General features: G+C 44.7%; 1 protein-coding gene across 1 annotated transcript; it reads right to left on the minus strand.

Annotated features, from left to right (window-relative positions):
• Window positions 1-9,411: 9,411 nt before the first annotated feature.
• LOC147606350 (defective in cullin neddylation protein) lies at window positions 9,412-57,200 on the minus strand. Its single transcript, XM_086791706.1, has 11 exons — window positions 57,022-57,200; window positions 55,218-55,279; window positions 54,995-55,131; window positions 54,820-54,878; window positions 53,285-53,308; window positions 24,323-24,405; window positions 24,033-24,097; window positions 19,529-19,578; window positions 19,257-19,358; window positions 9,895-9,954; window positions 9,412-9,796 (listed from the first exon to the last, which is right to left on the minus strand). The coding sequence occupies exons 1-11, from the start codon at window positions 57,022-57,024 to the stop codon at window positions 9,683-9,685; spliced, it is 759 nt and encodes a 252-aa protein (XP_086647832.1). The 5' UTR covers window positions 57,025-57,200; the 3' UTR covers window positions 9,412-9,682.
• Between the last annotated feature and the right edge of the window lie 14,889 nt (window positions 57,201-72,089).

The raw sequence follows: 72,089 nt of genomic DNA on the forward strand, positions 1-72,089 counted from the left end.
TTCCATGAGTACAAGTTTCCATCTTGTAACCTAACTAAACTTGATTCAAGCTTGACTAGTTCAATAAGTTTATCATTATGTTTGTAATTAGGCTTCATCCTCCATAGGATTAGATTAAGTTAATCCAATAGGGCATTATCAAGCTTCCATATCTAGGATTAGGGTACCATGAATTTCATCAAGGAGAACCACCATAAACTACTCTAGAAGAAGCGAATAACGATGGTGGGAAGGACCCAAGGGTGTCCTTGCTTGTTCATGAATGGTATCTCACATACTCACTAACCGTGCATGGTCTCACCTTCCAAGGAAACTTCCATAGTCACCTAGATATACCCCCTTTGACGTGATTAAAATCTGTTTGGTGTGAACCAACACTAGGATTTCTTATTTTCCCAGTGGAAGATTGACAACTCAGCAGCACACTAGAGGAGGTTGGTATTTTGTTGACCCCATGGACTACCCAACCACCATAGGTCACATAGCAAGGTCACATGGGAATACAACCCATACACCCTATCCCCTCACAGTGATCACCAAATGTGGTGAAAATACATGGCCGCACCCATAGAAATCCACACCAAACCCAAGTTCATGTCAATTTAAAGGAGGTGGTCTTGGCACAAGTTCCTACACATGGAAGCCAAAGGGCCTACTTCCCACTCTCCCTATATTGAAGGACCCAAACCCCTCACCACCATGGAGATGCGGCTTGAAATGAAAACTTCAATGACCTCCACTATGCCAAGGTCCTTGACCCTGCTATCGTCAACATGCCGGTTCTTCCACCTCATCATCCTCATTTTGGAGGAGGTTCCAAAGAACCAATGGACAAGCAAAGAGTGGTTGGTCTTCAATCTCAATGAAGGAGGCCCTGACTTCCATTAGCAAATTCAACCTCTATGGCATAGTCAAATACTTCCACACTCACAAAATGGTCACCTTAGATATGCCAGATGCAAGGTTTTGGAAGCCATTCTAGATCATGCACCGATCAAGCCAATGGCTTTCTCGTGCAAGCCCTTCATCATGTCTTTCTATGAGACTCGCAACATATTTGGGACCAATGCAAGTTGGTTAGTCTCACCCCACATCAAGCCTGGCCTATTTCCTACCCAATCTTTTATAGGCCCACCTGGTATCCAAAGATTTTTTTTTTTAAGAGAAGAAAGTCAAAGAAAGCAGAATGCAAAATGTCAAAGAAAGCAAAGTGTTGGATTTTTCACCAGAAAAAACTTTTACGTAGGCCCACCTTTTACCCAATGCCCATGCACACCACCTGCAATATATCCACGAGCTTTACATATAATAGACACATAGGCATTGTTCCTTCATGGATCTGCATTGAGCCTCATCACCGATAGCTATCTAGATATATTTCTGGATGGGAGAACCATGGCAAGTGCAAGCCTGGCCCATGGTACGACCCATCACCTTGACCTTCCCCAAATTAGAAGAAACCTTCTCTGGCCTCATCTTCAACCACACCACCCATTCCCACCTTGCCTCTATGCTAAGTGCTCACTGCCGAATCCCTTGAGCCATAGAGGTTGCGGAAGTCCCTTACATAGCTATGGGCACAACCATACGCAACTCTACTACCATGCCCATAACAACGTAATGATCTTGACTCCCCAAAATACGTAGGTGTTGAAGAAAGCATCAAAAAGAGTCAAAGAAAGCAATTGTGTTACATAAGTCCTTGTGTTGGAGAAGTGTACCCATACGGGCACAACTTCCACCCATTTCCTATACACGTCAAAGAAAGTAGTCATGTTAGAGAATTGCTTTTGTTGGAGAAGTGTATCAATACGGGCACACCTTCCATCCATTTTTCATACACGTCACCTACAAATGTTTTCACTTCTTGCATCACACGGCACACACAAATGCATGCACCTACAACTAGCCTCATTGACACTAACACTCTATATCTCTAGATGGGGGAAGCATGGCAGCAAGTGCTATCCTAGCACATGGTTTGACCTATTGCCTAGAGAACCCCCTTGACCTTGTAGGTACCTAGCCTAGCCCATCGTATGACCCATTTCCTAGAGATCCCCCTCAACCTTGTAGATACCTTCAAAGAGCACTATGCATATTTCCTCTTATTTGGCTCCAACTCCACACCAACAATTGCTCATCCTGGATGATTTATTCATCAAGCAAAGCCCCATATCTGGGCATAATACCTAATCCCACCAAGATGTCCGGACCTCTAACTACCCATGATCATACTTCCATGGGGCACTGGCACTCATTTCGCCAAACATAGGGTGTGGACTACTACCAACTACCTCATAATGAAGGGTCCACACCATTTCTATAACTAATGGAGACGCAACATGAAGAATCTCATCGCCCATCACTTTTCATGCCGCCTAGACAAGTTACCTACCATCATCCTTAGGGCTACCCAAAGCTACCCCTCACTTTGTCTTGCATCATCTGGTTGTGGATCAATCCTGAACTACCCACTTAACCTTGACCACCAACTCCATGGCATCCTGGACCATCCATACCATCAACTTCTCGGCAGTATCTTCACCACCAACTTGGGTGGTGCGAAGACACGGTCACCATTAGAAAGGGGGTTATGTTAACCACTTCGTTGGTTTACATGGTTTCGTCTATCTAACCTACTGTAAGGTGCTTTGCAATCTTACCCATGCAAATGAGCACTTATCTTTTGTAAGACGATGCAAAAACATATAAAGCAGCCTTACCATGAGTTTAATGTCAAATAGGGAAAGTATACGGACTTAGTGTACATAGTTACTTAAGACTAGTAATAGAAGTCATACAATTTTTAAGTTCGGCTGGCCTCGTGTAAAAACTAGTCACTTGTATATAAGTTCTTTTTTACAATAAGTAAGACGCAATCATTCTCTTATAGTAGTTTACTTGTGATCTCTCCTGCTTCCCTCTTCTTGCTTGCTTTTATACTTATGATTTCATGCTTGCTTGATGGATGTATGATTGAGTAGGTTTGATTGTAGGTTTCCCTCTTGCATTAGCTTCTTTTTTTCTTGCATTTTGTCAGAGAGAACCATCATAAAGGACCATCTCTTCTTGCCTCCATCTAGGCATTGAGAGCTCTCCCTTCACCCTTTGGCAAAAGAGAATTCCGGTTTAACAATATAGTGAAGGTGCGACAGACATGCTAGCATAGCCACACAAGAAGTTGCAAATTACAGTTCTAAGGTAAAACCCAACGACACATGCTTCGGCAAGGCTAAGGTAAGCTCTTGACTTGAGCATGGTGGGAGCACGGTGGTGCAAGGGCTTTTGTTGTGAAGAGAACATTAATATATGAGCAACTAAAAGCAGACAGTGCAAATGTGCTACTGATGTAGTGGATATGTTGAAGGTAAGTATGTCACAGTGGCTTAATCCAACTACATGTACAAGGATCACGAAGTAATGTGTTTGTTTTGGGAGATTCAAGGTGACATGGACAGAGCTAGAAAGTGGGATTACAAACCAATGCCCAAGCCTCACTCCTTGCAATGCATTTGTGGGCTGGTATTCTAATCGCAATAACATAACATTAAGACAACAAGATGACAATTGCTATATTTTTGTACTACTTATATGCATGGACTTTGGAGAAGATACTGTAAAAAAATTCATGTGGAAAATTAGGAATAGCTCATTCTAGTCCCAACAGAGAATGAGAGCCATAATGAAGATGCTATTGAGAATGCTACATATGCATGACATCATGACACACTCAGTGGATGCTCTATGTGTGCTAGAAATAACTTCGTTTGTGAATGTTGCTAAGATGGACAATGTCAAAGGTTTCGACTTATATATCTTAAAGTGCACTCAAGCAAAGGAGGTATCAAACTGGGCACTAAAGGATAGTAGGTGGGGAAACATCATTGCATGGGGCTTTTATACATGTGGTAAAGGGTGTCTTCTATGATGGAAGGCAAGATGATTATCACTAGAAATTGTTTGAAGTAGTTCTATATTCACAACTTGTGTGAATCATCAAGCTTCCAATGGAACCAATAGAAATTTATATGAACTTTTGGGTGAAGTGTATGAGGCTATGTAAAATAACATGCCATTTGATATGTGATGTAAAGTTTTCAATGAACATGTATGCCTATATCATTTTTTAAATTAATTGGGATCGCAAAATGTGATATTAAGTTTTAAATAAAATTGTATGCCTAGGTCAATTTTAAAGCTCATTGAGAATGCTCTCTTTAGAGCGCTAGTAGAGTGTTGATGGGCCGCTAGTTAGTAGATAGGCTACTAGTGGATGGTTCTTAAGAGGGATCATTAGATTGCAAGTGGACTTCTAATTAGCACAAAGGTTGCTATGGGGTGGATCTGTAGAGTGCTCAATAGCTAGTGCTACTGGAGTGCTAGTGGTGTGGATCTATAGAGAGTGGTGCTACTGGAGTGCTAGTGGTCTGGATATATGGACTTATGGAGTACTAGGTAGTAGAATCTCTATAGAGTGCTAGTAGAGTACTAGTGGACTGCTAGTTAGCACATATACTTCTAGCTAGCAGATAGATTGTGGCTTTGTAGAGTGCTAGTTAGTAGATAAACTACTAATTAGCTAGGTTTATAGACTAATAGGTAGCATATCAGGCTACTACTTAGCACATAGACTATTATTGGAGTGCTAGAGTTAGGAGATTTGACTAGTTAGTGCTAGAGTTAGGAGATTTGATTGCTAGTTAGTTAGGTTTATAGAATAGTAGGTAGCATATTGGACAACTATTTAGCACATACACTGTTACTAGAGTGTTAGTAAGACTACTAGCTAGCACACCAAATGTTATTGAACTGCTAGTTAGCAGCTGTGAGCTAACTGGTAGCAACTGGTATTTTGCATCTAATTGTTAGCAACTAATATTTAGCATCTTTTCCTTCAAAAAATCTCAGCCCCATCAAAACATAATTGTGTACATCTTTTGCAACTAATTGGTAGCAACTAGTATTTAGCATCTTTTCCTTCAAAAAATCTCAGCCATCAAAACATAATTGTAAGCATCTAGCAAAAGCAACGAAGAAGAAAATATAGTAATAGAGTTATAATAACAGTATCATTAGGCAAGATAACAGCAAAGGCGAGAAACATATTCATTTATTACAAAATCTACATCGCTTTCAATATTACAAAATAGATTTTGCATTGCTTTGATCATTACATCTAGCCAAGGCAATTAAAAACTATTTAAAAAAAGGCTTATATTTATTTTGTTGAAAATAGGGCATAGGAGTTTTAGGAGGTCACTCCTTCATTACAATGAATCTGAATCTGAATCTTGAAGCGTCTCAATGTCATTTGAACATGTATATTCTTGATGATTACTTCAGCACAACCAATGACATAACTACATAGTCAATTTAGTTATCAAAAATGAATGTCACTCTCCATCAGACTGTTTCCTAAACTTGGGGAGCACTAGATATGTCCCTAATTGGAGTCAACCAAACCTTGTAAATAGAATCATCCACTAAGGTATTTTTCTCATTGAGATAGATATTGATAACATTTCCAAAGTGTTGGGATGTTGGGAGGTTCTTGAAGAAAACCATTTTAAACTAGCCTAAAGTGTAGGAGGCCCTTTCACATATCTCTTGAACAAAATCCTCAGACAACTGCATGTAATGTTGTGGAAAAAAAATGTGGAGATTTCTATCCTCCCTACCTTGATCTAACAAAGACTAACAATAATATTCTGGCTAATCATGACTCTTTTGGACACAACATTTACATATACTATTGATGATTGAATGCCCTCCCTATGAATAATCTCATTGTCCTCTTACCCTACAAAGTAAAGTGACTATGTACTTGGAATACAACTTGTTACACATTAACTTCTTGACTTTTCAAAAGCCTCATTACCTAATGTAATATTACTAATTTTTTTATCTAGGCCACTTAATGACCCAAAGGTTGAAAAAACCTTATAAGTTTTAGATCTCCATCGCTTGATTATCTTCAATAAATATGTTCATTAAAATACATTGATTTTCAAGGAACCTTTGACTTTATACCCTTTTTAAAATCATAGACCTATTGATTTGAACTCTCAAAGTTTTACCCTAGGTCCCCTAAATAATATCATGTCCTCACCTTTAGTTTTATGGATCGCTTCACCTTTTTGTCTTTAGGTTTAATGGATCTTTTCACCTCCTTGCCTTTAGGTTTAATGGATCTTTTTACCTTCTCATCATATAATTGTGAAGTCTAATACTTATTCAAGTCTATCTTCTTTCTTACAAAATGAGCTTACCTCACTAGTCTAATGACTCCATTTCTATGATTCAATTGACTTTTGTATAAATCTATGTCTATTGTGACATCTATGACGTGTGGGGATGGACATATATACCTTTCTTCCCAAGTGTATTTGTCTTGAAACTAATTCATGTTTTTTTCCTTGGCTAGTGGCATGTAACCTCCCCTTCAATAATTTTAATGCATTGAAAGCTGAGTCTATTATATACATTAACCACACCATCTTGTAATTAGCAAATGGTATCATCTACCCTTAATAGAAATGACCTGCATTTGCCTTAATTTCATTTTTAATAAGTCTATTGTTTATCATTTCATATTCATAAATTATATTATCTTATATCATTTCCTTTATTTGTTCTATAAAGGTGTATAAATAGCTCTTTCATTTCATCATTCACACACACACATAGCTCTTGTTGTTTGGCTCTAGCTCTTGGCAAGAGACGAGTCAACAATCTTTTGAATGGTGGCATTGTAGAATACCAAGTTGCCAATAATCCAGCCTCTTTGTTGCTACAAAGCACAAAAACAAAATAGAATTGTTGCAAACTAAAGTGTGCACAGCAATACTAGCTTGACAATTTATTCTTAGTGTTGATATAAAGAAACATAGACAACTTTGTAGAATAGTGTAAGACTACAATGAGAAAATTTGATTTAAATTGCGCATCAACATGAAAACAAGCCTGTCAACACCTATTTAGGGCTTTAAAAGCTTATGATTTGAATGGAAGAAGAAAAAAACCCTTATTAAAGTGGAGACCTTATTATCCAATTCCACTACTTCAATGGTGTCGATTGGCAAAGGGTTGCTCCATCAGTAACAATTGCCCGGAGATAGAGTGGTTGATGCACTGCTCCCATTTCACTACTGCCTGCCATCTTCAATGCTACACTGTTGAAGAGCTTCCTCCCAAGGAAATGAAGCAACACTGAGTAAAACCCTTCTTGGATTTTCCTTGCTTTTTGTTGGGTTCATCAGAAACCAACGCTTGGTTGCAACAAGGATCATGCGACAACTTCTGACTTCTTTGTGTCGACTGCTTGCACTGCTACCAAGCCTTCAAAAAGGTTCATCCACCTCCACCTATTTTCAGACAGTCTTCACCATTTACCTCTAGTTTTAGGTGGAGATGATTCTTCTTCTGTAGCTTATGCGGAGTATCTTCTCCTCAAGCTCATTTCCAATGTGATAAGTTGGAAATGGAAGTCATGGCAATGCATCCACTCAAAACTGTTGTGTTGTTTGTAAATGTATGAAGTTGTATCCTTAACTTAAATTTCTCCATTAAGTGTTTGCAAGGGTATATTGTTCCAAGCACTAGGACCAGCTCTTGGTAGTTATTACGTGGTTGAATACTCAGTACCTCTTCTCAAGCCAATTTAGGTCTAAATGAAGAAAAAGAGGCTCTCTCCAACAAAGCATATTTTCCTACTTCATTGCTTTTTGAACCCACTTCCTCTACCCCATTATGATAGATGCATGGGCTAATCTATCAAAACTAGCTCATGCATCAAGTTGATATGCTCTTGAATGTCATCTTTATCATTCTTTGAGCTGCTAGGGGTTCTTGCCATGGTGTCAAATGTTACGTCAAAGTACTTCAATACCATTGTCTTCTACCCCAATCATGTATTATTATTGTTTTCCTAAATCAAGGCCCACCCAAAATTGGATAAAGGGTTGGAAGGAGCTTAGACTTAGGAAGCACTACACTTGGGATATGAACATGAGACTTGCTATTCTAACAAGAACCCCTCTCACTAATTCCATTGGTTTCACTCTTGTACGGTTCGCAAGGTTTGTCTCTTCTTTCAAGATGTGCTAATCCCCATTTCATGAACAAGGCTTTGATGATCACATTAATTCCGAAACCACCATCAATAACTATGGGGATCCTAGGAGCTGTTTGTCCACCACTAGGAAGGTTGTCTTGGGAGAACAATATTCCCCCGAGCCTTTTGGTCATTTTGAGGAATGTTAACATCAAATTCTTAAGAGCATGTTCTCCAACACAAATGTACCTCAGTCCATCCACTGCTTCAATAAACCTTAAGAGATCTAGGCTGTTCCTTGACAAAACCGCTAAGATAATATTCATGAGCAACTTATGAGCAAGAGCAAGGTTGTTCTCTCTTATTCTACTTCTCTATCTTCCCAAGGTGGATATGCCTCAGCTTGCAAGAACAGAGCTTTGGACTCGTCCAAATTGACTAGGGATAAAGAATCGAGGTTCAACTTGTTGACGACACGGTCTCGTAACTTGATGGGGAGAGTGGAGAATTGCATAGCGTACAATTTTTCCCCTTCGGATTATTGACCACTTCTAGTTCTTTGAATGCCGTCCTCTTCATCACCCTTCAAGCCCTCCTCACTTAAAATATAGATGTGCCCTAGAAAATGTAGTGTAAAAGAGACATTCGCGACAGGCTAATTACCTGTTTCGCTGATGAGTTCCATCAAGCATTGAATGTTCAATTTCAATAAATGTACTGAATGCCAAACGCTCCTATGCTCTCTTAGACAGTAGGAGTTTATGTAGTTTTAACCACAAGCTACCATCAAGACAGCATGAATGATGAGATCAAGTTTGTAAAACCTACTTGGCTACATTAACCCAAAAAAAACAATTGGTTTCAAATAGCATCTAACCAACATTGTTGATGTTGTGAGTATAGTCAATTTGTCCTTATTGACAACGACCACGATGCCAAACTCCATCAGTTTGACCAAGTGGGTGCCCAAACTTGGGATATTGGTACCTGTGTAAACACAGGTTACCTAGGTTTATAACTCTAGTGATTTGATGACTCAAATCATCCACCACCATAAGGACTGATTAAAGAAACGAACCTCTTGCCTGAAAAAAACATCAACCACCGTATGTACCACCGCTTGCCGTCAACGTCGCCGTTGATCCACCCCCTTCTTGTAGTAAGTCCTAACTAGGCACAAGGGTGATGCCCTGACAGACACACCGGCTTCCTAGATAAATGTGGAAATTCCACCAACCTTGCAACATGCCTCTTAACGATGGGAACCAAGAAATCCAAAAGCAAAAGGAAGGCCCAATTTAAAACACTTATGACTCCACAAGAGGCATCAATTCCTTGCCTCCAAAGAACGAGAATTTGGATGAGAACCATTCACTTCCAATATCATCTAACAGCAGAAAGAGGGTCTCAACTACAAAAGAGGTCTGCTTCCAGATTACAAGCTTAGCCGGGCTTGAATGCTTGTGTCAGTTCAATCACTTCAGGCCGATTAATAACATGGAGCAAGAACACAGCAAATCTTTACAGCCAACCCCTATCTGTTCCCATGGCGCGCATCATCGGTTGATATACAAATGCTTAATGTCACAGCTTGACAATATATCAAATGAAACAAGCAACCCTTAGTCAAGCTCCTTTGTTATTTGCCATCCCATTTTCTATGAGATATTCAACAAACTCGTCAATCAAGTAAGGCCAGGCGCCCTCCGAATCATAGTTAGATAGAGATGGATTGATGATCTGTGAAAGAAAAGAGAGCTTTTATTTAGCCATCATGAGAACAGTTCCTTTTGTACCACCAGACAAAAAGTGATCAAACTGTGGAGACTAAAACTTACCCTTGAGAACTCCAGCAGCTGAGACCAAGTGTCCTTAGAAATGGCTTTATTGTGCTTTGCCTACAAAAAACAGATGAAAAATCAACTCAAGGCAAGGGTCTGATTGAATACATGTGACATACAGTAAATCTATTCTTTGCAACCCTAAAATTCTGCACTTTACTCTGTTCCAACATCCCCCCACCCCCAAACCACCTAGAACATTTTTTTATCTCAAGTGCATCCTTCTGTGGTCGCAATTTCATACCCGCCTGGAGGCGTTACAACTTGTAGCCACAATACCAATGGAGCCTGCGGGGATTTGAACTCCAAACCTTACTTTCCCAAATCACACAAGTCTACCCGCCCATTGGAAAACCACCTAAAACTTGTCCCTCCTCTACCAAGTTCATCACCTTAGCCTTATCCTTTTCAATAATCAAACAACCAACCTAGCAGAGACCAGCTGCAACAGCATGATTGGCAAGAAGATATGCATCCTCACTGCTCAGTGATTTCAGTCCATTTCCAACAACAGGTCCAAGGCAAGACACTCCTTTCTAGTTTGCCACATGGATATGTTTGGTGCACCGTCTCTCACCTTCACATTTCGGCAGTACCAGTCCCAGTCCCATCCGCTGATCTCACTGGAGTCCAAGCTTGTGCCACAGATGGGAGATTTGCAGTAGCATTGCAGGCTACCACATATGGAGAGCTAGATGCACAAACTCCGCCAACAGAGTCCAACAGGAGCATTTGCCTTGACATCATTCATACCCTCCACAATCAAATGGGGGAATTTGCACGGTGGCTCTGACCGCATGCGAAAGCGGCAAGAAGCCTTCTTGAGGCTTTGGTGGCCTCGCCCTTTTCTCACAAATCATAGTCACAGGGGACGGAAGGATGGGACGTGGGGACGTCGTGTCGAGACGTGGCAGGGACGAGGAGGACAATCGGACGTCCCCCCTAGAGGTGTCCCTCACAAGGGACGGGGGGACGGGGACGGGGACGGATCTGGGTAAGGACGGTGGGGGGGACGGATTCTGCGGGGGATGGTCGATTGTCCATTGTGCAATCTAACGATCACTTTTATGACCGTTGGGAAATGCGGTCTTGGAGGCCTTTTGGGCCATTTTGGCCCATAGTCACAAGGGCCATAGTGGCCTTCTTGGCCCTCCTTTTGGACCTCTAGCCTCTCCCTCTAGCCTTACTTCTTCGAGACTTCAAGACTCTTGCCTCTCCCTCTTGCCTATCTAGAACAACCGAACACACACACTTCCTCACACACACACCTTCAAGCCTTCAAGCCTTAAGAGTCAAGGAAGTTCAAGTCTCATTGCTCATTGCTCAAGCTTCAAGCCACATACACACAAGCACTCTCTCCCTCAAGCCTCTTCCAACTTCCAAGCCTCCAGAGTCAACTTTCAAGCCTCAAGGAGTCAAGCCTCAAGAGTATGGCATCCTCCTCACGTGTCGGGGCTTCGTGTAGAAGGACGACGGGATGGACATGGTGGGAGGAGGTTAACTACACCCCATCCGCTCATGGAGGTGGTTCTCGGCCATGGGTGTGCAAGCTTTACCCATACCAGCGAACGGGTGGCGCCGACAAAGTGCGAGCCCACCTCTTCCATGAGAGTGGGCATGAGGTGCGGTTTTGCACGAATGTCACGCCTAAAAAGAGACGGAAACTTCTCGACAAGCTTACCATCTACGAGGCGGTCGAAGCGGCAAGAACAACACCACGAGTGGCCGTGGATCCCGCAATAATGGAGAGAGGAACTCAAGCCTCTACAATGGAGTCATGTGGTGGATCCGGCCGATCGGCATCATGCATGCCATCACCTTCACCATCGAGTTGTAATGTTGCTCCATCCATCATACCGGTACCCTCCATCTTCACAGCCTCTCAACCCTTGCGTGGCCCACGGCGACAATCTACACTTGGGGAGAATTGGAATCCCAAGTTGAAAGTGGAGGTGGATATGGCGGTGGCCCGCTTCTTCTTCCACGACCACATTGCCTTTCAAGCGGCTAGGTAAGTGCAACCAATTCATCATTCATGTTTTCATCATACTAGTCTCCTTCTCATTAGTAAATTGCATTCTTGAATAGGTCGAAATACTTCAAGGCCATGATTAGGAAGATTGGGGAGTATGGCTCAACCTATATGCTCCCCTCATCCAAGAGCATTGTAGAGCAAGCGGCCGACAACACAAAGCGGCAATGGGAGAGGAACGGAGTCTCCCTCATTGTGGATGGATGAAACGACACCCACAAGAGGAGTATTCATGGCGTGGTTGCATATTCCCGCGGAGAGATGTACTTCATCTCATCTCATGATGTATCCAGCACCGGGAAGAGCACGGATGTGCTTGCAACGGAGTGGGCTACCACCATGGAGATCATTGGCCCCGCTCATTGAGGAGGCCAACACCATGGTCTTCAACCACCACCAACTTCGGCATGAGTTCAACAAGAGGTCCTCTCTCTCTCATCAAATATTCCGACACCCGGTTTGCCTACAACTTCCTCATGTTGGGCCGGTTGAAGGATTGTAGTGGTGCTTTGAGGGAAACTTTTCCTTAGCGACGAGTTTGTCAAGATGCAAGAGTATACAAACACCGGCTGAGAGTGTAGCTTATGGGCGGATGATGCCTCTTGGTGGGAGAGTGTGAAGACCACGGATGCTATGGTGAGGCCCATAGTCTACCTATTGAGGATTGTAGACGCTATGCGACCATACGTAGGCAAGGTCTACGAGGCCATGGATCACATGATAGAGAAGTTGAAACACTTCGTGCCTGACGAAGACAAATACGACGAGATCCATGCCTTGTGTCTAGGAAGGTGGAATTCCTACTACTCTCCATTGCATGCAACAGCTTATGTGGTGGACCCAGAATTCCAAGGCAACAAGCAGGAGAGCGACCGGGAGTTGAGCGCTGGGTGGAGGATCATCTTGGACCGTCTTGTGCCTGATACATCGGTTAGGCGCAAGATTAGGGACCGGCTTTCCATGTACAGGTCATTTCATGGCTCCTATGGTCGTCATGATGCACAGATCGACCGCTCCAAAGTTGGTGCCGCTCTATGGTAGGACGACTTTGGTTCGGATGGACCGGAGCTACAGCAACTCGCCATTCGCATACTTCGCCAGGCCGTCAACTCCTCTTGCTTGGAGCAACTTTGGAGCACCTACCACATTGCCTCTAGAAAGAGGAACCGACTCGGGGTAGAGCGTGCCAATGACCTTGCCTTCATCAGCGCAAACTTGCAAATGCTTTGCAAGAGCGTAACCAAGAAGGCGGATCCCTTCACTAAGCGAGAGATGAGTCAACAAGAAGAGTAACAAGAGGATGAGGTGCAGCAGCAACATGCCAGTGAGGATGAGAGTGAGGATGAGCTTGATGTTCCTTTAGCACAAGCTACCCATGACCATGAGGCGAGCACTTCTCGTGGATGATCATTCATGGATCATGATTCATGGGCCTTACTACTTAGCTCTAGGCTTTAGCACTTTTGAGTCTTTCCATGCTTTAGCCTTTTTTGTCCTTCCATGTATTGTGCCTCCTTAAGGCTTAGTCCTGACTCTTGAGTCATTTTGTATCTACTTAATACAATCAACGCCTTCACTCTTTGATCGGCGTATTTTGTTAATATGACCCATTTTAGTGTAAATTTGTGCTCATTTTGATGTACTTCCAACGTAGAATAAGTGTAGTGTATAAAAACTTTTTTTTTAAAAGCATTTTTTAAGTGTTGTTCCCTCCCCCGTCCTCGTCTTCTCCTCATAGAGCCTCCCCCGTCCTCGTCTTCTCCTCATAGAGCAGACAGCCAAAGGCGAAGTGCATCTTTCGCCACCCCTTGATCCTCTGATCCCCGCCCCGTACATGGTGGCGAGTTTGTATCTAGCCCTTCATGGCTAGTTTTTTGTTAACTAATAGAAGATCTTTCTTCGGGGGGGGGGGGGGGGGGGGGGGGGGGGGGGGGGGGGATCTGGCAAGCAGAAATCTGTAACATCAGCTGTTGTGAGTATAATCTCACCAATGCCTTTCACAAGATAAGAATGATTATTTGCACATGAGACCTTCTAACCTTCTAGGGAAGCCCCTAGCTTTGTGAACAAATCCCTCCTGGAGATGATGTGTCTAGAGGTCCCGCTACCAAATTACCATACAACCTGTTTCTCATCCACAATGAGAGACATATGCTCTTGAGAAGCATCGTAACTGCATACAAGAAAAGCCCAATCATCTGTACTAATTTGCTGATGCATCATCTTTATCTACAGGAGTCGTAGAAGAGTCACCAACAACCATACTAGATTCTTTCTTCTTCTCTTTGTCTATCCTCATTCTGCATTCATCAATATAATGCCCTAGCTTCTTGTAGTAATGACACTTGCCCTTTTTCTTGGGCTTGCTCGCATCATCCTTCTCCTTGTTTGATGGCTGTCTGAATCAACCCTTGGCTGATAGCCGCCAGCTTTGCCTTGTTGTGCCACAAATGCCTAATCATGACCACGCATACCCATATACACATGTTCTTCCTTGTCTACTCCTCCTGCAACAAAAGCCCCACCAATTCCTAGAATGTGAGTGGGTTAGGGTTTTCCCCTGACAAGTTGCGCGACTGCGAAAGCTCAAGGATGACTCATGCAAAGAGTTAAGTGTTGTAGACACTAGCGAGTTGTTCGAAATCACTTCATCAACGTTTAACAACTGCTCATGAAGATCTTAGATCTTTGTCAAGTGATCCGGCATGTTGTCCTCCTCATTCATATACATACCATCAAGCTGTCTTTTCAAATGCATAACCTTGTCCTCATTCCTAGCCCTTCAAAGTATCCCAATAATGCTTTGACGTCTTGCAAGACTGGATATGAGGTATAATTGACCTCTTGACCGACGAAGCAATTAAGGACATGGCATGTTCATCTCTTGCATCCCATCTTCTTTGCTCCTAAGAGGTGCTGCAAGTTGAGCTTGGGCCTAGTGACCACCTCACCCATCACCTCTTTGAGGCGTCCTAGGCGCAATGTCTGCCGGACCGGTATCATCCCCACTCACAAAACCCTTAGGCCCTTGGCCACACGCAAATTTTTTATCATAAAGCTTCATAGCAAGTAAGCTTTTTGCAATAAGTACACTTTATTATCCTACTTGGTTTGCCTTTGCCTCCTATTTAAAGCCTTCCTTCACTTAGTGCGTAGTCGTTCCCTAGCTAGGCACCCCTCTAACCCGGGATTAACCCACCCTAGGTTATGTGCCACTGACTACCTTCATCGAGGAATTCGGGCGGAGACTTTCTTCCATCGCCTGAAGATCTCCTTCTTTCTTTGGCTCTTAGCGATCTCCTTCTTTCTTTGGCTCTTAGCCCATCAAAGCCTAACTCTAGGCACATGGCTGGCGATCACAGGCAACAAGTTGTTGCCATTGCGGCAACTATGAGGACAGCCAGAGACATTGCCAATGGGACTGCCGCCAGGAACAATAGGTATGGTAGCGCATCCTCCGCCTATGCACCTCCAATCCAAGGACCACCCGCACATGCGGGGCTGTAGCTTGGGTTGCAGCGGCAGGCGTGGCCTTAGTTTACGAGGATGATGTACGGGGCCTTGCATTGAGACTCACTCACATGCGCATCTATGTTGACGAATCTAGCCGCACTTTTGATATGGCCCTGGACTCTACAGTCACACTAGCTCATGATGGGAGATCATCAGCAGCATAGCAGCTTGGCACATATGGCAAGCCCGATCGAGCAAGGCCATGACGGCAGTCATGTCACAGGGGACGGAGGGGACGGACCCTTGGAACGGGGGGACGCCGTCCCGGGAACACTGTGGGACGGGGACGGATGGACGTCCCCAGCTGGGCGTCCCTCACAAGGGACAGCGTTCCGGGGACGGATCCAGGAGGGGACGGTTGTGGGGGACGGCTGCATGGGAACACCGCAGGTTACTCTTTGGGCAATGGTCACATTTTTGACCTTTTTTTGGCTGTTTGGGAGGGGTTTTCATGGGCCTTTAGCCTTGGCCCATAGGCTTTGGGCCTTGGCCTCTCTCTTGCCTCCCTCCCTATAAGAAGACGCACACACACACTCCCTCTCACACTTCAAGCTTTAGTTTCACACACACACACACACTCTCTCTCTCTCCCTCAAGCAGCAAGCCTCAAGAACCAAGGTCTCAAGTTTCAAGCTCTCACACAAGCAAGCTGTAGCCTCTCAAGACACACTCTCTCCCCCTCACACACACACACACACACACACACACACACCCACCCTCACACTCAACTTCTCAAGTTCTCCCTCAACTTTCAAGGCTCAAGCCTCACTCCCTCTCTCTCTCTCTCTCTCTCAAGCTATCAAGTGACAAGGAGGCATCCATCATCCATGGCATCCTCCTTGTGGTAGTGGCTCTTCAAGTTCCAACTACCCGTAGAAGGACGATGGGATGGACATTTTGGGGTGAGGTCAATCACACCCCATCCCCTCATGGAGGTGGTGCACAGCCATGGGCATGCAAGATTTGCCCGTATAGGCGAGTGGGTGGTACTAACAAAGTAATTTTTAAGTGCCGTTCCTACCCCCGTCCCCGTTCCCTACATATGGCCGTCCCCCGTCCCGTTCCCGTCCCCATCCCCCGTTACCGTCCCCCGTCCCTTGTGACTATGCATGACGGCTTGTTTTACACCACCCCCCTCCCTTTCCCCCCCATCTGGGCTCACCCGTTCGATCTGGGTGGATCTCATACACACCATCCAGGCCGTTTTGAGCGCTTGACCGGTGATTCGAAGCGCATGCAGCAACTGCATGAAACTCTCTTCCATGCCAAGACCCTCGGACCCTTCTTATCCAGCGAGAACGGTGGAGCTTTTTGGCACTACAGGCCCCCAGTGTGGCTTTTTTCTCCACCTCCAATTGTAGCATCCCTCCGATAGAGCGGCCAGCCGAGGAGGGAGCCCCCCCCCTTTCTTTTCCACATCATTTGTATACTTGGACTGCTTTTTAGCCGTGTTGTATTCAGCCGTACGGCTGGTTTTTCTTTGTAACTATAGAAGGATCTTTCTTTGGAAAAAAGAAGGGGGAGTATCTTCATCTATTGAAAAAATCTGTCATGTGTTGTCTTTGAATGACTCTGTTCAATTCTTGCCTCATTGAATGAGGCTGACCAAGGTAAAGAAAAGTTGGCAATGCATCTATGCATAGTAAGACAGAGAGAAAGAAAGAAAGATATTAAAGAATTCAAAATACCCAAAGGGTCTATATGATGTGTACATAGTGTCCATGAAATCTCATCATGGATGAAATAAGAAAAGGCAACAGTAACTAAAACTGAAAACTGAAAGCTAAGATCTCAGACTCTGAAATTATACAAGATGAAAAATCCAGATCCTACTATGCCAAGTATAGGGTACAATAAGTGATGGATATGGGAGAGCTGAATAAAAACAGTCAATCAACCCTGTATGCCGGCAAGGGCCCATCCAGGATGTCCATCATGGGTGATACAATAAGGCTAGAGATGTAAATAGTTTGCTGTGAGGACTTCTGAATCCGGGGCTGATGAGCTGGGTGTGGTCAGGACGAGGGTGTCTAGCTCTCTAGAGTGTGCGTGACCGATCTGATGTGACTCCCATACGTCGTGCCTAACTGAGGTATGGCCTGGACAACTATAGAGTGAGGCTCATGGGGTGGTGGCATCCTGGAGAGTGGAGACCCAGCCTCCTCGTGGGAAAGTACTGGATTGTCTTTGGGTATCTCCTGGATCTGAGACTGACAAGGGGAGTGTGCTCTCTGTCTCGCCGGTCTCGGTCTCTCAATGGGATGTCAAAAACACATTAAAAAATGGGGGAAAAATCTTCTACCAAAGATCAGGGCCTGCATACTACGTGAGCACTATATGTATGATGAAATGGGCAGAAATCATCCTATATCACCCTCCTCATGAATGTAGAGAATCAATGTCAACCTCCTGTGATGGTGTATCTCTATAGCACCTAGATATGTCCTAGACCTGGAGCTGGCAACTGGAGGGCCTAGCTCTATCGTTGGACGAGGGAATCTGGCTCTCTCTCTCTCTCTCTCTCTCTCTCTCATGACTCCACATGTATGCAATGGCAAGGGATGGCGAGGTCGGATTGGTGCCCATGGGCTGTCTGCTCTCTGTGATCCTGTCAAGGCTGGGGGGTGATCATTGCAGCCATCTGGTGAGGGCCGAACTAGATTGTAATAGAGGTCTCATTAGTGTCGTGCTGATCCTGCCAGTGTAGCCTAGTGCCTCTCGGTGATAACGAAGCTCCCAGGGGTAAGGGAACCAATCCCATCCCTGAAAAGGCAATGAAATTGCCCCTGTATCTCATAGAAACTGGGCATCTAACCAGGTAGTCCTCCTCTCTCTATCTCCCCGTTGTGCATGGTCTGCATATCCTCTCTTCCCGAGGGATGCATAAATCTCCTCAAATCTATCTGGAGGTGGTGTGAATCCAGCTGACCAATGGCAATTCTCAGAGAGATGAAAAAAAGACCGGATTGGGGCTGTTGGAAAGAATCGAGTTCAAAAGAACAGGAAACATGGACATAAGTGTAAGTTTTTGAAAGCAGGTGTAACCAGGCCTGTGACCAGCAAAGCTGACCAATGGCATTCCTCAGAGAGAGATGAAAAAATGACTGAATTGGGACTGTTAGAAAGAAACAAGTTCAGGAGAACAGAAAACATTTGCATAAGTGTAAGTTATTGAGAGTGGGTGTAACCAGGCCTGTGACCAGCAAAACAGGCAGATGCCCCATATTAAAGTGACCACACATCAAATATACCACATGTTCAAGCAGAAATTATCCTGCTGATCCATTAAAGTCTTAATCAGAATGGACTGAATCCTTGAGAAGGATCTAAAACAAATTGACAGAAGTGAGAGGGACATCCATCAGCATGAAGTATTTAGAAAAGATATTACGGGCTACAAAGAGTTACTTGACTTGTCAACGAGTTTTCCTGGTCACATGTCCTAGGGAGGGGACCGATTGAGAAAGCTTAGATATTAATCACATGGGCAAGGGATAGCATATTCATGAGAATCCAATTTACAAGCTCAGGGCTCAAACAACAAAGACTATAAGGCTTTTGGTGAGAGCGTTCTTTGAAGATTCATTTCTAACCCTCAATGTCGAATAACTCATCCAATTGCTAAATAATCTGGCACAATTCTGTAATCAACAAATTAAGAACAATGCAGTAGAATTTGCAAGACATAGTTCTGACATTCCTTTGGCACCTAGCATGATTAACCGCCACAGTAACTTCATAAGATGCAATGCATCAGCAATAATGGATAATCGGTCTCCTTTTTTCATGCACCGAGCAGCAGATAAAGCCAAACCTGTAGAAACTGACACCACTGGTCCACCAATGGCCATTGACGCTCCGCAAACAGTAACTGCCACATTCCAATAGCTGTTTCAAGAGCTAGAGACTTCTGGCCCTGCAATATATAAGGTGTTCTTAAGTCATTAAACAGGAACATTAAATAAAAACACATAGCATCCAAGAGTTCCTATGTGCTTAAGCTGTATGCCTGGCAGGTGGTGCAGAGTTGAGCAGCTTGTGCTTTTCAAGACCAAGAAGGAACAACTGCAAGATATTGATGCTGACCTTTTCCTTGGCCCAGCTGAAAGCAAAGTTGTAAATTTCACGAAATTTGTCTGAGAGCATGCAGAGAATAAAAACCAAACAAGTCAATCTCATATGCTAGAAAGATTGCTAAACATAAGCAGCTGCTCTATGGCAGAAGTGTGCACCCATGTACATGGAACAAATTATCTCAACCATTCACTGTTAATTTTGCATATACCTAGATGAATCCAGGAACATGCCCAAAGTCACCTTATAAGAAAGTGCAATCTATAACCTCATGGTAATCATCCACAAGACAATAAGCCATCAACTCCATCATGCATAGTATGGACTAGATACTACGACAAGTAAATACAAGTTAATTGTACTTCGTAGAACGTGGCACTGTGCCTCCGTTTGCTTTGAGCAAACACTGAACAAAAGGTTCTTGATGTTAGTCATGCAACTATGTTGTCACAGTAACATGAAGGCCTTGTCATGAGTGCCTCTATCATTGCATGCGCAGAAGCCTTGTTGTCCTGATCCACAGCCCTAAGCATGATTAAGAACATTGATGCTGATTAACACAGATTAAGACAGAGGAGAGAGAAGAAGAGAGAGATTGGTGTGGGGGTTTTCTTATATTTAATATGGTACAAAAAGATTACATGATTCTTGTACATGACTTAGGGCAATGGTCAGCCCCATAGGTACAAAAAGATTACATGATGATTGTACATGACTTAGGGCAATGGCCCCTTCTACATATCTTCTATTGATGCTAAGAATGCATGAAAGATGAGCTACTGAATGGATGAATGCTGAATTATGATTTATGCTTATATATGCTCCTGGAGTGCTGGTCGGCCAGCTACCAGCTACGTCGGCCATATCTGTTGGACAAACCCACCTTTTTTAATATATTAAATGCTGTGCTTTATGTTGGTCATGTCCACCCGGCCACTCCCGGCTAGTTCAAGTGTGAACCCAACTTACTCACGGGCACTTTTTCTCTGTGGCTCGACGCAGGTTTTTTCCCCGTGTGAACACACTTTTGTGTGTTGGGCACTTGGCCCTAGGCTTTTTTAGTACTCTCATTGTACTTTCATTTTATTAATTCAACGAGTACATCTTTTCAGCTCCCTCACGTTTCTTGGTGTGCTTGATCTTGTGCGTGTGTGTGTGTGTGTGTGTGTGTGTGTGCAGGCTAGCTGCCCTCCTACCCAACATTGGTATCAGAGCTTGGTTAGGGCTAGGGTTAGGGTTACACATCAGAGCTAGGGTTTGCCTTTCTTGCTCTAGCTTGAGCCTACTACACTGAACACTGCCCGACCAACTACTGTGCGCCGCCGTCAACTCCTTGCAGCTGCCGCCCTGCGTCCCTTTGCAACCGCCCGACTATACTCGGCGAACCTATGCCGACCTGCCCTCTACCGCCGACTGTACCTGTCCCGCACCGCCCTACGCCGCCTATACCTGCTCACCCGACCTGTTGAAGCCGCCCAATGCACGATCAATAATTTGTTACTGAATTTCTTTTTCTGCATTTTTTCAAAATTCAGAAATTGCTAGAAAATTAGCAAATTGGTTGCACTAATTTTGGGGCTTTTCACAATTGAGCCTGCAATCGCAACATTGACACGCATTGGCATTGATTTCAGCAAATTTGGTGCATAATTGCACTAGAAATTTGGGGATTTTGCAGAAATTGACACTATTTGCAGGTCTATTATAGACATTTGCAAGCATTTTGGGTGTTACAAGCACATTTACTTGGCATTGGGGCATTTCACCCAATTTTTTGGGCATTATAGCATTTGGCACAGGTGACAATTGCACATTTGGACACTTTGGCAGATTTACATGTGCCGGTTCAGATTTGGTCTAATTGGAAGCCTAAATTTTCTACATTGAGCCCATTTTTGCATTATTCGATCCATTCACCTTTGATTTTACCAGGATTTGAGCACTTGCAGCTCTTACAAGTGTCAGCTGATCGTGTTTTTCACGGCACATGTATACATTTGTGGTTTGTTGCAGTATATGTATACCATTGTGGACCCTTTGACAAATTTGCATTATCGTGCAGTACACTTGCAAATTTGGGACATGCATATATATTTCTTGTGGTGAAGGAGTTCCCTTTCAGTTCATTGATTATCCTGCTATTTATCTCCTGCATTCTTACAGTTTTGTTGGGCATTGCCTACTCTTGTGGTGACCTGTGAACACATTTGTTGTGTTGTCATAGCCAACAATAACAATGACCTCTTTGGCATGCTGTCTTAAGAGGACAAACTCAATGGGGATAACTACCCTATGTAGGCTTATATGATGCGTCATGTATTGGTTGCCAAGAATGTATGGCTGTATGTGGATGGCACTGAGGAGCGTCCTCTCGCACCTGCTCCAGCGGAAGGTGAAGTGATTCCTGCTCACCCTCCTACAGGTCCACCTCCTTGTTCTCCTCCTACCCATCTTCATTTCTCACCAGAAGTACGCAAGAGAGATATTAAAGACAATTGATATGGCCAAGGTAAGTCATGTGCATCACCCATGTGAGTGCCACGTGAAACAGCCGCCTTCTAGGTAAAGTACATGGCAGAGTATGGGCTGTTTCAGGCTATTTTGGCAGTCCAATAAGTGGCCAGAGGTACCAAGGCATGCAACAATAGTTGGGACACAACTTGGGCACAATATGAACACAAAAAAAGACCTTTTTGTGATCGTAAAAGGATTGGTCAGTATTGACACCACCGGCTAGAGGGCAGTCCTAAACAAGCATCTGGAGATCAGTGCATCAACAAGTCAACTATGCATCAATAGATAGGTATGCAAAACTAGGATCTAAGTCAAGATCCAAGTTCACCATTGTGAATATTCATATTTTGCAATACACAATAGATTAGTTCTATCTCTCCTTCTCTATTGTCTCTTGCTATGTGTTGATTAGCATTAATCTCTCATGTGCTTCGCACTAATCATATGTTTAAGTCTTTTCATTGTGTCACTCATGTGACACTGAAACGGTGGACATTGAGGGAGGTATTGGAAATCAATACTCCACCCTCATCACTATGACTATGAGGGTCTGACGGGTTGCTCTATTGTAAGGCCTCCCTTATGAGGAGTAGCCGTTGTGTATTGAGCATAACCAAGCCATAGTTGCATGCAACGAAAACAGCAACATAAATGGATGATATCTCCGCAACGCAAACGGCTTGAAACAGGAAATTACGTGTCTTTAACATTATCTAGTACATATAAATAGAAATAACGAAAAAAGTTGAGAGAAATAGAAACTTGGGATACATCATAATCTAATAAAGATAACAAGGAAAATTGGGGAAAATCAAAACTCACCAAGGCAAAATTTTCAAGTGAGATGAGGAAATGGGGAAACGGAAACAGAAATTGCTTCCACGAAACTGCAACTTTTGGCTAGGAAATGGCAACTTTTGGCTAGGAAATGGCCATAACTTGTTACTAAGACCCAGGCACCCCGACAGTGCCCAGTTTAAGACACTAGGATTATCCATAGGTGGCCGAATGGCTAGGAGACGGCTTATGTAGACTTCGCACTTTGCCAAGTGGGATGCATGTAAGTGCGGGTTGATAGACCACAATGTAAGATGGAAGGAGACCTTCCAAAGGGCACACTGTCCTCCGGTTACAAGGCCTAAATGGGCCTGAAGTTGCACCCAGACTTACGGTCCTTTGATTAGTCTATTGCCTCAATCGAGTGGTCATCGATTCGCTCCATCTGAGCAATCGTAGGGTGGCCAACCTATGATACAACCACCCTGGGTACTGTCTATAGATACAACCTCTCTGTCATATTGAGATCATCAATTGAGATTTATCTTCACCATCTTGTGCACCCTTGCTAGAGCATGGCATCCTTTGTCTCAGAATCTACATAGATCACCATCAAACCTCCTTGCCGGAGAGCGCACAGGCGAGCAAACGCTATCAGTTTGTAATTTGGTTTGCAACAATAATTTCAGTATTGTTCTCCATCTCTCTTGCATTACATTCTGTCTTGTGGAAGATTTTGTTGTTTGTGTGAACGCACATGTGATATTTTCTTATAGTGTTATCCAATCCATACTATGAGGAGCGCATTGTAACATAACTATTGACAATGCCCTACCATACCAATTAAGAAAACCACAGCTTGATGATCGATTCTTAATTAGTATTGATTTAACATAAAGCTGGAATTTGAAATAATGCTTGTTTAGCATGTGATCATTTCAATATGAATACACATGATAAAACAGTTAGTGAAAGTAATGAGACATTGTTACAAGTTATTCGAAAATTAGGGCATGGCATAGACGCAAAACTATAACCTGAAGCCTTGCAACATCACAATGTCACATACATTTCATTACAAATAAACTCTTAGAGATAGTGAAGAAAATTCAAAAGTACTTAAGACAAGCTGCACTCTTGGCATGTCCCGCTACTTTTAATCCCAAGACTGCTACATCTGGATAACCCTTAAAAATTTGACAAGGTTAGCAAGGTTGAAACTTACGTTCATCTTTAACCTCTGCACGTATAGCTGGAATGATATATTTGAGCTTCTCGACAGAATCAACACTGCCCAACAACCATAGTAGAGGTTTACAAACTGTGTTCTCCTCCACGTTAACCTTACTCACAAACACGAACACATGCACATGTATTCACACACGCATGCATGCAAGCATGCACACACACGCACGCACAGCCCCTCCCTCAGGGTGCGTCCTAGAAAAAATAACCAAAATTATTGAGCAGGGACCAGTTATAAAATGCCAAAAATCAGAGTAGTCAAACACTCACCCCAAGGATTGCAAACCACCAACAAATTCTTGTCGTGAAAATTCACACATTGTTGCTGCTTTCATGTGCCAAGATAGGACAAGCTGCAAAATGACAAAGAAAGTCAAAGTCAAGTATGAAACAAACTTCAGCACTGTTGGTCCTTAATACAACGCTACAAAATTCTCAGCAGATAATGGGAGATGGTTGCCATGTTGAATTAAAAAGAACTGTAAATCATTGTAATCGGAGCGGGTGATGCAGATTTTACACGACACAACATTATCTCATGGTCCTCTATCCTTGAGGAGTGTTGTCTGGGTGTGACGTCCCATGGAGGGCCGTCCTTGCTGCTATGCTGTGGGACTTTGATGTGTTCTATGTGTTGTCGTCCAAGTCTAGCAGCAGCCAGGCATATGGAGGTCAAGATGGAAACTTCTTGTGACAAGAACCTCTCTATGCTGGTGCATTTGTCTCTCTCATCATTTGGCATCCGAGCAAGGCACTCTCCAATGCTTTGGAAGAGAGATGTCAGAAGCGTCTCAACGCTGGCTGTGTTCTTCTCGCCTCTTCTTTCCCACATGAGTCAGTCTTTGCATGTGCGCATCTCATGCAAAAAGAACACAACTTTGGTCCTTGTAGACAAAGAGGACCAAATCCTGTTGGAAGGTTGGCGATTTCGATCATGTGATCTATGGCTAGAAGGGGCCTTGGATTATCCCATAAGTGGAAGCATGGGAAGTTGAAGAGCCATATATAGGCTACAGTGGCACCTTGTCATAGTCATCTCCTCCGGCCGGTATTTTGGGAGGCAGCTCACCGGGAGATGGGCCCGGGCGTGTGTGGTCCTCGGCGGCTCAGGCGTGTGTGGTCCTAGGCGACCCCCTCGCGCCTCGGTGGCTTGCGGAGCTCGAATGGAGGGAGGGTGTTGGAAGGTTGGCGATTTCGAGCATGTGATCTATGGCTAGAAGGTGCCTTGGATTACCCCATAAGTGGAAGCATGGGAAGTTGAAGAGCCATATATAGGCTAGAGTGGCACCTTGACATAGTCATCTCCTCCGGCCGGTGTTCTGGGAGGCAGCTCACCGGGAGATGGGAGCCCGGTGGAGGGATGGTGCAGTGTCCGTTGGGGGTGTTCGTGGAGCTCGATGGTGATGCGTCTCCTACGTGCGTTAGTCTTCCGCTGCGCATTCTGACAAATCCCTCTCTAAATAGTTTTGTGGGTTCATGTGGTCTCCTGCCTTGTAAATGGGTTTCAAACCAGGTTTGGCAGAGGCCTTGCAGATCTTGGCTCGTCTTCTGAGGTCCGGTAGTCGGTGGTGCCCCCCTGGCGCCCTCTCCTCCTCTCGAACCTGTTCGTGACCCCCCCCCCCCCCCCGCCAAACCCCCCGGTTGAGATCCCCCCGTTATGTACTTGGACAATAATCTACGGATAACGGATCTAATCCAACAAGGTTAAGAGGCCTCGAGATTAGGGATTAGCAAGCTAATACTTGGCTAGGGTTCATAGATTAATATAACAAGATTAATGGCCAATTATAGCGAGTTAGCTATTTATGGTGTAGTTATCACTATATAAGTGAGAGCTTGAGTTATTACAAGACAGTTGTGCGGATGCACCACTGACGGTTTAGCTCGAGCGGAGTGCAGACGTGCTCATGCCACACACGTGGCCAGTACGTAGGTTGGCGTGTCGAAGGCCTACGGGCAAGCTTCGATGGTATGCGACACCGGAGTTAGACACGGGCCTATGTGATTCTGCAGGAAGCCCTAGCCTTGGCTTGGGGGAGATCGGTGGATGCCGGTCGTTGTTGGGAGGTGAGCGAGCTTGTTACCTCATGATTTAGTTAATCGTGGTTTTCAGCTGTGTTTAGGGAAATTCAAGGAAGGACTTCACAGTTGGTATCAGAGCAACCCTAAGTTCCCCCTATGCGTTTTCACATCTGAGCTATGGGTTTTCTCACCCTACGAGCATTCTAGTGGGGTATATATCTCTCAGCCTAAGCAAGAAAGGGAGGAGGCAAAAGCATTGCATACGGAGGACAACCAGATTAGCAAGTAATGGGCATCCATCGAGAAGATTAACACACATCATCAAGGCAGCCAATAGAGCAAAAATGCAGCCCATATTTAGTGCAACAAAAGACACATCAGGAGTGGCATGTAGGGCAGCAACATGCACCAAAAAGGGGCACTCGAATCAAGTACAATCGTAGTGCCACTGTGAGCAGCCTAATGCACAGCCGAAGGGGCTCTGCAACGGAAGCATGACATGATTGCTAATTAATGGATAAAGAAGCACTAATCCTAAAGATCACAAGACCAGAGATGACCTAATCTAATGTATATTGCAAATGATGAATATATACAATGGAATTAATAAACCCTTTGTATTATGTGCAAGTCACTAATACATCCAAAACCTGCTGCTGAAGATGCCTTCCTCCTAATCGAAGACGTCTCCCTTCACTAGGGCTTGCCGGAGGCCTTGGTTGCTCTTTTGGAGCCCTATATACTCCTAAATGATGAGATCCCACTTCGGGACTAACTATTGCTTATATGCCTGCAAAAATGCCCAATTGAGCCATAATGGCTGTAACACGCGGAAGCTCTAGGAGTCTTCTTTCTTTTTCTTTTTTTTTTCTTTTTTTTTTGGGAAAAACGATCCTTCTATTAGTTAATGAGAAAACGCCATAAGGCTACAAAGCTCACCTCACAAGGAGGGATAAAAAAACACACAGTGAACACCTGAGCTCCACCCCCGTGGCTGGCCGCTCTCTGGGGGGGGGGGGCTACCTAGTAGTACATGTGGGAGGTGAGAAAAGCCAAACTGGAGGCCTATAGTGCCAAGTGACATCCTCGCCCCTCGCGATGAGGAAAGGGCCAAGCTGCCAAGTGCGGAGGAAAGCCTTGCGGCGACCTCTCATGCGATCCGAGTCGCCCTGAAGTTTCCCCCAGTGTCCTCTCAAGGTGTGAATGATGTCCACCCAGAGGGCCTGTATGACCTCCGCCGGTGGAGTCGCCTGGCGGTCAATGGCCTCCCCACATCGGGCTCTCCATGTGCGCCAAGCCGTCATGCTGCTGATCATCTCCCATCTGTGCCCGACCCCCTCCTGAGGGACTGCCGAAGAGAAGTCTGGCGTCGGAACCACCGCCATCACCCTGTCAGAGACCTGGATGGTCGCACTGCCAGGGACGTCCTCATATCCAAGGGCCGGGCCGCTGTCCGTGGCCCAAGCCACCGCACCCCACGTCACCAGCATCTCACCTGGCGAGCCTGCAAAAACCATCCTGAGAGCGCGCTGCCAGACCTGCTGTGCAGGTGGGCAATCCCATAAGCAGTGCCGCTCTGCGACTCCTGTGCATGGCCACACCGAGGGCAGGACGCTGGGTGTCTGTCAAAAGCTAGCCAGGCCCCCACAGCCAGTCCTCTATGCGCTGTGAGCCAGAGAAAAAGCGTCACCTTCCGGGGCCGGAAGCTAGCCCAAAGGCGCTGCCAGAAGTCCCTAAGAAAGGCAGGGGAGAGCCCCTGTCGCCGCCAATGCTCGGCCGCCGCCGGGGTGCTCGCTATCCTGTGCCTCTGAATCCGCCGCCCCAGCCTCGCTGTGTACTGAAAAAAGGGGATGCCTGGGCTGGTAGGGGCCGAGTAGGGATCTCGCCAAAACCACTCACCTGGATCCCACTGAAGGCGAATAAGAGGCCTGCTGTCCCAAGCCCATAATCTCCAAAAACAGTCCTCCCCTATCGAGGCCGGTGAGGGGTCTACATGCCACTGTCTCTGATGAAAGCCGACCACCCGCACCCTCTGAAAAATACAACCCTGGAGCTCATCCAAATCTAGTCGTGTCCTCTGAAGCTGGCCACCCTCTCCCACCTCGAAAGTGAGTGGGGCGACTCTCTCCGCTGTGCCGCAGACCGCTAGAAGGATCTCATGCCGAGTAAAGACGCCCATCCACTGTGGAGGTGGAGGGTCCTGTACTGGGATCCGCCACTCCCGGGGGATGGCCGCCTCAATGTCCTGTCTCATCAACTCTCTGCCCCTCATCCCACTGAGTCTCCTCTCCTGAGCCTCTAGAGGCAGCTGCTGAAAACATATCCAGTCGTCTAGGGACTGGGCTAGGCCGAAGCTCAACGGGCCCCACGACACGTGAGACCGCGATCCAACCATATGGCCACTAGGAAGTCGGATCAAGGGCTTCCAGATCAATGGCTGCCTCAGGCGCTCCTCATCGGTGCCCGGGGGAGTCTGGAAGAGTGACGGCCTCAGATGCGCCCAGGCCCTCAGAAGGCTAGCTGCAAAACGCTCCTCGAAGCCAAGGCCCACTCCTGTGGATCGCTGCTCTGTAAAGATCCACCTGATGCTGGGGGTCCAGGGGCCGCTAAGAGAAGGAGTGCGGCTGAGCATCCTGGAAACAAGAAACTCCTTCCACGGCTCAGCGCCTGGTAGGAGGCCACGAACCACCAACTTGCCAAGCAAGGCTCGGCTTTGGCAAATAGGATCAACAATGCCCAGGCCGCCTCTCTCCCTCGGCTGAGTGATCACAGCCCATGCCACCTTGGCCCTGGCGGGCCGCTCGTCGCCACCAGACCAAAGAAAGTTCCTGATGAGCCTCTGCACCTGGCCAATGCACGCCCGAGAGAAGGCCCAGCAAGAAGTGATGTACCACATGGTAGCAAGCAGAACCTGGTTGGCCACAACTACTCGGCCAGCCAGAGATAAACGAGCGGTACTCCAATACAGAAGCTTCTTCCGAATGCTCAGAAGAAGGGGGGCTATCTGCTGCTCCGGAGATATATCAATGCCCACATAGCATCCCAAATAGCGCACTGTAGTGCCGGGGGGCAGCCACTGAAAACCATCAACTGGCCTCCAAGTCGGGGGGGGCATAGAACTGACCCACAACCCACACGACTTGTGCCAGTTGATCAAAGCGCCCGAGGCTCTGCAAAACCTGTCCATGGCTGAGGCGAAGCGGCGGAGGTTCTCCTCTCCTCCCTGAAGATAGACAGCAGTGTCATCCGCAAACTCCGAGTCTAGGAGCTCCTCCGAGGTGCGGATGGGGAGCTGGAGGCCCCGCAAACCTGTATCCTGTGCCGTCAAAAAAGTGCTCATGGCCTCCGCCACAAAAAGAAAAAGAAAGGGCGCCAAGGGGCACCCCTGCCGCACCGAGCGCGAGAGCTGGAACTTCTCTCCGCGCACGCCCTGTATCAGCACCTGGCTATGAGCCGATGTGTAGAGTGCAGAGACCCCACGGATCCACTGAGGGGGGAAGCCCATCCTCTCCATAGTGCCTTCCAAGAAGGCCCAGTCCACCCGATCATATGCCTTCTCGAAGTCGAGAAGGAGCACTGCCAGATCCTCCTGCCGAAATCTAGCCAAAGCCGTAGCCTCCCAGAAAGAGAAGATGTTATCCAGGATGCTCCTATCCTGGATGAAGCCTGTCTGCGTGGAGTGGATGATGTCCGGAAGGTGAGGCTGAAGCCGCCTGCTGATCGCCTTAGCTAGGACCTTGTAGGCCGTGCCTAGCAAGGTGATCGGTCTCCACTGTCTAATCTCCAGTCTGTCTCCTCCTTCTTTGGGGATCAAGTGAATCAACCCCTCTGCCATGCTGTCCGGCATGACTCCCGACTCCATAATCTCCTGGAATGCCAATCTGAAACCCCTATGTAAGAGACCCCAATACCTCTGGAAGAAAGCCACTGAGAGACCGTCCTCTCCTGGGCATTTGCCCCGAGGAAGTGCCTGAAGAGCCTCCTCCAGTTCCGTATCCGAGAAGGGGGAGAGAAGGGAGTGCTGCAAATGGGCCGGCACAACCGGTCTCGTGAAGCTCCAGACTGCCTCCCGAGCCTCTCTCACCCTGTCATCTGCTGGCTCAGCAGAGAGCAGATCCCTGTAAAAATCTGTGGCTATCGCCCGAACCCTGGGGGGATCCACCACAACCATAACACTTCAACTACTTTTTGTTCTTGGTGTCTTTTCTCCTGAGCTTCATCTTCAGCTCTTGCTCTTCACCTCATATAGGCAAAGACACACAATCTTGCACTGCCTCCTGCACTTCCCTTTCACTTTCCACATGTTGAAGCTTTTGATGTGACTCACATGAGACAACCACGAGCTCGCCTCCTTAGGAAAATTGGCGATTGTTCCGGCAAACGGAACCTTGAAACCGGCCTTCAGAAAATCTGACGGGCGGTGAAACAAACACTCGCATATAAAACACTTCAACGCCATTGAGGACCTAGAAAAGGAAAACAAACAGGGGGAGCTAGAGTGCTCCTGCAAACAGTACACAGACATTGATTGGTCCCAAAATGCAGTGGCGTCCCTTGCGGTATTTCTTTAATTGATTTTAAGAGCTTTGATTACAATAAGGGTGGAAACTCAGCCGTCACAGTAGAACTCCTGAAGCCTGCAAAGAACCTGCATCATGGCTTCTTGTCCGCTCGGCATCCACAAACAAGTCCAGTCATTGTTCACATCGAAAGACTCTCTCACATTGTGTCTGCATACAGAAGCTTTCTCCCATGATCAGGGCTGCCACAACCATCCATAGCCTCTCACACTATGAACAACATCACCCCCTGACACATCCAGTGCTTCTGCATCACAACACAGACTCCCAAACTGTTTCTCAAAAGAGAACTCGTATCACAGCACAGCATACCATACAGTCGACACACCTGTACCAACCCTCTCTACCTTCCAAGGGTACTATCCATCTCTGTCATGGATTCCCTGTCCCCTGTCCAATCAATAGCAAGGCTGTACCATACATGTGTCTATTCCTGTACCTTCTGCCTGCATGTGACCTATCTCCTGGAGAAACCCAAAAACATGTTTCCTCGAGAAACCTACGACGTGTTTCCACATGAAACCCTTAGGCCTGTTTCCCTTTGAAACTTCTGTCCTGTTTCCATACAGAACCATTCATGGCACCATTCAACAACAGTGCCAACAACGGCATACATCTAGTTACCTGTTCCCTCATGAAACATCTGGAAACATAGAGATGCCCATATCTGTAGGTCCCTCTGTTCCTTTCTAGCAGGAAGAAAACAATCTGCTCCATGAGCACGCAGCCATGCGAGCTTGCATCACTCCCATGCCAAGAAACATAACCAAGTGACTTGTACTTGCAGCCAGAAACCCAAGTACATAGCTGAATTTGCAGTCAAACAAAAACAGCCCATAAACAGTCTCAAAACAGTCCCCAACGGGCCTGTATACTCAGCCACACAGCAGCCAACCAATCCTGCATAGGCCAAAGAAAGAGAGAGAGAAGTAGGCCTATGTGTCTGCCCTGTAGTGCAGCACAGCAGCTGACTTTAATCCCCTAAAAGCATGTGTAAACAAGTACTAGGTTGCGCCTCTGCACTCTGCAGCACAGCCCGACTGTAAACTTCCCGACCAGCCTTGCAAAGGCGTGTGGAGAAAAGCGCTTACCGTCTTGTCCAGCAGCCGCCTACAGTTTCCCTTGGGCGTGGAGAAAAGCATGCACTGTTCTGTCCAGCGCTGCCTGCGGACCTGTTTCCACGAGTCAAAAAGCACACGCATGGCCTAGCTTTTTATGTGCCGCTTGTACCCTGCAGCTACACAAGACTGAACTGTCCCGCCTGTACCTGCTAGACAGAACTGTCCTTATCCGCCTGCATGTACCTGTTCGTACAAGTCTACACTTGCACAGTAGGCGCTTGAACCTGCAGCATCCGTACCAATCGGTACCGGCCTTCTCATAGCTGCTACTTCCCACGCAGTCAACCGGCCTGCTATATCTTCTCCTCCACGCAGCCAACTTGTACCACCTCTCCCAAAAGCAAGAGAGAAAGAGGCGTGCCCCTCCCCCAAAAGTAGAGTAGCCTCTATAAATTACCTAGGGGCCTCCCAAGGTTTTAAAACCTTTTAAACTTTAATTTTTGGCCACCAAAGGTTATAAAACCTTTTTAATTAAAGTCTCTTTGCCCCCTTCACACTTGGGGTTGTCCACACATGGGCTTCCTTTTTAACTCCAATCTGATGCCATTCACATTGTCCACCATGTCCCCGTGCACACCTACATACTGTCCAGAGAAAAACACAGGGTCATGACACACATGGTGTGAAAGGAAACCTTTTTATTATTGTGGTACTTTGATATTATATGTGGGTTGACTTTTCAGCTCCACACACATTCCAATGCAATCCATAGTCTTGCATCTTTCTATCCATCACCATCTCTGTGATCTGTGTACTGTGTACTTCTGTGTGTAGCTATAGCCCTTCTAGGCTAACAATAGACTCAGCCTTTGTGGCCTCCATAAGTTTGTGAACCTACGGGTTATCATAGAGCATCTTGGGCTCTTCTTTCTTGGCATACAACTACCTTTTAATAGGCTCAATCTTTGCTTTCAATCATTTGGGTCATCCTCTTGCATCTTCTCTTTACCTCGAGAAGGCTGTCCCACATTTATTTTCTCCTCTATGTAACTTGCATGGTGCTCGGGTGCCCATAGGTGCTTTTTTATCCTCCCACAGGCGATGATGTTGAGGAAGCACCTTGTGGGGTTTCGAAACGTCTTTACCACTTGAGCTATCACGTCATTGGCAAGATTAGTGCTTCTTAATCCATTTATTAGCGTTAATCAAGTCTTGCTTCCACTACGCATGTTACATTGCTATCACAGCAACGGGTGATCCTAGGTGTAGCATTGGGTGATGTTAAGTCTAGGTAGAATTAGGGTTTACTAAAATTAGGGTTTGCGTTTTTAGGGTTTGAGTCAAAATCTAGGTTTCTTTGGTTGGCAGCGAATCAGCCCCTACATCAGTGTTTTTCAGCACTAGAAGTAGTGGGCATAAACCTTTCGTTTGCATTTGCATGTGTCAGAACGAGTGGGCAAAGTCTGAGTTTTCATCTGGCTAAGGGAATGCTCCAAGAGGAGTATGAACAGGGACAATGAGTGTCGCCATTTAGTCCCTTCACCAGTCTTGACCAGTGTTTTACACATTGAGCAGAGCCAAGGTGTGAATGGGGATTTTCCACAGAAGTAAGCTGGAGCATTTACCGGCAAAGTTTGGCCTGAAAGATGGCTACAGAGCATGAGCAACATGGGATTTCAATCATTAAAGTGACTTATTAGGTTTATAAGTTAGTGTGTTTACACATTATTAAAATTTGGCTGGACATATTTATTATTTTGGGCAGAAACAGGTGGACTTAAGGAAGCGCCTAGAGCTACAAGCTTGGGAAAAGCACAAAAGTTGATATTTTGGGTAAGCTCAGCTATTTTGGGCAGAAAGGAAAGGCACAGCTATTATAGAGCTGGTCGACCCTATTAAAGAGGCAAGGGAGGGCTGTTTTTATCATCAAGCGCTTGCACCATCTGGCCGACTACAGTTGCTACTCTCTTCTCTTCTTCGCTGGCCGTACAGCATAAGCTTTTGGTGATTTTCTAGCATTGGCAATACAATGCTGCTTTCTCTCCTCTCTGCACTGGCCGTACACAGCCGACTGCAGCTGGTTTTCCTTCTTTTCAGCATTGGCCGTACAGTGGGCTGTTGGCCTCTTCTCTCAGAGTTGGCAGTACAGAAGTTTTCTTCTCCCTCCTGCTGCTGGCCACCTGCAAAGTGATCGCGTGCTGGCTGTTCAGCATCTGCCCAGCATCCGGACAGTCGTACAACTCACACACGTGTGGTTTCAGCCGGTTTTCTTGTCTTACACAAATCTGACCGTGCAACAAGCAGTGTTTGAGGCTGATTTATGGACTGTTTTGAGACAGTTTTGGAACTGTTTTGTGGGATTGTTTTGTCTTGATTCTGAGAAGAGAACTTGTGAAAGTCTCGCGTACGCTTTGTGGAAAAATCCGGTGCTGTTTGCACCCGCACCTTGGTTTATTGTAAAAGTTGCTATCTGAATAAAGAAGTTCATATGGGGGGCTGGCCGTTCCGGCTCAGTGAGGTGTTATTATATTGTTTATGGTTCTTCCGCTATGTTTTCATGCTTTGTCTATTAATTGAAGTGTTGGTCTATTGTTCCGGGTCCTCGATTTCGGTGACAACGAGAGATATGTGAGGCTTAACGAGATAGAAGTACAGCTTGGAAGATTCATTGAACACCGAAGATTGGAGGAAGCCAAGAACACTTAAGCCAAAGAGGCAAAATTGGTAAGTACCACAACAGAGCTACCTAGGGGGTTGAGACTCAGCCCGTTGGGCGTGACCTCCAAGACGGAGGAGGTTCTGAGTTTGATGGAGCTTTTTGAGGACCCTATATCAGAGGCACTAGCAGAGGTGCAGTTGCCAAAGCAAGGAGGTTAGAAGGTTTTCGAGGATCTTCGGGGGTCTCTTCAAATCCAGTACGGAGGAGGATGCGATGTATGTTGCAGGCAGTTCCCCAGATAGATGTTCTAGTAGAGTTACTATTGGAAGATGTGCCAGTGAGAACAGAGGAGGGCTTACAGTTGGACGAGGAGGAAGAAGATGGATGTTCCGACGCCTTCTTTAGTTTCCAACACGGTTGGGCTCTAGTGTCTTGGGCCATTATCACGAGTTGTCACTCTAGTTTTCGACCAGATACAACAATGAATGACGGATCGAGCTGGAAATGGAGCAAAAGTGCATCATATGCCCCAATCTTCCAAGTTTAGGTAGAGGGGATGTCACGTGTACACCATAATTTGGGTGCACATGGACATGGTTTACTGCAACCGCCTAAAGGGCAAGATAAGAGGCCGGATAATGGTGATGGGAAAAACAGAAGATCACATGTGTGGAGGGCGCCCATGCTAGATGCAAGTCAGCAGTCCCAAAGTAGGTCCTGGACCATTTACACTTGTCGTGGGACCTCTAGAACAGGCTGACAGCCATTGTCATGTGCATGATCAATGCCATGGACAAACTTCAGACGCTGATCCAGAAAAGGCAGCCAGATAAAGACTATGAACCAACTAGGAGCACAAGAGGACAAAGGTGGATTCAGAGCAAGGCCTAGAGGAGCTTCATGACCATGCGTTAGGAGCCAAGACATGGGGTCGGCTGAACCAGAGGAAGGCAGGAGCCGGCGCATGATGAGCAAGGGTGGTATTTCAGGTCGGGCAGCGCTGAGGATATTTTATGGAAGGTGGACTGGCCGACCAGCAGTCGGCCAGTTGGCCAAGCCTTAAAGAGGTCCTATAAAAGGGACCATGTGCTCATTGTTAGAACCATTCAACCCTCTAGGGGTTTGGGTCAGTAGGAATCCCATAGGGGGGCAGAATTTTGGGTGTTATCACCTTTTTATGAAGGCAGCCTAGGGCTGTGTGTAAGAGTACCTTTTTGTACTATAGCAATATACTGAATTTCCAGAACATCTCTCTCTCTCTCTACTCTCTCTCTATATCTGCGTTTTGCATCAGACGGTTTCCATGAGTGTTTAGGGCTGAAAGAAGACTCCTAGAGCTTCCGCGTGTCCCTTCTTGCTCAAAGCGTCGGCCACTGGATTGGCCTTTCCTGGAAGGTACTCAATCATACCACTGAATTGCTGGAATATCTGACTCCAGCGGTGTTGTCGATCACTCCATTGTGCACTTGGCATTGTCTGAATCCAGCGTAATGCCTGATGGTCAGTGCGAACCTCGAAGTCACGGCCATACAGAAAATGTTTCCAATGTTTCAAGGCCTGTATAACTGCTAGGAGTTCACGATCATAGACTGAGTAGTTCTTCTCGGCGGGCAGTAACTTACGAGACATGTAAGCTACTGGATGACCATTCTGTTGCAATACCTCCAATTGCGATGTTACTTGCATTGGTGATCACCTGAAATGGTTCGTCCCACGAGGCAAGTGCTAAACAAGGCGCTTCTGACAAAGCCACCTTGAGGTTTTGGAATGCCTCCAACGCTCGTTCGAATCTTTTGCCTTCTTGTTTTCACTCCCTTTAGCAGATCAATGAGATCTGTCGAGAGGTCAGAAAACTTGTCGATGTGGGTGGAATATGCTTGGCATATACCCACAAATGATCTAATATCATAGGCTGTCTGAGGTACTTCCCAGTTGACAATCTCGGCCACTTTAGCCGGATCAAGTCGAATGCCTTCAGCACTAATTATATATCCCAAGTAATGCACCTGGAACAGATAAAATTCGGACTTCTTTTCATTGACGTAGAGCTCGTTGCTTTCCAGCAATTTAAGGACTTTCTCCACATCAATGTCATGCTACTCAACCGTAGCTGAAAATATGAGTATGTCGTCCAGAAATATGAACACACACTTTCCAATCAAATCGCGGAAAACACGCATCATCATGCGGTTAAATGTAGCTGGGGCGTTCGTCAAGGCAAATGGCATGACCACAAATTCATAGTGGACTCGTTCCGTACGGAAGGCTGTCTTGGGGATGTCCCCCTCCTCCACAATCCGTACCTGGTGGTACCCACTCTTTAAATCCAGTTTTGAGAACACCTTTGCTCCATTCAGCCTCTCGAGGATATAGTCAATTCGAGGCATCGGGAATCTGCTCTTGATAGTCAGCTTGTTGAGTGCACGATAATCGACACACAAACGGGAAGACCCATCTTTCTTCTTGACAAACAAGATCGGTGCTGCAAATGGCGACACGCTGGGGCGGATGAAGCCAGCTTGCAACAATTCTTGGAGTTGGCGGTCCAACTCCGATTCCATTGCCTTGGAAAGGCGATACGAAAACTTGCTTGGGGGTTCCGAGCCTGGGAGGAGGTCAATCTTGTGGTCCTCCGGTTTGGATTGGGCGAGCTGGGGAGGGAGGCTGTCCCGAAGAAAAATCTTCTGGAACTTTTCATGGAGAACCGAGTACTTCTCGGAAGCACTGGCCACCGTCTGGGCTATCTGGATGTAAATCATCGCACACTGTGCGCCTTTCCTGACTGCTCGCTTAGCCTGCAAGTGGCTTCCTTTCGTCGTCGAAGGTCGCCATAGCAGGAAAATGCACTTCCTTTCCGGAACGCAATCTGACCATCCACTATCTATGTGGGAGACGTCCGGAGGCTTCCGGAGGCTAAAAACCAACCGTCCTCGAGGGACAGGAGTCACTCCGAAAGGGGTAGTCCACCGGCGTCTAAAACAAACCACATGAGCGAGAAAAAATTCTGGTTTCTTTGCTGAATCTTTGTACTTGAAGTAGGCTCTGATACCACTGTAATATGCGGAAGCTTGGGAGAAGAATCGGTAACTTCAATACTCAGAATTCAGCACTCTTTTCGGAACGGAAATTAACGCACGAACTGAAAGGAGATGTGCAGAAAATAGAGAGAGAGAGAGAGAGGGAGAGAGGGAGAGGACACAGTATTGGGTCCCAATTACCCTCTGTAGGGCCCCCACCACAGATGGTGTATTTGCTTTATTAGAATGATGAGCAATTTGAAAGAAAATACAGCAATCTTGGACCTTTTCTTGGCTGGGAATACCCTGCCCTTGACCTGAATCCTTCACCTCTTTGCTTAGCACCCTCTTGGCTATGTCTAGCCTCTTATGCTTGAGCTCTTGGTGGAGAATGAGATAGATGAATGGGAACATGGGCTCTCCCTTTTATACTAGCCCAACTACAGCAGTCTGCCAGTACTACTGCAGGCGGCTAGCAATAAATGCTCCCACGAGTTGGTTAAAGCCATATGCAGGTCCAACCCCTTCAGAGGTCAAAGACGAAGCGGAACCAGACATTGTTGATGAAGCCGAAGTTATGGTTCCAGAACAGATCCTTCTGCACCGTTTCAAGCATGGCTCAGACCGAATTTCAAAGACTATCCGGTGTTATTGACGGATTATTTGGAGGCTATGTAGCTTCTGTCAAGTTAAGGAGAAGGGGATGTCACGTGCATCCTGCACTTGGATGCCATGTAGACATTTCTGTACAGAAGGTGCAGGCCCTGGGATGGTGAACTGGTCCCATGTGAGCCCAGTCCGGGACGAGTCAGCCAGGGATCCATCTCAGATGTCCGAGGTCAGGTGTGCATTGTCCTGCACAGGAGTCTAAGGTCAGGTGTGCACTGTCCTGCACATGAAATAGTGCCAGTCCGCGCTGTGAGTTTCCCTCTAGAATGATGTCAGTGATTCTGTGTATCGGGTATGGTACCGGATGCCAGATCACTGAGTAGTTAGTGTTTAGGACAAGGGGCCAGCCCATAGGGCTACCCCAGATCTTAGTGTGGGCATGGGAATGGTGTGGAACCACCCCCATGAGGTCCAAGAAGGCTCAGGCTGAACCCACCAGCCATGGAGGGGCTGTAGGACAGCCCTAGGGCAAGCAAAAGGCAGATTCCAAGAGTTTACAGCCTTTGCATGGCTGTAGGGCAGGTATGGGGCAGCCCATACAGGCTGCCCAGCCCTTGGAATGTGGGCAAAGGCTGTGCCCAGCCCTCTGGAAGTAGGCGCATCATGCCCAGCCTTTTAGGAAAAAAACGCAGCATTTAATGTGAATATTTTCAGCATTTTATGCTGAATTTCCAGTCGTGGGAGCATTTATTGCTGGCCGCCTGCAATAGTACTGGCCGACTGCTGTAGTTGGGCTAGTATAAAAGAGAGAGCCCATGTTCCCATTCATTTATCTCATTCTCCACCAAGAGCTCAAGCATAAGAGGCTAGACAAAGCCAAGAGGGTGCTAAGCAAAGACGTGAAGGATTCAGGTCAAGGGAAGGGTATTCCCAGCCAAGAAAAGGTCCAAGATTGTTGTATTTTCTTTCAGATTTCTCATCATTCTAATAAAGCAAATACACCATCCGTGGTGGGGGCCCTACAGAGGGTAATTGGGAGCTTCCACATATTACAGTGGTATCAGAGCATCAGGCTCAGTAAAGCTAAACACTGATTCAGTCCCATATTATGGTGTACAGGTCCAAGGTACAGGAAAGTACACGGATATGAAGCCCAAGGCAAGGAACACAGAATCGGAAAGAGCTCCCAGGAGGTTTGTTGGTGGTGTTCCACAAAGCCAAAGGGGATGGCAGTCCTGTGAGCCAGATAGGTTCTCGGGCAACGGTTCCAAGGGAGGTTTATCCTCCAAGGGTGATGTGAGGGTGCCAGACTCATTTCTCAAGAATGAAGACCAAGACGGTGTTCAGGGTCAGGGCAGGAATGGATTGTGGACTTGATGGAACCAGATGCATAGATCTTAGTTTGTGACAGAGTAGTTTGGAGACCGGGCCGGGCTTTCAGAGAAAAGGGTTGCCAGGGATGGATGGATGATAGAGGGACTTCGGGAAAAAGTATGGGAAGATGACAGTCATCCAAAAACAGGTTGGAATCCCGTCATCAAGTTTAGCAGAGGGGGATGTCATGTGCATGATCAATGCCATGGACAAACTTCAGATGTTGATCCAGAAAAGGCAGCCAGATAAAGACTATGAATCAGCTAGGAGCACAAGAGGACAAAGGTGGATTCAGAGCAAGGCCTGGAGGAGCTTCATGTCCATGCGTCACGAGCCAAGACATGGGGTCGGCTGAACCAGCACTGGTCGGCTGAACCAGAGGAAGGCAGGAGCCGGTGCATGATGAGCAAGGGTGGTATTTCAGGTCGGGCAGCGCTGAGGATATTTTATGGAAGGTGGACTTGCCGACCAGCAGTCGGCCAGTTGGCCAAGCCTTAAAGAGGCCCTATAAAAGGGACCATGTGCTCATTGTTAGAACCATTCAACCCTCTAGGGGTTTGGGTCAGTAGGAATCCCATAGGGGGACAGAATTTTGGGTGTTATCACCTTTTTATGAAGGCAGCCTAGGGCTGTGTGTAAGAGTACCTTTTTGTACTATAGCAATATACTGAATTTCCAGAACATCTCTCTCTCTCTACTCTCTCTCTATATCTGCGTTTTGCATCAGATGGTTTCCAGGAGTGTTTAGGGCTGAAAGAAGACTCCCCCAACATTTCTAGTTCGAAATCAGAGTTCAGCTTTGTAGAAGAATTGATCATTAGCAGAGGAACTCGACGACTGTGATCTGCGCCCTGCGAGCTCCGCCTCTCCCCCTCCCGCTGCTTCTCGCCGTCGCGCCCCCCCCTCTCCCCCCCGCCTGTCCCCCGCCTTCTCCTCCGTCCTCTCCCCCGCCTCCTTCCTTGCACCCTTCCTCGCCATCTCTCCCCCGCCTTCTGCCTCGCATCCTCCCCCGCCATCGCTCACTCGCCTTCTTCCTCGCATCCCCCCCCCCCCCCCGCCTCCTTCCTCGCATCCTCCCCCGCCTTCTTTCCCCCCCCGCCTTCTCCTCCTCCGCCTCCTTCCACGTTTCCTCCCCCGCCATTTTCCCCCCCCCGCCTTCTTCCTCGCTTCCTTCCCCCGCCATCTTTTCCCCTGCCTCTCTCCCCCCCAAGCCTCCTTCTCCTCCGCCTCGCTTCTCTCCCCCGCCATCTCTTCCCCCTCCGCCTTCTCCTCCGCTGCGCGGCTCTTCCCCCCCGCCTTCTCCCTCTCCTCCCCTTCCGTCTCGCCCCTCCCCCCACCGCTAGCTCCCCCGCCTCAGCTCCCCCCTCCCCCCCCCCCCCCCCCCCCCCCCCGCGCCCCCGCTATCCTGTAACCTTCCGCCTCTCCTTTTCCTCGCAGGGCTGTGTCCCTCTCGTTGGTGACCCCGGTTTCTGGCCTTTTCCCTCTGGAGGACTCCATGGAAGCCGCTCCGACTACCCCTGCCGATTCCGGTCTCCGTCTGGAGTTCACAGCTGAAGATCATCAGTTGTTTGTTTCCACAGTTTCCGCTCTTGAGGCCTCCTCCTTGGTCTGCAAGATAGTGGGTAGCCGTCCGATGCGGAGAGAGCTTCGCGACCTTCTGCAAGGCAGCCTTGTTGGCGTGCCTGCCAAGATCGTCAGCGTAGATTTTTTGGGACGTGGCTACTACCAGGTGGATTTCGAGTCCCCCCCAAGCAGCTCAGATGGTGCTGGCTCGGAGCCCCATTGCCCTCCGCTCATCCCGGGCGTTCCTGGCGCGATGGACTCACGGTTTCGACCCCGCTTCTGACCCGCTAGCAGGCGCGACAGGTTTCCCCGTCACTATCTGCTTTCCTGGACTCCGTAGGGAGTACTTGCCCCTCTTGTCATCCATTGGCAAGGCGTTCGGGCAGGTGGTGGAGACGCCTCAGACAGCGGCTTCAGTGATAGCTCGGGCAGCAGGACTCCCGGCCATTCGTGTTGTGGTTCTGTCACCGGAGTCCCTCCCGAAGACGATCCTCCTCCCTTGTCTTTCTGGAGGACATCTGATACAGCGTGTGGAGTATTCGGGCCTCCCCGGCCAGTGCTACACCTGTCGGGAGATGGGCCATCTCGCATGGGCCTGTCCCCGCAAGGGGGTTCATCCTTCACGCTATGCCGCCTCTGGACCCCCTGCAGGAGACCCGAGGGGTGGCCATCCACCTCAGAGACCGGACATCCCTGGCTCGCCTCAGCAGGCGCCATCATCTGACGAGCAGGCCTCGGCGGAGGATGCCGCGCAGACCCAGGAGGCTGGCGGATGGCAGGAGGTTTGCCGACGGAAACGCCCGGCCCGCAGGGACCGTCGCAGACGCCAGCAGGCAGCACAGGCTGGCGGACAGGCGACTCCGGCTGGCGTCCAGGCACCTACCCGCACTTATGCTCCAGTCAGGGATAGGCGGCCAGTAGGTCCCACCCCGATGGACGAGGATTCAGACTCAGTGCCCGTTGAGGCCGCCGGTGGAGCCTCCCACGTGGAGACCCCGGTCCCGCCTCCCCCCGCCCCCTCCGTGGAGCAGATTCCTGAGGATCCCGGGCCGCACTTTGCGACCCCCGGCTCCTCTTCCCCTCACCCGGAGAGCACTCCTTCCACCCCCCCTCTCCCCCCCCAGCCCCCCCCTCCCGCCTCCCCCGGCGGCCCCCCCTGACACCTATCCTCTGGCAGATGCCTCTCCATCCTCTCCTCGCTCTCCCCCCTCCTCTCCGCGAGCCCCCATCCCTCCCTCGGCCTCTCCAGGATACTTCGCCAGACCACCCACTGCCCCGGGGCAGCGCAGCTGGGTAGGCCAGAGTTCAGTCCAGCGGCTGTTCCACCGCCACTCCGGGCCGGTGGAGATGGTGATCCTAGCTTCGCCCGCCACAGAGTTCTCTCCAGCCTCCCCTGGGGGGCCCCCGCGAGTGATGGGGCTCCCAGTGGATTACCGTTTTTTTCAGGTGCCTCCAGCTGGATGCGGGCCAGCTGGATGCTGGCCCGTTCGAGACACTGGTCGCGCCCTTGCGAGTTTGCGTGGTGTGCCATCCCTCTCGTTCTCCTTCAGTGGTGAGCAGCATGGTGGCCTTCTCCTTTCCTCTCAGTGTTGCCCCAGACACAGCATGGGATTGCAACTCTGTAGAGGAAGTTTTGCGTGATCAGATACTGGAGTTTTCTCACCACTTCAGTGACTTGGGGCTCACAGACCTATTGCAGACCCGATTACACTCAGCCCGCATGAGCTTGTTTGGTATAGGAGATTGGCAGGCGGATCCGGTCCACACCTCAGTTGAGGCGGTGCTACTGATTCTCCTCCATGCCGCCCCGAGGGTGCAGCCTACCTTTAGATACATATATGCAGAGGATTGGTCTCACGCCTATGCCCTGGACAGGGCGAAGGCGGAGTGGGGCTGGACACAGAGACAGGTCACCCTCTTTTTGGAGAGACTCCGCACTCGGACAGACAGTGACTATTCTCCCTCCAAGCCGGCGCCCAAGACTCACAGAGTGGAGGGCAGATCATCCGGGCCGGCTGAGAGGGGTGAGCCAGTGGCGGCTGCTTCACTTGCCATAGCTCATCCATGAGGATCCTCTCATGGAACATCCAAGGTCTCGGTGGACATCGCTGCTACATTGGTCGGGGCAGACTTCGCCAGGAGATCCAGAGGGCTCTCGTTGGAGGACCCATAGATATCCTTTTCATCCAGGAGCACCACCTTTCTGCCGGGCGTACCCGCACCTGCAGGAAGATCTTGCCAGGCAAGAGTCACACTTTTTGGTCACCGGCATATGGCTCCCAGGGGAACTAGGGTGGAGTATGCATCTCAGTCAGCGAGCAGCTTCTATCCGAGGTTGTGGATTCTGGCACTCTGGTCCAGGGTCGAGCGCAGTGGATCATCCTTCGGGTTGGGGAAGATCGCATTGGCTTCCTCAACTTCTACGCCCCTAATGGGGCGACCGGGAGAGCCGAGTTCTGGAGCACCATTAGGCAGTCCCTCCCCTTGGCAGACCACTGGTGCCTAGGGGGGGATTGCAACATGCCGGAGGATGCAGAGGACAGGATGGGGGCAGCCAGGAGACCATTCATGGGCCGGAGCTCGCTGCCTGGGAGGAACTAGTGCTGCAGGTGAGAGGCTAGGATCCGTGGACTCTCCCGGAGTTTGGCAGGTTGCAGGGGAGTTTATCTTTCTCGCGCTCGGATAGACGGGCCACAGGAGTTAACCTTTCCCGCATCGACAGGTTTTACATTGATGAGTGGGCTTGTGATAGAGGTGGCACTGTGGGCATACTTGCAGGCTCCTCGTTTTCAGACCACTTTCCAGTGCTTCTCCAGATCGAGGACCCTACGAGAGGAGAGCGAGGCCAGAGCGTCCGGATTCCAGATTGTCTCATAGAGGAGCCCGAGATTGCGACCAGAGTTGAGCACGTCTGGCAGGAGCTGCAGTTCAGGAGAGGATCGTTCGGCAACCAGCGATCTTGCCAAGGGCTTGCAGGAGATCAGTCGGATGCTCAGACAGGCTGCCCTGGACCGTCTGGAGGCCTTCAGAGAGCAGGAGAGGAGCCTGCGGAGGAGTCTAGCGTACCTTCAGAGACTCCAGGAGAGGGATCCTACGAGCCCTTGGATCTCAGAGCAGATGGAGTCAGCTCGCACAGAGATCAGATCCATCGAGGAGAGGAGGGTGGAGTTCCGATTCCATGATCGGGCTTCTTTTTGGACACAGGCTGGAGACAAAGTGACTCGAGATTTCTTTGAGGCGACAGGGCCTCGCTTCAAACGAGAGGGTCTCAGGCGTCTTCGGCTGGCTGATGGCCAGGTGCAAAACATTCGACAGTTTGTCACCAGTCGTATCTTCATAGAGGCTTCATGGGTTCGGAAGACAGTTTCTTTCTATGTTTAGCAATGGTGATCTACTATGCTTCATCGAGGACTTGTGCTTACCACTTGGGTGGAGTGCAAGCAGGTTTTCGGTGCCTGAGGATGTATCAGATGAGGCTCAGATGGAAGCGGAGGAACTTGACGAGGTTCTTATTCCCGAGCAGATACTTGCACATAAGGAAAGAAAGGTACAGGGTAAAGTTTCCCGTCGCTATCCTGTGAAGTTCAAGAGCTGTTCACTGATGGATGCGAAGTGGATGGAGGAGGTTCACTGATGGATGCGAAGTGGATGGAGGAGGGTGACTTAGCAGATTCACCTCAGGATTTGCAGCTTTATCTTGATGCCTTTGAGTTGGAGTCGACTCTTGTTACGGCTCATTCACGTTCAGCAGAGCATAGGTCTGGAGCATTGCCTGATGCTCAAGAGGGGGGTAACATCTCCGCTCCCTTGTTACAGACAGGCTCATTTATTATCTAGGAGTCGCTTGGTGACATCTTTGTATTCACCCGAAGGTACTGGAGGCTGACAGTACATCTGCTTATGGGACTTCTATGATCTTGTGTTCTAGACACATGAGATGATGGTTGAGTATGGTTCACAGTCGCGCGCACCTTGAACTATAACTGCAACTATGGATAACTCTATGGAGGGCATAAGTCTTGCGAGCAGTCCTAGAGTTGGTTTGGTTCATGGATATATGGATTGAACTCTATTTGTGCATGTATGCATACACTTTTTGTGGTATTATTGTATTCTGGTGCCATTGGATCCTGGTACCATTGAGAATACATTGGGTAATACTCTGGATTGTGTTGTGTGCTGCATGTATATCGGTATGATACATCAAGTGCTTTATTATGTTCATGGATGCACCACTGGGTGTGACTTCTGCGGGATGGCCATGAGACATATGTGGGAAGTACTTAGTGGATGTATTGTTTGGATGCATTGAGTGCTTTCATATGCTCATGTTGTACCATCAGTCGTGGGTCCTGCGGGATGCCCATGGGCGTAAGGCTTGCGAGCAGCCCTTAGACTGTTACTTTAGAGTAGGTAGAGCAACTTGAGGAGCATATTGTTTGCGAATGCTTGTGTGTGTCATGTATATGTGTGTCATATGTAGAATGATGCATGGTTTTGTTTTTGGCTAACACAGTTAACGTGTTCCCATTTGGTTTTAGACTTTTGCTGTAGGTTCTGAAGGAACAAGCAAGAGTAACGTGACAGTGTGGCCTATTGTGCAGGATGATTGTTTTATCACCCAGATGCATTGGAGGGCCATTGTTTTTGCCATATGGGAAGTCTTTGCTCCTAAGATGTTTTATTGTGCCATTGAGTGCAATCGAGGACGCTTGCTATTTTTCCAGAGGGGGGTATGTCATGACCCTGTGTTTTTCTCTGGACAATATGCAGGTGTGCACGGAGACATGGTGGACAGTGTGAATGGCATCAGATTGGAGTTAAAAAGGAAGCCCATGTGTGGACAACCCCATGTGTGAAGGGGGCAAAGAGACTTTAATTAAAAAGGTTTTATAATCTTTGGTGGCCAAAAATTAAAGTTTAAAAGGTTTTAAAACCTTGGGAGGCCCCTAGGTAATTTATAGAGGCTACTCTACTTTTGGGGGAGGGGGCACGCCTCTTTCTCTCTCTTGCTTTTGGGAGAGGTGGTACAAGTTGGCTGCGTGGAGAAGATATAGCAGGCCGGTTGACTGCGTGGGAAGTAGCCGTACAGTACAGCAGCTGTGAGAAGGCCGGTACAGATTGGTACGGATGCTGCATGTTCAAGCGCCTACTGTGCAAGTGTAGACTTGTACGAACAGGTACATGCAGGCGGATAAGGACAGTTCTGTCCAACAGGTACAGGCGGGACAGTTCAGTCTTGTGTAGCTGCAGGGTACAAGCGGCACATAAAAAGCTAGGCCATGCGTGTGCTTTTTGACTCGTGGAAACAGGTCCGCAGGCAGCGCTGGACAGAACAGTGCATGCTTTTCTCCACGCCCAAGGGAAACTGTAGGCGGCTGCTGGACAAGACGGTAAGCGCTTTTCTCCACACGCCTTTGCAAGGCTGGTCGGGAAGTTTACAGTCGGGCTGTGCTGCAGAGTGCAGAGGCGCAACCTAGTACTTGTTTACACATGCTTTTAGGGGATTAAAGTCAGCTGCTGTGCTGCACTACAGGGCAGACACATAGGCCTACTTCTCTCTCTCTTTCTTTGGCCTATGCAGGATTGGTTGGCTGCTGTGTGGCTGAGTATACAGGCCCGTTGGGGACTGTTTTGAGACTGTTTATGGGCTGTTTTTGTTTGGCTGCAAATTCAGCTATGTACTTGGGTTTCTGGCTGCAAGTACAAGTCACTTGGTTATGTTTCTTGGCATGGGAGTGATGCAAGCTCGCATGGCTGCGTGCTCATGGAGCAGATTGTTTTCTTCCTGCTAGAAAGGAACAGAGGGACCTACAGATATGGGCATCTCTATGTTTCCAGATGTTTCATGAGGGAACAGGTAACTAGATGTATGCCGTTGTTGGCACTGTTGTTGAATGGTGCCATGAATGGTTCTGTATGGAAACAGGACAGAAGTTTCAAAGGGAAACAGGCCTACGGGTTTCATGTGGAAACAGGTCGTAGGTTTCTCGAGGAAACATGTTTTTGGGTTTCTCCAGGAGATAGGTCACATGCAAGCAGAAGGTACAAGAATAGACACATGTATGGTACAGCCTTGCTATTGATTGGACAGGGGACAGGGAATCCATGACAGAGATGGATAGTACCCTTGGAAGGTAGAGAGGGTTGGTACAGGTGTGTCGACTGTATGGTATGCTGTGCTGTGATAAGAGTTCTCTTTTGTGTGAGAGGCTATGGATGGTTGTGGCAGCCCTGATCATGGGAGAAAGCTTCTGTATGCAGACTCAATGTGAGAGAGTCTTTCGATGTGAACAATGACTGGACTTGTTTGTGGATGCCGAGTGGACAAGAAGCCATGATGCAGGTTCTTTGCAAGCTTCAGGAGTTCTACGGTGACGGCTGAGTTTCCAGCCTTATTGTAATCAAAGCTCTTAAAATCAATTAAAGAAACACCGCAAGGGGCGCCACTGCGTTTTGGGGCCAATCGATGTCTGTGTACTGTTTGCAGGAGCACTCTAGCTCCCCCTATTTGTTTTCCTTTTCTAGGTCCTCAATGGCATTGAAGTGTTTTATGTGCGAGTGTTTGTTTCACCGCCCGTCAGATTTTCTGAAGGCCGGTTTCAATGTGTGCTAGGGAGGAAACCCCGAAGGGAAAAAGTGTCCCTGGTTATGCCCTATTCACATGTGGCACTACAACCATGTAATATTTGCCAATAAATCCCCCCTGTGGTGGCAATGTGAACCTGTACAAGGTCGGTAGCAGATCACCCACTGTACGAGAGTAAGCCCAAAGCTTTGCGGAAAGCTTCAAACTTCTCTCGAGGCAACGCCTTTGTGAACATATCTGCAACATTATCCTGTGTAGAGCAATAAGATAATGTGATCTCCCCTGCATGTATCCTCTCCCTAACATAATGATAATGAATCTCAATGTGCTTAGTGCGTGCATGAAACACTGGGTTTCGTGCCACGGCTATAGCAATTTGATTGTCAGTGAGTATGGTAGTGGGTGTTTGTTGACACTCACGAAGATCAACCATCAATCTCCTCGCGATACACAATCTACTGTGGCTGTAAAGGCTGCCCTGTACTCAGCCTCACAAGTAGATGTGACAACACCGGGTTGCTTTTTGCTCAATCATGATATGAATGAATTCCCCAAAAACAAACAATTCCCACTGGTGGATTGCGTGTGTCATAGTCACCAGCCCGGTCTGAATCACTGTAAGCATGTAGCTACAAGCTCCCTCCCCTGGGATATACCAAAGCAAAATCCAAGGTGCCCTAAAGATAGCGGAAGATTCGATTCACTGCTTGCCAATGCTTTATACCTGGGCTGCACATAAGTTTACTACACTGGGAAACACCAAACCTTGTGCAACAGCTTTTGAATGTATTTTGATTGCTATACATATATCCCAACATCTATCTGCACAAATTGTATGCCCAACTAGTAATGCAACATCCCCAAATCTGTCATCTCAAATGAGGTTTTCAATTAAGCCTTAAAGGTTGAAATCTGTTCTTCATCATTCGAAGTTAGCAACATGTCATCCACATATAAAATGAGCATGATCAAAGTGCCATGATCCTCTTTCACATAGAGGGTGCTATCTGTTGGACTATTCCGCAATCCTTGGGTGGTCAAATAAGTATCTTCTCATACCAAGCTTGGGAAGCTTGTTTGAGACCATAAAGTGCTTTTCGAAGCCTACGTACTTTCTTTTCTTGACTAGGCATCTCAAAACCAATGGGCTCATTTACATAAACCATTTCTTGCAAATCCCCATTGAGAAAAGCTGATTTTGTGTCCAATTGATGCACTTTCCATCTATGATGGGCAACCAATGCAACACATCTAACTATGGCCATACAAGAAGTAGGTGCGGAAGTCTCATCATAATCAATGTCCTTTTTCTGGGCATACCCTTTGGCCACAAGCCTGACCTTTTACCTGTAATGGTACCTACAGACTTTCTTTTCAATTGACTTCTTGCCGGGAGGCAAGTCTACTGAGTCCCATGTGTTGTTTTCGTACACCCAGGTGCCACCAGACTTTCTTTTCAACTTATACACCCACTTTGTGCCAGTTGACTTCTTGCCAATTGACTTCAATGGTACCGGCAAACTTTCTTTTCAACTTATACACCCACTTGGTGCCAATTCACTTCTTCCCATGAGCAAGTCTACCAAGTCCTATGTGTTGTTTTTGTGGATAGAATCCATCTCATTTTGCATGGCTTGCACCCAATGCTCGTCCTTATGGGCCTCTTCAAATGAATCTAGCTCATCTGCATCACAATGAGTACTCATGCAAGCAACATCTGCATTTTCTCTTGCATTACGTGAACCAACCCATGTCTTGCTACCAAGTGGAGCTGAAAGCTTGCTCTCCTCAAAGGTACGGAGCAGCCAACGAGGCACAACTCTAGCCTCTCCCGTTGTTGTCCGCTCTTCCTCCACTCCTTTCTCTACATTTTGAGGTGTACTGAGCTGATTTATGGGCTGATTTTGAGCACCCAAATATTGTCCATTAGGCAAAGTTGATGGCTAACCTGTTGTGCCATCAATTCCTAATGAGAGTAGTCCTTCAAACATGTTATGTGGGCCTTTAGGTGGCTGTCCATAAAATTCAGCCAATAGCTAGACTCAATTTTTAGCAAACATGTCGTCTCTGCTGTCCAAAATCCTTTGTGTGGAAGGATAATAAAGACAATAGTCCTTATTGCCACTATTGTAACCCACAAATATGGACTCTGTAGCTTTGTCATCAAGCTTACCTCGCAATTGCTGAGATACATGTGCATAAGCAATACATCCGAAAACTCTAAAGTGATCAACTTTAGGTTAGGTTTTCTCTCGTGCCAGGTCCATATGGCGTTATGGTTTTCAATGCTTTGGTAGGGCATCTATTCAAAACATGTGTAGCACGCAGATCATCAAAGCCTAAGGTACTTCTTGACGCAAACAAAGCTTCGGAGAAGCATATGAGGATGGCAAACTTCTTGTCCATGTTTCATTTTCAGATTATGCACACTCCAGGAAAAAAGAATGTGGTGGCAAATGCATTGTCCAGAAAGCCATACGTAGCTATAGTGTCAGTTGCCTCACATGGGGACTTGTCTACCGTGCATGAACTATATTTTGGGCATATATGGACTGATCTAATGGATGGTCATGTACATGCCTCTTATGTGATCAAAGAGGGGTATCTCATGTACATGTCTCTTATGTGATCAAAGAGGGGTATCTCATGAAGGACAATTGCCTATGTGTTGTGTGTCACCAGTAGGTCCCTTCACCAGCCTTGATCAATGTTTTGGGGCAAGCCCACACTCAAAACGGAACCAAGGTGAGAACGGGGATTTTTCACAAAAGGAAGCTTAAGCATTCAGTGCACCAACCGTGTTTTGCATCTGCTAACCACCTCCAAAAACTCGCCAACTATTGGCTATACTAACACCCGTACAGCAACAATACAGTAGCCGTACAGTTACCGTACAGCAGTTGTACCACACGTGTGACATCTGCCTGTGTTTTCTCTCTTATCAATTTTGGCCGTGCAATGGGCAGATTCGAGACTCATTTTGGGACTGTTTTGAGACAGTTTTGGGACAGCTTTTTGGGACTGTTTGATCTTGGCTCTAGGAAAAGAGCTTGGTGAGAGTTTCATTTATGCTTTGTGGAAAGCTAACTAGATCTATGGAAAATCTTGTGCTATACGCACCTGCACCTTGAGTTCTTGTAAAGCTTCTACTAAATAAAGAAGTTCCTACAAGGGCTGGCCGTTCCGGCTCAGTGTGCTATTTTTTTATTGTTTGTGGCTTCCTGTTGGGGTCATACTCTGTTTGGTATTTGAAGTGTTTATGTTTTGTTTGAGGTCCCCGATTGGTTACATTGTGTCAAACATCACCTACTATACTGTACTTGTACCCGACTGCTGCACTGTACTTGCAGAACCCTACTTCTGTACAGCCTACTGTATTGGCTGTACTTGCTGGAAACTCTACTGTACCTGCTGGAAACTCTACTGTACAGTCCACTGTACCGGTTGTACTTGCTGGAAACCCTACTGTACCTGCTGTACAACCTACTGTACTTGCTGTTCTTGCTGAAAACCCTAATGTACCTGCTGGCTTAAAGTAATACTTGCTGCCCCAATTGTTGTACTAGCCATACCATCTGTACCTCTTGTACCATCTGTACCTCTTGTACCAGCTGTACATCTTCTTGTACCTGCTGAATATCACATTACATTTACTGTACCGGATGTATTTGCTGTGAACCGGCTCAGCATGTACCTGCTACTGGAAACCGCATACTAGTCCATGTTCATGTACTCGTACCTGTTTGTGTACTTGCAACAAGGAGGCCTGCGAGGGTGTGAGCTAGGCTCTAGTATGAGAGCGCCTCTTTGTGCGTGATCTCGAAACAACAATATCACGTTCACTCCCTTCCAGGTGCATGAGACTGGTGGCCAAGTCATTTTGACTCTTTCAACGAGTCCAGTTTCAACAATCTACTCCAACACACTCTTGTTTGGGTAACTTGTCTTCGTATTTGCATTTGCATTGGATTATCTGGCTAAAAAGCCCTTGGAATCTTGTACACAGATTAAAATACTCCAATTACTTTAGTATTGAGGGGGTGTGTAGTGCTTGTCTCTTGCAAATTATCTTGTGGAGTGATGCATCTTTCAATTGTTTTGTGCATTGTGGCTATTACATTTTAAGTATCAGCGTACTTGTTCACGAGACGGTGCCCAAGGACATTCGCACCTAGCCGGTGTAGTTGCAAGAGGCATGTGTTCTGCTAGTTTGGTGTGAGAAGAAGCAAGGGTTCTTTCACAATGTTGTCTAGTTCGTTCACTTAAAGGTTCGTTTATATACATGAAATGGAAAAGGGAAGGCCTGTCGAAGAAGTGTAGAAGATATAAAAAAGTTGTGGCGATATGACACATTTGGGACCACTTGATTGGCTTGCCTTGAGCCACTTGTTTGTGTGGTGAGATGGAGGTCATTGGAGCTTTAAAAAGATATACTTGGTTTATTTGAGCTTAATTATTGAAGTGATTTAGTTGCTTGATTCTTGCTTAATCTCTTGTTCCTTCCTTAATCTTTGATTAGTCTTTTAAATCATTTGTTTTTACTATTTAGCCTCCTTAGCTTTTAGCTCTTTGGAGGACCAGCTCCTCTTTTGCATTAAGGTCATGCAGTGGGACCCATGAAAGCACTTGAGGTACCCCACTACCCCGCCAGAGTATCCTGGCATGCCCTTCTCCAATAGTCAACCCCATTTGGGCTATTGCATCCAAATATAGGAGATCAATGGCATGCCCACTGCAACTCCCCATTCGCAGGCCCCAACAAGTCCACTCCATTCCATACACACTTTGAGCACCATCTATGGCGGCACTTGTCTACAAGGACGACCACTGGTGTTTAGCACTCCAGCTCACCCATTTCCAGATCACAACCACCCCTGCCTCGGGGGACTTTGCTGTAGCAAGGTTATCAAGGGCTTTGTCACCATCTGCAACATTTAGACAGACCTCATTCCCATGCTCCGAGGGTGTTGGGAGTGTCTCACATTGAATACCGCAGCGACAAGCTGCATTCCTTCGCACCTCAAGTCCGTACCCCTTCTTAACCTAAGGGACTTTGACTTGCACACCTGCCCCCCCCCCTCCCTTAACCCGGGGGGGGGGGCACTTTTCTTGGGGGACAAAAAGGTATTTGGGGCAAGGTCACCACGAAACGTTTCATTGCTGAGACGTTTCACTGCCGAAATGATCTATTTTGGAAAGAAACGTTTCAAATGTGGATAGGTGTAAAATGAAACGGTAGATCGAATCGATATATGCATGACAATATAAAAATATATTGCTATAATGTCACCATTGAAGAAAGGAGAGCAAAAGAGACATAAAAGAAGGGAAGCGAAAGGCTTAAAAATATAGAGAGAGGCTAAACCATAGAAAAAATCACAACTTTTTGTTCCACATGAAACAAAATGGTTTCAGTGATGCGCACGAAATGTTTCAACACCGAAACGTGAAACAAGTTTCAAGGCCACCGAAACAAGTTTCATGATGACCATGATTTGGGGATAAAGTTTAGGGTAATGTAGCCAAACCTGTAGGCCTAATTTAACGCCAAAGAAAAAACATCATCGAATATTCTCGGAATTCCTCGACTATTTCAAATTACAAAAGCAGAAAATAAATAATCCCTGCAAATGAGCTCATTCACAAAGATGCCATAAAACAAGGAAATGGCGTCAGATGGAAGAAAAGAAACATTTAGTAAGGTTTGAATACACAGTCATTCACCAGATGAGACAAATGCAGACAAAACGTTGCTTACCATCACAATGTCTCCAGGCTCCACCTGCACAAAAGAAACAGAGTGCAAAAATCATTATCAGCTATGGAGTTCTTGGCTTCTTTAAAAGCATGTGAAATCTTGTATACATTTAAATGGCTCGCTCGACAAAGAAGCTCCACTTTTCGTTGACTCTAATGATTTATCCCAGTGCTTACTAAATATAATAATAAAAAGTTTTTTCCGAAAACAAGATCCTTCCATTAGTAAGATAAAAGTAGATCTCGATGAACCCTAAAAAGGGGATAAAATCTGCCAAAAGAGGGGGCTCCCTTCATGGCAGGCTACCCACAGAGGGACACTACATCTAGGGGCAGGGAGGAAGAGGCACACAAGTGGCCTGTACTAATAAATATTGCCTACCTTGCCTCTGTTCAGGGAAAAACTGCCCATCTCTGCTGCATAGCCCTAGAGCAGCCCTGGAGGTGCTACTGTGCAGAGACAACTCTCATGAAATAAGCAAAATACAAATCAATGCTAAGTCCAAGGCATGTACTTAGCGCAAGGAAGCGATAATTTCCCTCTTCAAGGCTAGGGTTCTACCCACTTGGGAGCCAAATGAGGTGTCTTTAGTACACTCTTACTCTTACCCTTTCTCTTATCTTCTGCATGCTCATTTTCAAGTTTCTTATCAATTGTGTTTTCTAACCGATTTTTCTTTTATTTCAAGTTAATGTTCAAGCTTATACTAAATGCTTGTGTTTGCTTTATGTGGCTTAACCATCTCACAATGAGTCCTCTCCTTCAAATATTTGTCATAGCACCCTCTACCCTTAAGTGATAGGGTTCTCCAAAAAAATTATCTTTCAAAGAAACCCAATAATAGGCCACAAAGAGATGTCATATGGGTGCTTAGATAGGCCTCAAAAGAAACCAGATCAGCAGGAACTCAACAGCCACAACATGCCACCAAATGGTGCTATACGCAACCATTCCCCCAGGTCAATGGATAAGCTCTGATTGCTAGTGAGAAAGTTGATAAGAACAATTATTCTGCATGGAAATTCAGAGTCAAAAACTTTCTGATGGGAAGAGATTTGTGGAGAGCAGTCCCTGGAGAAGAAACTATTAAGCATCATAGTATGTAACAAGAAGGCCAGCAAAGTGACGCGCTGTAATGGCATTATTGTATCATACATACTATTTGGACTTCCATCATGTCAGATGGCATATTGGGAGTTGTTGAAGAGGCAAAGCTCCAAAAAGGGGAGTTTGGCAAGGTATTATTAGGTATGGTAATCTCTGAAGCAGAATCTCCTCCCCTTACTTCTACACGATCTTAAAAATTGAAGTGATAGCGAAAATAAATCACAAAGCAAGGACAAAAACTTTTCACTACCTCCATTTTATCCAAGACAAAAGCTTATAATAATCAACACTTAAAATAGACCAGTGCAGTCCTGGGGCTAACCAAGCAAAATTCACACAGAACTGAAAAAATTCTTGCATGAGTACACAAAGCCTGCACAAATATGTAGGTCTCCAACAACAAGTAACTTACAACTATGGCAAAGTACCTGTAAATCATCACAAAATACAGAGATGCCATCTGCCAAGATCATATCAGAGAAGGAGTCTGCAACAATCGAGAGAGAACACAATTATCACTCTTCCATAGACTCTTTCAAAGACAAGAAGCCAAATGACAACAAAATTCATGGTTAATCAAGCAGAGGAGGCTCACTGCGAGACCTTTATAGCGTAGATAAAGCTCATCCAGCTGCCGAAAGTCTATTGTTGGTCTTGATGGTGGCTGACTGTAGAAATATTCAAAAGCTCCTTCAAGGTTCCATTCACTAGCTTTTAAAGCCTGCAAAGCAGATTTTTCACTGCATCCACACTACGTTTAGTTCTTTCCAAATTATATCGACAGATCATTAGATCTGCCATGACAGAAAGAGGGTTATAGCCATACCTGGCCCCTGATATTGATATGAATTGTTGCACTTTGTCCCTCTGTCCTCTCCCCAGCTTGTGCTGTTAAACACAAAACACAAACAAACGTCATGTAACTAAGATTCAAGCTATCTACTACAGATGCATGGGGACGTGGAACTAGAGGCAAAGAAAACAGACTCATTGATCATCAATGTTGTGAGAGCCAGCATAAGCAAGAGAAGAAATGGATCTCTCTCTCTCTCTCTCTCTCTCTCTCTCTCTCTCTCTCTCTCTCCTTTACTTCCTCTGCGACTCCTCACTGGTGGGGGCAGCCCGTCACCCAGGCTTTTTTTTTCGTTCTTTCTTTCTTTCTTTTTTTTTGGGGGGGGGGGGGGGGGGGGAGGGTATATAAACTGCTAGCCACAGGTACCCAGTCTTAGAAAGAACCCCAGCTCCATAGTCTGTTTAACCCATTTCCTAGCAACACAACTGCAGCTGCAGCAAAGACATCCAGCCCAACAACTCAATGAGACTCTGCTCAACCCAGCCCAATTTCAACTTCATCAAGTCAACTCCGGCCACCTATGAGGTCAGCTAAAAGCGGGGTAGTGCCCCAACGTCAGTAACCCCTCCCACAACAGTGAGTCCACAGCAGTTAGTTTCCACACCCTAAACCTAGACACGTGTAAGGTTCACATACAGAAGGGCTGGAAACTGTCTTTTGCCAGGACTTGGCTTCGCCGTCCAGGCTACCCTGGACTAGGCAGATCGATTTGGTCCTGATCCTCCAGAAGCAAATCAACCAGCTGCGCACAAAGAACACGGACCTAAGAACTCCACTCAACCAGTTGCAAAAGCGAGTCAAGGAAATGGAGAAGGCCTGACGCTCAAGGTAGGCGTCACCCACATTGTAGCAAAGCAAGTCGCCTTGAGCTCAAGGAAAAGAAACAAAGAGAAAAGCTTTGAATGTGCAAATTGGTGGAGGAAGAAGGAAGGTCAAGACTTCGAGGAGGACGTTGAGGAACTACACCATGACATGGAATGTGGTGTAGTGGAGGCAGTTACAAAGGCTGCACAAATCATGCTGTCATGAAGAGCGCAAGAGAAGATGGGTTGCAGTTCCTTTGTCGATCTAAGTTCCTTATAGATACAAAAGTGTGAATAGCAGAGGACCTCGCTTCCCAACTACTGAAAAGGAGTCCTTTCTCAACAGCTGAAACAAAAGGCCACTGAACAACAAAAAGCTCCAGATGTGAAAATGGGAAATGGGCATTTTACTGAGAAGGGGCAGTCATTATCGGAGATTTTCAGAAATGAGCACCTCACTCGTATATCAAAGTGGTTTTTTTCTTTCTTTTTCATTTTCTTTGCTTCTTCACCATTGTGGCGTTATGGATTCTTCGTCCTTAACCGATGCAAATGCTTGCACTGTATCCCATAGGTCGTATTTGGCCTCCCATGGTATTTAATTTCATCTCTCTCTCTCTCTCTCTCTCTCTCTCTCTCTCTCTCTCTCGGGAGAGGGAGGGATGCGTGTGTACCATATACCATATATAGGCATACTGTTTATATGTATCATATATGCATATACAAAAATGCGTATGCAAGTATGTAAGTAAGAGTCGACATGCGACCTCAACAACACAAAACGGATGCCCTCAGACACTTGAAAAAATAAAAAAGAAACTCCAACCATTCGACAGATGCTCTGCTTGTTAGGGTTAGCTAGACGCTTGCTTGTGCTTGAAATGAGCACCGAAGAAAATCCCTAAACCTAACCCTAACCCTAACAATAGACCTGATTTCCAACAGCAAAGGGGGGGGGGATCAAGAAAGCATACCATGGTTAATAGTATTCGTCGACAGCCGAGGATCGAAGCTACAGGCTCGATGGGCTGATTTCAGCAGCAAAAAGCCTGAAGCATGGAGAACATCGGCGATGCTGGCGCCCGCTTGCGCGAAATCGTCGAAAAGAGAGGGTTTCCGCCAGCTGAAATGCCAAATCAAAGAAAGATGAAATGGTGGTGTCGTAGTAGTGGGGAGCAGAAAGACCGTTTGGCATCTAATGCTGCAGCCATGTGGCCACATACACGAGCCGCGGTTTTCCAGAAGCATCACAGTTGACGGAATCTCCGGAGTGGGCCCGGGCGCCCGCTCCCATCGGCGGGCAAGTAAGGTTTTACCATGGTACACCACCATGTGAAACCGTCCTTTATTAAGAAAAAATCCCTTGGATTTATTTATTAAAGATTCCAATTTTCAAAATTTTAGTTATAAAACCAATTACCCTATGTATTTTTTCAATAAAACTTTTTTCATCGGTTAGAATAAAAGTTTATTTCTGACGGTGGAAAGCGATAGTTCTGACTTCGGAGACATTGGTCCGAAGCCCACCCTTCTTCGTTTTCTTTTTTCTTTTGAGACAGTTTAGACCCTCTCTCACAATACCAAATAATTATAATAATAATAATAGTAGTAGCTTCAGCATATATGATGAATGTGTGTGTGCATGAGTGTGCGCGCTTATGTACTTTGGCGTGTGTGCATGCATGTTTCTGTGTGCGATGACACACCTATATATAGATTTTGAGAAGGTAAAATCAATAGAGGGGGGGGGAAGCTGCATAGTGAGAGAAAGAATGAAAGTAATGTTAACGTCTACGAAAGACCCAAAGTGTCTATTAGAACAAAAGCTACATAGTGAGAGAAAGAAAGAAAGTAATGTTAATTCTACAAAAGACCCAAAGGGTCTATGAGAACAAAAGGTGATACAATACTGCCATGGAAAAAGAAAAAAAAAACTACAAGAAGTGCTGCCAATGCATGTGGTATAAGCACATGGCACTATGTGAGAGGGAGGCTTGCAAACTAACAGTCATACCATCCACTATCCCAGTATAGTTCCAAGAGAGAGATCATTTTACCTTTGCATATAGAATGATCACTTCCTAAATTTTCCTAACTATTGCTCATGTCTTTGTATACTATAAAGGGGGATGCCTTTACTCTTCAAAAAAGAGAGAGAAGACATGTGATACAAACTTAACAAAACCATAAAAATGGGCTTCATAATAGATATCCAAGAGAGCATTCTTGATTCGATTGTGTTCCAAACTAAGTTATGTTTTACATTAACTTATGATATTAAAAAGCAAATTACTTGGGTACACAAGGGAGTGTCTGTGTGGGGTTCGAGCAATCATGTTGAAATTTTATGTAAAAACAAAGGACTCTTGTCGCATGAAGTGTGCAATAAAGGGACCCATGGACATGCCATATAATTTGATTTATGTACATGTGGATAAATAAAGACACCACCGTGATAAAGGCAATACAGTGATACAAGTAAGATAAATGAAACATTTGAACAAGAGTGCCCAAAGAATGATGCACAAGTTTACTTACATTTAAAGACGAGTCTCTATGTTATAGAAGGTGGATATAATCACAAATAGACATTCAAATGTAAGGAGTCAAAGAGGATAAGCACTTTACAGAAGTGTTCAATGCCTTTGCATTGGATTTAAGCTCTATACATACATACATGAGTGTTCAATGCCTTTGCATTGGATTTAAGCTCCATACATACATACACGTAGCTAAGGGAGATTTACCATTTGACAATGACCATTGTTTAAAGGAAGAATCTTTTGAGCATGCATAAGGAAACAAATAAAGATTGGGGACAAGGCATTTGGGAAACGTGATTTTATGTAATGATAAAAAGAGACTGCATTCTTTCAAAATCAATCATTAACTATTGATAAAAGCATGTGTGCATACTCATTTTTTCCACGTTCTTAGTAAATCTAACAATTAGGTATCAAGAGGGACGAGCCATTTAGAAAAATGTGCATGAACATCCATTTTTACAGTTACACATTATGAGCACATTATATCTTTAAGTGTGTGGGTGTGCACAATTAAAAAATATCAACTTAAAACCAAGCTATGTATCATTTAATTTCGTTTAGCATGGAATTCTCTCTAATTAGTATTAACTTGAGATTCAACAATTACCTTCAAATTTATAAGAGAGACTCAAATTCAATAAGAAGGATTTTGCTCTTTCTAATGCCAATACAAATCTTGACTTAGAGTACAAATGCATGGAAATCCCTAATGCAATGCAAAATGGAGTAAAAAACCATTGTTTCTAAGTTTTGGTTGACGACTCAAAATGCTTTATCATTTGTGTCAAGGATGCACTACGAGCCGTAATTAGCTAGGATGTGTATTTGGAGATATTACTTTGAAAATATTGTGGAGGATGCAAGTTTTAACCCCATCCCATAGCATTCTTATTATATTTATACAAGATGGATGGATGAATTACAGTCTTTATGCTTGGATGTGTATAAGATCGTCATATGTCCAATCACATAGTGAGATTGTCTTTTGGAGTTTTGTGTGTTGTTTTTGAGTTTAAAATCAAGGCATTGGATTGGACAATCAAATGAATGTCTTACAAGAAAGTGATGAGGAATTTCATAATTATTAGAAAGCTAAGTTTCTTGCTTTGTGCTTTGTTTTTCTTGTTTATGCAAACTCAATCTTTGCATTTATCCTAGCTCATTTTTCAAAAGCAAGTACTATACGACTCATTAGATACCTTAGGAGTAGTAGATTAGCTAGTATAATTCAAAAAAATCCAATGGATAAAAATTTAGGGGATAATAAAATAAAAGCACCAACAAAACCCAATGAACTCTCAAGTTCCCATATCATAAGCCATCTTCTTAGTATGTGGAAGATATCTTACACGTGTTTCAAATTTCACAACCCATGTGCCTAATGCCCAAAACATCAAAATATTATAATGGGCTGCTAATGATTCTAGCCTCGCAACTATTTATATATGTTCAGAACTTGGGGACATACACTTGTCTTCCATATACATGGAAGATACTTTTCACGTGTGCACGCATGTCAAGAATGCTCTTAAGTCCCATATTATTAGTTGAAATCATGTGCAATATCACTTTCCAGGTGTGTAATATTGTTCTTCATGTGTTCCATATCATGTTGATAATCACTTCGTATGCATGCAAGTTCATAATCCATGTGTGCACAATTACTTTTCATGTGTGCACAACCACTACCCACCACACGTTTATTTTCTCAATACATATGTTTCACGTGATATTTCATATGTGCAAGATCACCCTTCATGTGTGCCATATCACTTTTGATGTGCTCATTTTCACTTTTGATGTGCTCATTTTCACTTCATGTGTGCCATATCACTTTTGATGTGCTCATTTTCACTTTTCACATTTGTACTTTTTTATTCTCAAATATGTTCATTTTCACCCTTCATGCATGCTGAAGTAAGTATCCACCTTCTTGTGTGTCTACCCAAGACCAACAAATTTGATAGCTTGAGAAGCACACTCATGGCACTACAACACCCCATATGAACCAATGTAACCACAAGGGAAATGAATAGGGGTTGTTCAGCCTAGCACTCCCCACCCAACCACAAACTCCAAACCACATGCACTGGTAAGCCTACCTTCGAGCTAGACACGAGCACACCCTAGCAAGCCCGTGCCCACAAGGCATGCGGGTCCGATACCATGCACCCAAAGTCCTCATGGGGCTGTCACTAGTATGGCTAAATAGTGGGCTAACCACCACTAGTTGGGACCCTTTGAGCTCTCCAAAGGAACTCCCACTTAAATGAGCCATAACCCCAACTATATAGCCATGATGACTAGTTCACACTGCTATACAAACTATCTGGTTTGTAAGATTCCTCCCTCCAGCTTTTGAGGTGTAAAGGTGTAAGAACCTCCCCTTCTGTTCTTGTAATTATTCCCCTCTCTGAAATAGAAGAATGATCTTGTTTTACCCTATTTTGGCCTAGAGAGGTAATCCAAAATTGAGATATCTTTGGATATAAAAATCCTCCTGGTGTCTAAAATGGTTTCCCCTGAAACAGAAGTTCAAAATGAACTTTCCAATGTACATTAGGAATCAATTAAAAATGATATAAGGGACCTTAGCCTAAGGGTCTAGATTTTCAAAAATTTATGGATTATGGTCCAATTAAGGTTCCTATGGGCCAATAGGATTAATCCAAGTGTTGGGATGAGATAAATCCAAAGAATAAAAGAAAATACCCAAAAAAAAGAGTAAATGCTCACATAAGATGAAGAGTGGACTGAGTACAAGGTTTATTAGTTAAAAATTAAGAGATATTACTAAAAAAATGAGATATTTTGAATTTTTGACACCTTGGTAAGGAATAGGAGACTCTTGAGGTAGGTGCCTAATTCACACATGTGGATGAGTTTTTAATTTAAAAAAATTGTGATATTTTTATCTCTCCTCTCTCATGTATCAAACCAAATCAAAAAGGGAGCCAAACTGGTCCAAATCTTGTCCAAATTGAGTCAAACTGAACCTAGAAAATTCTAGAACCCAGTTGGACTTGGTTAGTGGCCTCCCTCACCTATAAATAGATCCTTAGTCTTTTGTAAAAAAATATGTGAACTATACCATGCCAGTATTACATTAAAATAATGATATTTTCTATTATCCCTTAAAAATTCTCTACTTTTGGAGAGATTGGAGCTTCTCTCTCTTCAACAATCCTTGGAGCTTTCTTCTCAATGTACTAAACCAATTGATTGGTCGGGGGCTTCCTTTGAAGATAAAGAAGCAAGCCAAATCAAGAGGTAAGAAGTAATTTCATGGTTTTCATTAATATTCTCAAAAGATTTCACTTCTCAACCCCTCTCAAGCTTGAGAAGTTTCAAATTAATTGTTTTCAATGCAAATCAAGCTTTCTATAAGAATTCTAATGATTAATCACAAAAAAGTTAGTTTTTATGCTTAATTAGGATGCTTTTTATGTATATCTCTCTCTCCTCAAAAGAATAGTCATTCCTATGACTAATTCTTTAGCAAATGAATGCTTCTCATTAATAAATTCTTAATTCAAAGTCAATCTCTAAGCTTGTTAAGCTAGAGGTTAAGAAAATAGCTTTTTTATGCTTTTATGCTAATAAAATTATGATAAACTTATGATTTAATTCCATCAATTGGATTTAAGTCTAAGGATAGTATTCTATCATAATTGTATTACAAAGTCTTATTCTTTCTAGAAATATTAAAAATTATTAGTAATAGTAGCAAAGCTATGGTAAAATTTTTAGAAATTAATACACAACTCATTTTTATGCATAATGTGAAAAGAGGACTTCCTACCATATTCTAGGATTGGACATCCTATGCTAAAAGAATGATTTTCATCAAATTCATGAGAAACTAATTTTTAGTATTTATGTATAATAATTAATTAAAGAAAAGAGAAATTTTTGGTAATTTTATTTTTATGATAGAAGAGGAATTTCCATGATAATGGAGATCCATGTAATTAAATGAAAAAAGATAAATTTTGGTATATTAAAATAATGAATATTTTTATTTAAAGAAGAATTTTAGATAAATTTATTTTATGTATTAGAAAATTTAAATGATAAAAGAGGTATTCCCATGACATTTGGAATTCAATCATTTAAATGGTAAAAGTGGAATTCTTGGCATATTTGAATTAATGAATATTTTTATTTGAATTTAAAGAGAAATTTTAGATAAATTTATTTTATGATAAAAGAGGAATTCCCATGATATTTGAGATCCAAGAAATTAAATGGAAAAAGAGGAACTTTTAGCATAATTCAAATTATGAGTATTTATCAAAAGTGAAATTTTGAGCATTATTGGAAAATATGTGTAGAATTGATTTTTGTAAATCCCATGAATCTTTTACTCAAAAGAAGAATATTGAATATATTTCACTTAAGAATTAGAGAAAGAATATGAAAATATCCGTCGAGAAAAAGTACCTTTAACTAGGCCAAGCAATTGGCAAAAATTTAGAAAAGTCCCATCAGTATCAAAAATAAAAAATGTTACTAAATGTGAATAGATGTGAATAAGATGTGAATGCGATGTGATAAGATGTGAGTGGATGTGATAATATGTGGTGGATGTGATAAGATGTGGTGTGATGTAAATGAATGTGGATGGGATATGAGGTGATGTAAATAGATGTGGATGTGAATGAAGAGATGAGAATGAGATGTGAGGATATGTGAAAGGATGTGATGTGATGTAAATGGATGTGATAAGATGTGGTGTAATGTAAATGGATGTGGATGTGGACGTGGATGTGATAAGATGTGATGTGATGTAAATGGATGTGGATGTGGATGTGATAAGATGTGATGTGATTTAAATGGATGTGGATGTGGATGAGATGTGATGTGATGTAAAGGGATGTGGATGTGGATGTGAATGTGATGTGATGTGAATGAATGAGATGTGATGTGATGTGAATCGGGATAGATGTGAATGAATGAGATGTGATGTGAAATAGATGTGATGTGAATCGGGATAGATGTGAATGAATGAGATGTGATGTGATGTGAATCGGGATAGATGTGAATGAATGAGATGTGAATCGGGATAGATGTGAATGAATGGATGAGATGTGATGTGATGTGATGTGATATGGATGTGATGTGAATCGGGATAGATGTGAATGCGATGTGAATGAATGAGATGTGAATGCGATGTGATGTGATGTGAATCGGGATAGATGTGAATGAATGAGATGTGAATGTGATGTGATGTGATGTGAACCGGGATAGATGTGAATGGATGAGATGTGATGTGATGTGATGTGAATCAGCATAGATGTGAATGGATGAGATGTGATGTGAATGAATGTGATGTGAATGGATGAGATGTGATGTGAATGGATGTCAAGTAAATAGATGTGAATGGATGAGATGTGATGTGAATGGATGTGATGTAGATAGATGTGAATGGATGAGATGTGATGTGATGTGATGTGATGTGGATCGAGGTATTTGTGAATGGATGAGATGTGATGTGAATAGATGTGATGTGATGTGAATGGATGTGATGTGATGTGGATATAGGTAGATGAGAATGGATGAGATGTGATGAGGATAGATGTGGATAGATGTGATGGGATGTAATATAATGTGATTGGATGAGATGTGATGAGGATAGATGTGGATAGATGTGATGGGATGTAATATAATGTGATTGGATGAGAATGGATGAAGGACGATGGGAATACATATGATTGAATGTGGATTAAGCAATGTGAATTAATGTAGAAGAATGTGGAATAACGAGAAATGATGTGGAATAATGTGGAAAGATGAGAGTTCATTAGAAATTGTATTTATGACTTGTTTTAAAATGACTGTTTTATGTCAAGAATGTTGGGAAAGCATTTTGACCATCTTGTGAATGAGGTCGTGGAGACCAAAGTGATAAAGTTGTAATAGCTGACGGAGAGTCGATGGAGGACGTCTCGCGTAGCAAGGTCGGCCGAGGTCTTGACCAGCCTCGGTTCGATTTAAATGGTGAGCTTCCGGTACAGTGGATGAGGGACCAAGGAAGCGGCCTATGGAGTGAAGCGCTAGGTGACCTGCGAAGGATCCTAGAGGGTACTGACCATACGGTGCTCGGGCTCAGGGTCGCCGAAGATACCCACGCGTGCGTCAAGGAAGAAAATGAAACAAGGTGTTAGAGTTGTTTTCTGAACTCGGGCATGGATCTGGTTGATTGTCCTTGCTGGTCCTCAACGGATGAGTCCATGGCTTTTTTATATGGATCTGTTGGTTGATCTTGCTAATCTTCAACAGAGAGTCCATCTGGATTTTCTTACGTGATTATATTGCCGGGTACTATGAGCTAGGAACTATTGAAAAGGCCCCTGAGAGTGAACAGGTGATGAGCGTTTTGGTTACCAATGATTCCATAGATACATCGATGAAAGAATGATTGGAAATTAGAATTCAACCTGGATATTTTGGAGGATTATGATCAGTGATGCTATGGTTTCATTAAAAGATTGTTTTAAAGACAGTTGAATCTGTGAAAAAGGCAATTTCATATTGGGTGTGTAAGTGGTGTGACTATCTTGAACTCTACTTGAAGCACTAGCCAGGAGCCTGGGAAATCTTTTCCCTGGTACCCGGAACAAAACATAACCAAATTCCTAAATGGATCCTATCACTACAGTGGTCTAACCCATAGGACTGGATGGGGATTGATGGATCCCTAAAATGAGACTCAATTCTGTTATGGTACGATAGATGAAGTAAATCCCGGATAGTCTTATCCTATGGAAAAGAATCAACGGCTGTGCCTCTCGATGAGGAAAAAAGCGTTGGTCTCCATGATCCAAGTGCAAGTTTCTCCCTTGATTTGACCATGTGACTTACAGGTTCGATCGAATCAGTTTGGTTAGTTAAGGCTCTTAACTACGTTAGAATAAAAATATCCTGGAGGAATCGCCTGTGCTTTCTGGGCGAGGGAAGTTTTTTCAGGTTCGGTTTTGGAAGAACCGAGGGATTAGTCTCTTGTCCGGATATCCATGGGCGAGGCCCCGAGTGAGAGGCTGTTAGCACCCCCGATTTTGTTGCGCAGAGGGGGCAAGGATCTTTCATGGTTAGCCTCTAATCACTAGTCTCATTATGTCCACACAACATGGGATATAACACATGCCATATCACATTTCATGCATGAACTTTTGCAACCCACATCCATTCATTTTTTCTTTTCATGCGTGGAAATAAAATTTTGCAATCCACATCTATTCATGTGTAAATTTCCACATCCCCCTTTTACTTTTCTTGCATATCACTTTACAATTCACATGTTACAAAGCACTTTGTGTGAATTTTAACAGTTCGTATGTGCTTTTCGTGTTTCTTAATTGGATTTTCATTGAATTGCATATCATAATTGACCCACTCATTGCATATTTTAACGATTCATATGTGCTTTTCATGTGTGATTTCTTAATTGGATTTACACTAAATTGCATATTATAACCGACCCACTCATTGAATGACCCATATTTTAGCCCTATTTTTCCCTTTTAACAAGGTGTATTTGTATGCCTTTGATCAAGGCAAATTATTAGAATTAACTCCCTCTTTGAGGGGAGTGCATTAAACAATGCTATGTCTTGACCCCATCAGTCTTAAGTTTATGTTCTTTGATAGGAACTTAATTGAGCTTCACTACATGAAGTAAAATGTAGTGTGGCAACAATGAGTACTAATCACGTGTCAAGCAGAGCCCAAGTCCAATATAGACCTTAGCGAACTATACATGGACAAAGGAACATCTCGCTCCTAAGTTTGTGTTCTTTGGTAGGAACTTGATTTTGAGCTTCTCTACATGAAGGAAATTCAAACTAGGGGCAATGACAAGATGCTAATCACAAGTCAACGAAAGCCCAACTCCAATACAAACCTTAGCAAACTATAGATGGACAAAGGAACACCTCGCTTATTTAGTTCCATCGTCTCCTACCCAAATCCACCATAAGTTTTATTACTAGAATGAGAAACGTTCTCTTGTGGACACTTTAAAAGTAGTGACCTACTAGGGAGCAAACTCATAATGATGAGTGATGAGCTATGTGGAGAAAAGGGCCAGTGTATCTATATAGGCCTATATATATGAGTTGATCATGACATGACCACATAAGTCGACGATCACATAGTTAGTGCCACCATCCAAGGTGTATCTATATTAGCTTATATATATGGGTCGACTGTCACATGACCATGTAAGACATCAGTCACATAGTTAGTGCCACCGTCCGTGGTGTAGACTTGGTCCAAAAAGATAAACAAGTTTCCACGTCGCCATCTGGGCTCACCTTTGGCCCTGTTCGGTCCCTGCAATGTTAAGACAGGGTGTCCAAGAGTAAATTCTACCTACTCTATGTGTCGATTGTGTCCAAAGTAGCATGTAGCCTATTTGACAATGTGCTAAATCTAGTCATTAGCCATGATGATGTAGAGTTTATGTCCAAAAAGTTGTCAAAATACACTGCACCCACTTTTATCATGGCCATACTCCATGGGGATGTAGAACTTCATGAGCTTAATGATGCGTTTGAGTTTCTTATTTATCACGTAGTTCTTAACTTTAGGGCACTTATGGAATCTTAGGACCTCTTTGATGATGAAGAGCCCTTCCTTCATAATCTACCAGAAAAACATGTTTGAGGATTACCAGTGCTCTATGCAGTTTATTTCTAATAGCCTAGTTTGGATATACACTTATGGAATATGTGAAGTATGAAGCTAGGGATTGCTATTTATACTTAAAGGCACATTAGAGTGAGTCTTATCACCCTCTAGGAATCTAGAAACTATTCTTAAATGTTACGGTTTGTCCATCTATCCCTCAGAGTTAATTTGGGGATGAATAATTACCACTATGTTCGTAGCATGACAACTTGTAGGTTGGTGAGATTGACGAGCTTTGTGCTCATAAGTTGGTATGGTTGGGTGATGATGGCAGTGATTTGGCGTGAGCAATTACCGAGAAGGTTTTCCTTTTAGTATTTGGCATTGGTGGGATAGCCAATTATTTTGGTATTTTGGCCGTGGTATTTACTATGAGATATTTTTTTTATTTTGTTAGCCACCCACTTTTGTTATACATGGGCATGGATCTATTGATTTGGTTGCACATTGAACTAGCCCTTGGGGGCTTATATGTATTTTTCCTTAGTGATTTGGATAGGGAGGATTTATTTAAGCTTTTGGAAAAGCAACTCCTATTTTATGTTAAGGACAAGCCCATGCAAGAGCATGCAAAGTGTTTTTTGGCATGTGGGCTATTTTTGTTAATAAAGACATAAATACTAAAGAAGTGGGAGTATGCCGACAAGATTACACCCAATATTGTGTTGATGGTGATGTCTACTCTATCTCATGTTTTTATTTGATTTTATGCTCAATCTTGTCAATTTGATTCAATTCTATGGTTTAATCCTTGATGTGTTTTGTGAGTTTGATTAATTCCTCAAGAAGTAGAGGAGGTCTCGTGTTTTGTGAGTTTGATTAATTCCTCAAGAAGTAGAGGAGGTCTCGTGATAGTGGAAGACTTGAAGAATAGAAAGAAGCTCACAAAAATCCAAAGAATAAAGAAGACAAAAGCTCAAGAACTCGTGGACAAAGCTTGGAAGGTTTATGGGAAATTTATGAGCGGATGGAGATTGGAATCAAGGGCATAGAGAGATTCTCACCTTTTCCTCAAAAACCACTTATGTGAAGCCCAAAACCACCCTTCTTTTTCCCAAAACCACTTTCAGGAATCTTAATCCTCATCATAATCTGACTGTATGGATGCAATCAGCACATTGAAGAGATCAGGGGCCTATTCTCACAATTGCTAAGCAGTGTGTCTGCTCAATATCCACAATGGAGGGTTCAAGTTTTTTCCCTTCTTTTCTTCTCAATAAACAGGGCAGCAGTTCTTTCTTTCAATTAATTGGAGAATAATCTATTATATAAGCTTGCAATTATTTGCAATCATGGCATCAAGGGCAATGGTGGATTTAGCGAAATAAAATTGCAGATTTTTTTTTTGGCCTCCTCCTTGTTTTTCTTTGTTGTGCACAACGCAAGCAACGATGAAGAAACGTTCTTTTTTTAATTCAAAAGCTTAAGCTTTGAAGCTTTAAAGCCTCATATTATCATAAGCCTTTAAAGGCTTGTAACCTTCAAAAGCTTTTATCTATTATAAGCTTTTAGAGCTTCTATTTTCTTTAAGCTCCACAACCTTCATAGCCTACAAAAAAAAAAGGAGAAAAAGAGAGGCCACTTTACAAAAGCAAAATTTGTAGCAAGTGGCCAAATCTTGGGCATGACTATTCGACAAAATTTTAGACATTTCTAAAGAGTTTTTGAACATCCCTTTTTCTCAAATTCTTCGACATCGATAATTTATATTCTTGCATCAAGCATCATTGGCTTCAAAGATTACGATTTAAAACAGCCCTTCCAACGAATGGGAATCAAGACTTCTTCACCGTGTATTCACTTGGATTATTTCGGCGTCAAGGAGTTATTTCGTGAGTTATTTTCTATGTCAAACTTGTCTTTTTTGGGCAATATTCCCGAGATTTTGAAGATTTCTAGAACCATGGCTATTTAGCTTTCAACATACGAGCTCTACTTTGAATCTTTTGCCAACTCCTCAAATTCAAGCACATTGATGACACTTTATTGCTCGGCCATGCATCAGATGAGCTAAATATTATTATTTCAGAAAATTTTCTTTCCCACATTTAAAATTTGCAACCTTTATATTTCCACATCTTTCATCATGAATCCTCTACTCCCGACCATTCAAGAGAAACTTTAGTCACTCCAAAAATAGATAAGTTGGTTACTTTTGTAATTCTTAAATTACCGTCTTATAAATTATTTTGCAATTTAAAAAAAGCACTAAAATTCGATGACAAAGAAGAAGACTTCTACTATGACGACTACGAGGTAGAGTCTGATGGTAATGAGTTCAATGCAATTCTTAAATTACCATCTTACAAATTATTTTACAATTTTTAAAAAAATACTAAAGTTTGATGACAAAGAAGAAGACTTCTACTATGATGACTATGAGCTAGAGTCTGATGGTAACGAGTTCAATGTAAATCTGATCAAGAAGGTACTCCTAACCTTGATCCTCATTCTTTTTCACCACACACTCTACTTAAAATGAAAAAACATCTTGCACATGCTCTTCGTCTTGACATGATTCCTTCTCGTTTTAAAGTAAAGGCTGCTTTTCAAAATCAAAATTATAATTGCATTATGTAATGAAGCTAAGGTCAAAAACATGTAAATAATAGGCCATGAAAAAGGCTACTATAAATAGGGCCTTGGGTTCATTGTAGGGATCTTTTAGTCATTCATCACTTGAACATCTACATGTACACTTGGCTCCTTTCTTGGAGATGACCACACATGGTCTAGGACTCATGGCAAGCTTGATAGCCATCCTCATGGTGGAAGGTTAAATCACTTAGGCCTTATGCACAGTCCTCCTTTGCTACATGTGCATATGGATTTTCTTTATTTTCTTCACAATCTCATGTATTTCTCATGTGTTTCAAATGGATGCTAGAATTGGTCTTTTGTGTGTTTGATTTCTTGATTCTTGGATTTCAATTGGTATTTGAGACTTGCTTTTGATCCACTCTTTTGAATTTTCTTGAAAATCTTTTGACTGTTCTTGATTTTTTGAATTTTCTTAATCAAGAAGATGATGGACATGGTGACCTTGAATGGATAAATTTCTTATTTTTTGTTCATTTACTAAGCTTTTAGGGCCATGGGTATACTGAGGACCAAATTTTGGGTATCCCGCACCTAATTTGAAAATCAAGGACCAAAATTGGGGGAAGTTTCACTAATCTTGATTAGTGTTGCTAATGGTGCAAGACGACGGCTACAGGTCCCTACAATCTCACGATGAAGTAGCGCATGCCGCCGCCATCATTAGAGTAATTTTCACAAGGTTGAAGCTTCATAACCTCTCAAGCTTGTTCCATAATGTCATTTCTTGATGTTTGAGAGCTTGTTACTACTAACAACAAGGCAAAACGACATTGTTTTCTTCTCCTGCAGCCTCATGGCCATCGTGCACCAAGCAGCGTTTCCATGAAGGTTTTACTTAGCTCTTCAAGCCACTAATCATGAAGTGCCATCTTTTAATCTCATGCTAATAGGCACATTATGCCTTCAGAAGTGATTGACGTTTCTTTTCATGCTTATAAGGATGAAACATGGCTACACATTTTCTTAGGATTTAATGGAGAAGGGAAAATGCATGATGTGGCTTAGTAGTGCTTATCAAGCTTCTACTCATGATTAAGCTTTGATCAAGCTTCTACATAATCTAATTTCTCCATCTCTTAAGTGATGCATTTGGGGATTTCATAATAATAACCCTAATTCCCTGTAATTGGACAATTACTTATGCCATTTACATGTATTGGGAGCTATTCCATGCCTCAATGATGACCATATGTAATCACTATGCATCGAATTTTGACCTAAATCTTGATTTTATTTTTACTTTTGGGGGTTTTCTTGAATCTATGGAATCTTTTGGGGTTAATGCATATAATGGTAATCCTTATCAACCTAATCATCATGCTTAATATGGGGAATATCTTTTTTTACATCATCCATAGTGAATTTGGGGCAAATGTCGCATCTCTTTTTCGTCAATGGATTGAACAATCTATTTCACGAGCATTAGGGGTTCTTTAAATATAATACACTTATGATCAAGCCTTGTTTGCATAATATTCACCGTACATGCTCTCTTTCACCTTATCATTTGGGATCTTGAGGTATTGTGCTTTTTCATTTGGTTGCATTTACATACTATATGCATTTACATTTACATACTATATGCATATGCCACACTATGCTTTTTCATTTGGTTGCATTTACATACTATATGCATTTACATACTATATGCATATGCCACACTATGGTTACATTTGGGAGATTACTTGCATCAAATGAAGACCTAAGCTTGCATCAAGTGAAGACTTGAGAGTGTATAAGCCATTGGAGAAAGCAACTTCAAGCATTGGAGACAAGAATCATGAAGAAGTGGACTTGACATTGAATCAAACCTCATCACCGGCATTAACTTCTTGTATCAAGTGATTGAGGTATACAATTATAAGTGCCATGTTGTGAGTAGCCTACACCATCCATTTTGCAAATCAATTTTGTACTTCAATTGTGTGGCATGGTGAGGATATATGTTGCGAGGGCACCCTTGGCATTTGGTTGGAGAGGCCAAGGGTAGAGAGTGCCTTAAACCCTTCATGCCTTGCTAAAGTGGTACAAAAGGGGGATTCGGTACATGGTGTTTAAGACATGGCCTCGACTCTTACCATTGGATTTCAAACTTTGGTAAGGAGGTGAGAAGGATTGGCTAAGAGATTAGCAAAGCAACACTCCATCGACACTCAAGCTTCAACGACATATGGAAAGCAAGAGATCATAATGGCCAACACTAT

The sequence above is a fragment of the Cibotium barometz genome, chromosome 57 (genome assembly GCF_041138505.1).
Source record: "Cibotium barometz isolate CiBa-2024 chromosome 57, ASM4113850v1, whole genome shotgun sequence".
NCBI lineage: Eukaryota > Viridiplantae > Streptophyta > Polypodiopsida > Cyatheales > Cibotiaceae > Cibotium > Cibotium barometz.

What these genes read in the sequence shown, in the direction of transcription:
- LOC147606350 (XM_086791706.1), bottom strand. An exon ending in TATTTTGTGATGATTTACAG is followed by an intron (nt 53,309 to 54,819) that starts GTACTTTGCCAT and finishes TCTTTTGTGCAG; the next exon opens with GTGGAGCCTGGAGACATTGT. An exon ending in TCAGCTGGGCCAAGGAAAAG is followed by an intron (nt 19,359 to 19,528) that starts GTCAGCATCAAT and finishes TATATATTGCAG; the next exon opens with GGCCAGAAGTCTCTAGCTCT.